Source organism: Punica granatum, chromosome 4 (assembly GCF_007655135.1).
Source record: "Punica granatum isolate Tunisia-2019 chromosome 4, ASM765513v2, whole genome shotgun sequence".
In the NCBI taxonomy this organism is placed as follows: domain Eukaryota; kingdom Viridiplantae; phylum Streptophyta; class Magnoliopsida; order Myrtales; family Lythraceae; genus Punica; species Punica granatum.
This window is the reverse complement of record NC_045130.1, coordinates 15,159,080-15,230,834: the sequence shown is the minus strand read 5'-3', so window position 1 is coordinate 15,230,834 and position 71,755 is coordinate 15,159,080. Positions and strand designations below refer to the sequence as shown.

General features: G+C 36.0%; 6 protein-coding genes across 11 annotated transcripts; 1 reads left to right on the top strand and 5 right to left on the bottom strand.

Annotated features, from left to right (window-relative positions):
* Window positions 1–408: 408 nt before the first annotated feature.
* On the bottom strand, window positions 409–9,741 carry LOC116205030 (serine/threonine-protein kinase STY46). 6 transcript variants are annotated; one of them, XR_004156441.1, is made up of 17 exons: window positions 9,328–9,740; window positions 8,785–8,899; window positions 7,692–7,792; window positions 7,405–7,524; window positions 6,259–6,313; window positions 5,410–5,520; window positions 5,131–5,181; window positions 4,396–4,568; window positions 4,209–4,316; window positions 3,554–3,627; window positions 3,259–3,434; window positions 2,871–2,966; window positions 1,917–1,997; window positions 1,772–1,825; window positions 1,211–1,248; window positions 954–1,088; window positions 409–808 (listed from the first exon to the last, which is right to left on the bottom strand). XR_004156441.1 is itself a non-coding variant. In XM_031537463.1 (16 exons), exons 1-16 carry the CDS (start codon window positions 9,561–9,563, stop codon window positions 734–736), a joined length of 1,761 nt encoding a protein of 586 aa, XP_031393323.1. In that variant the 5' UTR covers window positions 9,564–9,736; the 3' UTR covers window positions 409–733. The 6 variants fall into 6 exon arrangements, 1 of the variants encoding a protein (XP_031393323.1); XR_004156443.1 differs by lacking the exon at window positions 1,211–1,248 and having other exon boundaries at window positions 1,917–2,013; window positions 9,328–9,741; XM_031537463.1 differs by lacking the exon at window positions 1,211–1,248 and having other exon boundaries at window positions 9,328–9,736.
* Window positions 9,742–21,352: 11,611 nt separating this feature from the next.
* On the bottom strand, window positions 21,353–23,750 carry LOC116205235 (heterodimeric geranylgeranyl pyrophosphate synthase small subunit, chloroplastic). Its single transcript, XM_031537763.1, has 2 exons — window positions 23,201–23,750; window positions 21,353–22,311 (listed from the first exon to the last, which is right to left on the bottom strand). The coding sequence occupies exons 1-2, from the start codon at window positions 23,549–23,551 to the stop codon at window positions 21,631–21,633; spliced, it is 1,032 nt and encodes a 343-aa protein (XP_031393623.1). The 5' UTR covers window positions 23,552–23,750; the 3' UTR covers window positions 21,353–21,630.
* Window positions 23,751–33,952: 10,202 nt separating this feature from the next.
* On the bottom strand, window positions 33,953–35,699 carry LOC116203270 (acetylserotonin O-methyltransferase-like). The gene is made up of 3 exons (XM_031534943.1): window positions 35,280–35,699; window positions 34,785–35,189; window positions 33,953–34,576 (listed from the first exon to the last, which is right to left on the bottom strand). The coding sequence occupies exons 1-3, from the start codon at window positions 35,655–35,657 to the stop codon at window positions 34,196–34,198; spliced, it is 1,164 nt and encodes a 387-aa protein (XP_031390803.1). The 5' UTR covers window positions 35,658–35,699; the 3' UTR covers window positions 33,953–34,195.
* Window positions 35,700–43,831: 8,132 nt separating this feature from the next.
* Window positions 43,832–52,344, top strand: LOC116203147 (transcriptional elongation regulator MINIYO). The gene is made up of 11 exons (XM_031534812.1): window positions 43,832–44,155; window positions 44,636–45,611; window positions 45,740–45,867; window positions 46,444–46,634; window positions 46,928–47,033; window positions 47,125–47,382; window positions 47,512–47,700; window positions 47,783–50,068; window positions 50,556–50,765; window positions 50,898–51,434; window positions 51,740–52,344. Exons 1-10 carry the CDS (start codon window positions 43,922–43,924, stop codon window positions 51,084–51,086), a joined length of 4,767 nt encoding a protein of 1,588 aa, XP_031390672.1. The 5' UTR covers window positions 43,832–43,921; the 3' UTR covers window positions 51,087–51,434; window positions 51,740–52,344.
* On the bottom strand, window positions 51,478–55,599 carry LOC116203148 (lysine histidine transporter-like 8). Its single transcript, XM_031534813.1, has 5 exons — window positions 55,245–55,599; window positions 53,502–53,635; window positions 52,908–53,353; window positions 52,423–52,560; window positions 51,478–52,221 (listed from the first exon to the last, which is right to left on the bottom strand). The coding sequence occupies exons 1-5, from the start codon at window positions 55,559–55,561 to the stop codon at window positions 51,736–51,738; spliced, it is 1,521 nt and encodes a 506-aa protein (XP_031390673.1). The 5' UTR covers window positions 55,562–55,599; the 3' UTR covers window positions 51,478–51,735.
* Window positions 55,600–63,791: 8,192 nt separating this feature from the next.
* LOC116204167 lies at window positions 63,792–64,539 on the bottom strand. The gene is made up of 2 exons (XM_031536242.1): window positions 64,171–64,539; window positions 63,792–64,076 (listed from the first exon to the last, which is right to left on the bottom strand). Exons 1-2 carry the CDS (start codon window positions 64,537–64,539, stop codon window positions 63,792–63,794), a joined length of 654 nt encoding a protein of 217 aa, XP_031392102.1.
* Between the last annotated feature and the right edge of the window lie 7,216 nt (window positions 64,540–71,755).

Here is a 71,755-nt window from a genome sequence, read left to right as displayed (position 1 = left end):
AGATCTATAGAAAAATCAATTCTTTCTTATTACTAAGAGTCGATACATAACACTAGTCCACGTAAATATTCTGACTTGATTCTCATGATGAAGATTTTATCACATCCCTTTTTCTATTCTAAATCTAAACGTTTGATCAACTGATCTCTCGGCTGCTTGTATAAAACTTCAACATATACTGAACCCGGTCTTTACCAACTGGTATTTCATAGGCCTGCAAACGTTATGCTTAAGGCGTTATTGTAGAGAAATGAACTTAAGTCAACCTGTTGTTCATCTTCGATATGCTCGTGCAGATACAAGTTCAGGTGCTTGTTCCGAAGAACATCCAGCTGAAATGCAGCTCAACTGTCTCTTATCGAGTCCTCGAGTTCATCAGAGAGAGAAAAGGATTATATTAAGAGCATGTAAGTGAAACTGTTTTCTATAGTTATCAACAACGCCATGCCTTCTGTGTTCGTCAAAATAATTAAGATTGAAAGCTCCACAACTCTTCAAAGCCATCAGACACTCTCCGATTAGACCTTACAACAGCACAGATTGGAATATAGAGAATGGCTGTTTTACTTCTCCCCCTTTTTTAGGTGTATAATTTACATAGAGCAGCAGACATCACCTGTAATAGACTGTACACTGAAATGATGGATAAAATAAAATAGAGGGCAGACGACGAATGAGTATTGCTCGAAAGTAGTAGAATGGCTACTTTTCGCGTACATCCATTATCAGAATGTTAGAGCCCTCGTCTTAGGACGGATAGGAATCCGCCTGATTTGTCCTTCCGCCGATCCTCCCCTTCTTGCCCAAACTGTTTCACAGATTCTTGAATGAGATAACTGTATCTCTCCGAAAACTGGCATAGGGGAATTCCTAATGTAACAATGGTTTGCAGACACTGGGATGTTTTGTGTGTGCATATTGAATGAGCAGTGGTCACAATGAGGTCCGCTTACCTCCTTGGCAGTTTGTCGCAAGATTTCTATTATTTCGGAGAAGTCGGGTCTCAAGGTTGGATCTTGCTGCCAGCATCTCTCTAATAGCTCGACAAGCTTGGGATGGGTGTTTTTCGGGATAATAGGCCGTAAACCCTGAAATAAAATCAATCTGGCATTAATTATCCTTTCATTTCCAAAGAGTGAATCAGAGCACTTCAATATGGCATTTCTTATGCTTTAACTCAGTAGAACTCTCGATTGATAGAAGACTCAACTGTATTTTGATTGCTGTAAAGAATCTTTTCTCCGAGACCTATCATTTTCTTCAAGTTGATATCAGTAAAACATATTTCTTCACATCAAGAGAAAAAAGAGCGATCGATGTTCGGTAAAAAGATAATGAGAGGTCATTGGGTAGAACTTTCACGCTCTGTTTGGATTGAGGGGTTTGGAAGTTTTCTGGAGTTTTCGGAGGGGAAGGGATTTGGAGGTGTTGTAAACCCCACCAATAACCTTGTTTGGAAAAAAAATTATGAAGGTTTTGGAGGTTTTTGTGCATCTCTTTATTAAAAAAATAATAATTTCACACCTCAACCCCAAAACAAAACGAATCCAATCAAATCCCTCCAAACCCCTTAATGAGCTGGTTTCGGAACCCTTTGTAACCCCTCAAAACCTTCCCCTCCCTAACCTTCCATAACCCTCCAAACCCCTTAGTGAAGAATATCCAAACATAGTGTTAAAGACAAATTACCGCTGGCAACAAGGATTGGTTAATATAATTGTTAATGAGAATATATAATGAAGCAACAGCTGCGAGTAAAAGGGTCAAATACCTTCTGAACAACTCCAACGGCTGCTTGTAATGGCGTCAAGTATTCGTAAGGAAGCTGAGAAGTCAAATAGAAGACAGTTTGAACAAAGATAGAAACCAAAAAAGTTTTCTTTAAAGGTTGATAAATTTCTCTACTAAATCGTTACCTTTCCAGTTAGCAGCTCCCATAACACAATCCCGAAACTGAAAACATCAGCCTTGTGATCATAAGGCTTGTGCTCGATGACCTTCCATGCAAAATAACTATTCAGATAAGAAAATGTAAAATAGATCCAATCATTGAAAGAATAATCTGTGTCTTCTAGCACAGAAAAGGAACTGTACTTGGCACAATGCAAGCAAGCTAAGATAATATAATTGGCATCAATAATTTTTGCAAAAAGCAGCTCCCAACCAGCAGAAACTTAAGAGGTTCCGCCAATAAATTACTATGCATCTTTGGATCTTTTTTCAGAATGCCATTGAAACAGAAATGCTGACCTAAATACTAGCCTTTTGTCCCGTGCATAGCACGGGATTACATTCTTATGAAAATTATTCTTACTTTTGTAATTTACTTCCTATGAATAAACAAGAAATTCAATCCTTATTTCAAATTTCAAATAATAATATTTAAAAAATTTTAGAAGTTTTGAATGTTCAGAAAATATTTTGGAAATAATTTATTTTAATTAGCATTCATTGTTTATATATTTATTTAGTCTTCAATAATTTCAACAAATTATTTAACCGTAACCTAGTCCATAAATTTCTTACAGATACTTGACTTAGACTTTTTCTTTGACATGAATCTCATGTGGAATGAATCAATTTTTAAAAAAATCAAGCTGAAAATGAACATTTATTATTATTATTATTATTATTATTATTTCTTTTTACTTGTTGCTTAGATAAAATTTAATACTGAGTGTAGCCTATTTAATATGAACCTAATTAATGTAAGGCATAGTTAATTTTACTATAGGTATAGATGATAGATGAAGCCAAAAGAAGAACCAAAGAATCTTCTTATAGGATGATACAACAAATAAAATGTTCAGATATGACACAACAATCCATATAAAAAAGCTAAAGAAAGACAATTCTAGCAGATAAAGTACCTCAGGCGCCATCCATCTGTATGTCCCAGTTTCAGCAGTCATGACTCCAGTCTGAGCTTTCACTCTGGCAACCCCGAAATCGGCAACCTTAGCAACCTAAAATGGAGAGTACAGCAAATTGAAGAAGATTCTGAATATATTATCCAAACTCTTCCAGTATTTGCACACAGGAAGTTGTATGTAACTGGTTAAACTAACAATTAATGGGACATAATAGTAAGTTCACTAGCAACATAATAGAATAATTCCCTGTTACAATGTCTTTAAGGCCAATACTAACGGACTAGCTCATATTTTAAATAAGCTAACCAACCATATATCATGGTGCCAATGGGCAACTAAGATATTCTACATAGCATGACAGTTAACCAATAACTAGGACTCTTACTTCATGCTCGTCCATCAGTATATTGGCAGCCTTCAAATCCCTGTGGATGATATTGTTCTGGTGCAAATAGTTCATCCCCTTTGAGACATCGATAGCTACTTTGAGCAATGTAGGTAGCTTAAAAACACCTTTCTGTTTGTGTAGGTAGTCATAAATACTTCCCCCAGACATAAATTCTGAAAAGAAGGGACCAAATCACAAACAGATATTAAAGGAATCTTAAACCACAAAGAGTTCTGAGAAGAAGACTAAATCAAGTCTAGAACAATCAAAATATTCAACTCTCTGGAGGTACCTGTAACAATACATAAGCTTGGAGGCTTTGTACATGCACCAATGAATTGCACGACATTTCTGTGTCGAACTTTCCTGTATTCAACTGGAGGTTGTGAGAGGCAAGAAACCACACTGAGGGAAACAAGTGGAAAGAAGACGGAAAAGCAAACCATTTGTGGTCTACAACGCAGAGTGAAAAGATGGTATACCATGCTAGAAATCAATATCTCACATGACCTCCAACATTACATAACACGAGCATGGATGATGCACGTGCAGATTTCTACATGTCAATACTTAGGGAGATAGGCATGGTAGAAGTCAATGTTCCATAAGAAATTCATGCATTAGGTGATTCCAGAGCCAGGTGAGGCCAAAAGTACAAGAAAAATTCTACGATTTCCAACCTTGTACAGCAGAGCTGCCTATTTCAACTTGTGTAGATGTATAAAAATCACAGGACCAAAATGCAGTTCGACAAAGATATCTAAAAGGACACTTTTCCTCATAAAATGGCACCATTATCACCCCAATAGGAAATCATAACTTCTTCATATAGTTTCAGCCCGAATAATTACAGGAACCATAAACTTCGTAGCACCAGAGCTGCATCAGGTGCAAGTCCAATAGTAGAGTCAACTGTCAAAAGAATACTATAGAATGTAAATACAAACCTCATTATAAAAACTTCTTGTGCAAACTCTCTTTGCAGATCGGAATTTATACGCTCAGGCTTCAGTACCTTAATTGCCACATCCTGACTACAATATGTACCTTTGAACCTGAATAATCACAGTAAACAGATAAAAGACCTGTACAGAAACTGCATGGATATCACAGTTCAAAGAACATTACACTTACAGATCACCATAGGACCCAGATGCAATTTTGTCCCCAAACTTCAAGTGGTTGAGATCTATTTCCCAAACATCATTTCCATCATTGGGTATCGACAAGTGATCAACTTCACCATTCATCCCTGTTTGCTTATCACTGGCGTGAGATGATATTGGAGAATCCAGCCATGCTTGCTTCTGCCAAACAATAGGAATTAAGGAAAGCAACGAATAAATTAAAATTAGATTGACCTTAAAAAACTTATTCAAATTACATTACAAGCAGTCTATTCACTATATAGTCAAGTCTCCAGAAATGCGTTGCAATCACCAAACTAAACTCAACCAGATCTTCCCTCAGAAGAATTCATCCACTCTCCACTGACAAGCGTCAAGAATGCATTGACACACGAATGCAAACAAACAGAGCAATTACTCCACACAAATCTTTAAATTAATTTGACGAGAATACATTACACTAGAGAAGAATCATAAAAGAGAAAATTAATTAAACCAATAAATGAAATAGGTACAATAATCCAAAATAGATTCCCATTTCATTAGAAATTAAATAAAGTCATGAATGCTAGGTAATTCCATATATACTATATATGATTAACTATCCCCCTTAAACATCAGTACAAATGATGAGCCAAAGAAAGCCTATACTAATATACTCTCAAAAGGGAAAAAAATTTGCCATGCTTTATCTTTTGAACAACTTCATAAGCCTCAAAAGTATATCTGGTGCAGCACATACCTCGCTCTTGAAAATTTCCTTTTCCAAAGCTGTTGTAAGCTTCTCTGTTTCCTGCGGTCATTAATCAAGCCACTTAACATAATCTGCCTGTAAGTGCTTTATTTACGTCAATTATGCTCTAAGAATGACTAAAATGATGAGTATACAACATGAAATGACGGACTTGCAAATTGACTACTACAATAAAATTCAAATGGGAAATTAGATAAATTGCATAATTATAATCATAAAAGATTAACAAAAAGGTCAAAATTGTTCAACTTCAGTAACAATAGGTACCTCATATGGCCAGCCATCAACAACAAAGACATCCAAGGAATACCCATCCGTGGTAGAAAATGCATGTGCCTCTTGGATGTTTAGTCCAACCTCAGAGAGTAGGCATGTCAACTGCATTTGCATATAAAAGTAAGAAATCCGTAAGAAACATTTTCTTGAATAGGAAATATAAGTATTCATATATTATGAAAGTAAAAGAGGAAGCTTCTAGATCAAGTTTTTTAATTGAAACTCAGTTGTCGAATACCATCATGGAGAAAATTAGACAGTGATATTTTGGATTTGACCAACCATGCATGCTTTGTCTGTTAAACCATAGTCATAAGCAATTTGCAGTAATTCAAATACATTTCTAGCTAAATTCATATAAAATGTGTTATAAATGTATTCTTGTTAACAAATATTCATGCTCTATGGTTCAATTCATAAGGCCTGGAGAGCTAGCATGGGTTGCCGGTGACAACCTGAACCAAGTCTCTGTTCTACTTTATTTCCCAGCAAATTTATCATTTCTTAAATAGTATAGAATTTTTAAAAAGAAAAACGGTTTTCTAAAACCAAGTATAAAGAGTAAATTAGTAAAACCTGTCCCATTCCTGTTGAAATTACACCAACTTGTAATACAAGATCTTCAATAACTTAACATGCTAAAATAAAAAAAAAAAAAACATAAACTGCAAGATTCCCTGCTATTGGCTGTTGATTACAGTGATCCCATGTGCAATAAGTAAAAGCCGTCAAGAATAAGTTGCCAAACTCAACAAAACAAATCATATGGATCCTCCAGAGCATTTACAACTTCACAAACAATCCAATTACAATTTTCTTGCAATCTGAAAAATTGAGTACCTGGCTAAGAAGCTTCGGTTTGTCATCTGCTGAAAAGGTGATTTCATGCATTGGCCTACATCACCACAAGTATCAAATTCATGTAACTATCACAAGTAAATTCCACCCGATAATAATTATTCCATTAAGAAACCACCTTCTAGGCTGAGTTAAGTACTACAAATCAGATGCAACAAGAAAATCTAGATGCATTAGCTTGTATGTAGTCTAAAATTGAAAACACTAGGGCGGCGTTTGGTTTTGGAGTTAAAAGTAACTTTGATTTTGATTTTGATTGTGGAAAAAGACAAATGAGATGGTATTATAAATTTGACTTGGGAAATGTGTGTTTTTGTTGTTTAGTGGGTAGAGTTAAAATCAAAATCATGATTCTAAAATCATTTCATGAAACCAAACAAGCCCTAAGATTCACAAATAGAAAGACACCATAGGATTGTGAAAGCAATTAAAAGAATTACAGCAGAAGCTCTAGCAGCAGATCAAGTTTTCAGTATATCAACCAACCATTTGGAGAAACAATCACATTTGATGGAAGCCATGTCATATGGTCCGACAAGAAAAAGGAAGAAAAGTCGACATAAGCAAGTGCTTAATTAATAAGGAATACGAAAGTGGACGATGCCATTGTTACCAACAACCAGCTGCAGTTGCTGGATAAATAATGACTAGAACTACAACTCAGATCCTGTCATGAGTGGGAGGACATCTCAAGCACTAAGGCAGGGAAATCAATGGCCAAAATGCAAGTAAAACTCATGTCCACAGACAAAATTATCTCTGATGTCCTATCTGGACAAATTATTTTCATCTTCAAAAGTTCCTTGTTCTTGTACTTCCACAAGAACAAAAGTCATACTAAAGATCTTAAAAATACAGGGTACTCTTTTCAATTATACAAGAATTTCTTTTTATGATCACTTTTTCTATTGAATGAGATGCATATTATATTGAAAATCCTTCTGAAGAGACAAGGCAGATAAGGAGGATTGATCGATAACTGTTCATAATCATCATATTGAAATTCAAGAAACATGGTGATTATTTACGTCTAATCTGATTATATCTGGCATTTCAGAGCAAATGTACGTTCACATGTTTAGCAGTTGGCACTATGGCTCCAAGAAAATTACACAAAGATAATATTACCGAGAAAAATGCGTATTGGCATGAACAGAGTTATCCCCATCCATTGCTGGTGATTTACTTGCTTCTAGGGCAAGAGCTTCAAGATTAGGTGATGAACCAAAGGCAGGTGGTGGATGTATACTGAAAATTGAAGCAACAGTAAGATGTCATCGTTATGGAAGGAAAAAAATTCCTAGTAAAAACTGGAAAACAAGTTGAACAATATGCATCAGATAAATTTCATCAGCCTAGAGTGCATTTCTGCTCTTCTTTGACAGAGCTAACATAGACAGCAAAACACCTTGTACCTTTTCTTCTTCTGGTAATTTGCTGGACTCTGGGAACCATCTTCATTCAAAGAACCTGAATGGACAGAATCAATTGAATGTACCTCTGATGTTGGAGGAACCTGGATGAGAGAGTATATATATCGAATTTATTTATGCTAATACTCCAAAATATAATTATAAACTCGAAACAAAGGCCCATCCTATAATTAAAATATAGTATTGGAACCATCGCAGGTAATAAAACAATGAATTAAGTAGTCGAGAAAGAAAAGAAAGCCAATTGATCACATACGAGCAGACTATTTTGAAGACTGTCAATGAGAAAGGATATAGCAATGAATTGAAACACGTGAATAGATAGGACTTCTCAGTTCTCAAGCTATCTGCAAATAGTGGTAAGTGGAATGATATTTCAAATGGGATTTCCGGACAGAACAAGTCCAGATGTCACACGCTGTCATAGACTTGTCAATGTATTGACAACCACCATACAATGGTCATACCTATAGGAAAAGAACAATTTCATCCGGCGGTCAAATTTCCCGTCATTATCTCTCTCACTTCGCATCATTTCTGATTTTATAATCAGAAGGCAAAAGTACCAAGCAATTCTTAAAAAACCGTTACTTTAGGAAGTATTTATCGAGTTTGAATATATAAAGAAGTAAGGATATGATCAATGGATCTCGATGAAGCAAGAGAAGTTGCTTGTCTTCGTGATTGGATGGTAAACCAATTTTGCTAGCTGAACTTGCAAATTGTGATTTCTCTCTCTTTCAGTACCCACAAGGACCCGCCGTCAGAACATTCATTTTTGGGGGGAGGAAAGAAAGTCAAAACTGTCAAATTGGGATTAACTGCTCGAGAAAAATCAACACTAGCAGTTGAGTCAACAACATGTTGAGATTGTACGGGTTAAGAACTTTTCAACCCCACGAGAAGACCATATTCTTTAGCATACTACCGTGCATGACAAGGCAACCCAGAAACTTTCCAATGTAGAAGAGATATCAAGAGTCAATTATCAACGTGCATGCACATATTCAGAGAGGAGAAGGAAAGTTCGGTCCAACAGTAAACAAGGCGACCTGAACTGATTGAGCAGGCTGACCTGTACAAGGCGAACTTCGATTGCAGGCGGATTATCGGGATCATGAGCCAGATGCAGCAACCTTTTGTGCATAAGCACGTCCTCTGCCCTCTCGACATTTACATCCAACGCATACCTGCAACACACTCAGCACGATAAGATAATCGAACAGCCATCTTCGCATTTCGCATAAACGGAGCAAGCAGATATCCAAATCAGACGAAGTCACGGGGAGCTCTATCTCAAAGTAATGTCAACGCAACGCCATTTGAAATGCGAGAAATGTGGAGGGAGGAACTGCTCTAGCTTGCTTCACATAGGATCGTCGGTGCACATGATCCGAGGAGAAAAGAAAACGACAAAGAATTATCCGCAGATTCGAACGGCCGCAAAACAGAACCCGATCTCAAACAAAATTGAGCCGCATAAAACAATCTCATAATCCACCAACGAGAGCTCCAAACAACGACGCACATCCGCGGAAACCAGAGACATGCACGGCAGCGATATGGAAAAAGTTTTGCGAGCTCCGCACAGCTCTAGGTGGGTGAGAGAGAAGGGTACCGCGTGGGGAGGCGATTGAAGTGGTTCCAGAGTTCATCCTCGAACCCGGGGCGCATGGCCTCCTCGTTGCCGGAGTCACGGAGGCGGCGGAGGATCTCGCTGTAGACGTCGAGCTTCTTCCCCGGCAGCCGCCTGCTCTGCGCCCGGGGAGAACGGGAGGGAGACAGAGAGGCGGCGGAGGACGCGTCGTCGTGGGCTCTGCTGCCGCAGCTCCCTGTATCCTCCATCTCCATCATCCAGCTCCGGCGAAGAGAGAGAGAGAGCGGGGAAGGAAGAAATGAGGTGGCGAGGAGTGCTGATTTTCGGTTGGGTTGGGTCCCGGGCCACGTGAAGGATAGGGAAATGAAATTAGTGACCGAAGGAGACACAGAGAGCTAAAAACGACGAAAGAATAGAAGAGAACAGAGAAAGATAGGACTGTAAAATTCTCACTTGCCCCCCACGAATTCGAGCGTATTTGCTATAAGCTTAAGTTGACATGCGTCATATAAACTTATAACTTCTTTCTTAATATTTTTTCCGTGTGAGATAATATATATTAACATTCATCCTTACGTGACAATGTGTGGTCTAGCACGTGTCATGTGCCCTTAAACACTCTCCTCAGCATTTGACCAAGAACATCATCTTCCGTATTCGAGTGAAGGAGGACAAACACCAAACTGACCATGAGCTCGCCACACCCGGGCCACTCTCAAACTCCATATAAGCTTGTTGAGAATATTAACATCACATGGAAAAATGCAAGAATATCCATAAATTTTATATGAGACTTGAGTACCATTACTTATTAGTTTGAGTTTTTAAATGAAAATGGATCCAAGTCCGTATAAGCCCGTGAAAATTTAATATGATATTAGAGCTCATGTTACGCGTATGTGCACCAACACTACGCTAAGCCCATCATGTCCAAGAGCTCTCAAAAGAGCGCCTCGTATTAGTCCATCTCGTTCGAACACGAAAGATGAGCTTGGCTCGAGATCAATTGTTAAAAATTGGTGTTTAAGGGCACGTGACAACGTGTAGACAGAAATAGACTACACGTTGCACGTGAAGGTAACTGTTGAGAATAATAATCCCACATAGAAAAATGTATGAATATCCATAGGTTTATATAAGACTTGAGTATCACCATTTATTAGTTTGAGTTTTTAAGTGGAAATGAACTCAAGTCCGTATGAGTCCATTAGAAATTCAATCGCAAAAAAAGAAAAAAAGAAAAAAAGAAAGATAGTATGGTACAATGATGCTCTTATCAATCGATCAATAAAAAAGTTTCGAGTTTCGATTCTAATAAGCAGGATTACCACCATACTATTTCGATTTCTATTTACTTATACTACTACTTTTGTAAGCTAAAATAAAAGAACTTGCTTAATTGATGTATGTTCATTTGTTTTCTCACTGGGAGCGGTTGAATGACATATCGAGAATGTTTAGTCCATGGCTCAATTTCTTGACATATGAATTGATAATCGTAGATTCAAGATGAGTCAAATGATTTATGGGAAGAGAAATGGATAAGACTTTTTTTTTGGGAGAAATGGATAAGACTTCAATGATAAAACATGGATGGGCTGGCAAAATAACATAATTCATCATGTTTGGAGTGTAATTAACTAACTGAAGTTGGGTTACATTTTCTGCATTAATTTATTTCTGACAAACAGGTTGGCAAGCTTTTCCCTCTTTTTCGTTTTTTCTTTTTCCTTACTAAGACCAGTGTAACTTTGCCAAAATAAGCGATGCAAAAATTGTCAAAATTGGATAAGGAGAGAGAGCAAGAGGATCAACCGACAAAGTATTTGATAATCTAATTTCGCCACCTAATAGGAGAAAATACTAATAAAATTGCTGCAAAGGAATGATTGACTATCAATGACGCAACATGTCTGTAATAAATTTCAATGATCCTAAGTGTTTTTTTATTACTACATTGTAGCTGTAATTATTTAGGAATTTGTTGGCAAGGCCAAGGCGGAAGGCAATAATTTCGAAAAAAAAAAAGGAAGAAATTTAAAGAAATTATATCAAACAATAGGAGAGTAATTCTTACTGTGTGTTTAATTTTAGAGTTAAGTAGAGTTGAGTTTTGATTTTAATTGAGTTATAATGATTGTGTTGTTGAATTATGAGAGAAAGTATGAAAATGTAATGAATAATTAAGAGAAAATGATGATTGTGTAATAATGTTATTATTGAATCGTTGAAAAAGTAATGAGTAGTTGAGAGAATTTAGTATTAAAAATTAAATTTAGTATAATGAAGTTATATGTGGGTTTATATACGGGGCTCACCTTTTTGAATTAGAAGAGTTGATTTTTGTTGTGTAGTGAATAAAATTAAAATTAGAGTTAAATCTTAAAATCATACCCTAAAATCAAACGGGGTGTTTGTTGTCTTTGAATTCAATTTTACTGAAATACACAATCATAAATTGTATATATGTATTATCAAATTTGCCCATGATCAAATAATGTTGACACATATCTTTTTATATGTGGAATAGTGCTTCATTTGGTAATGGATTTTAACTCCATTACTACTATACTCCATTTCATTTTTTTTCTAACAATATAATCATTATTATTTTATTTTTTTTATTTTATTCAATAATAAATTCTCACACATATGTTTTCTAATAATTATCACAATTAATTTTTAATAATAAATTTCTCCACTATACTCCATTCTTTCATCAATTCAACAACATAATAATTACATTTTATCTTTTTCTCCTATTAAATAATAAATTTTTACACATAATTTTTTCTAACAATTATTATAAGGATATTTAATTATACATATTAATATTTGGAACGGAGTGAAATTTAACTCCGCTTGCCAATAAGATTTCCTAGATTTGTCCAATTCACATTTGATGATTTATCTAATCCGTATACACATGTTTTAATTAGAATTCAGACCCTATTTAGTTATTTCAAATCAAGCTTAATGTCATTGCATTACATCTCTTGGAAAATTGTCTCTGTTTTATTTATTTTATCCTTTATAAAAAAAAATCCTTTGGCAGGAAGGGCCCATAGATTCCTCTGGGGGCAGAATTATGCCACTTGGATTCAAATAATTCATGATTGAGCTTTTGGACCACTTGTCTTTTTTCAAGGGCAACCAAACCAATATATGGCTCACAGGTCACGAGCTAACAAATGATCAACGAATAGGATTTTCTTCAGCCAAAAAGAAGAAAATAATACTGCCGAAAAAAAAGAGAAATACAAAATATATAAATAAAAAAATCGTAGATTTTTAACTTGTTTTGGGAGGCAACAAATACTCCACAGATCTTAGAGGAGTCTATTTTGTAAAATATTTCAAACTAGAGGATTACGATTTGGGTAAAGCTAAATAGCATCATAATATCTATTAAAATAAAGTTGAAATTATGTTATCACCTATCTATAATGGATAAGGTACAATAATCACCATTATCATATGCATTAATTAATTTGAAATCAATAATGCATGCAATATTTTAATTGTTAGAACTTACAAATTAGCTATAAATGAATGTATGTTATATACTACATTTAAGGAAAATAGTGAAAGCTTACATTATCTTTTGCACAAAAGCAAAACCTTTTTATTTATTTATTAATGGTGATAAATAATCAGGAATAATAGTTTCGCCGAGAGAATAATTTGAATAAACAAATCGTGTACGAATAATCATTAATCTAATCAAAGTCTAATCAACACGTGCATTGATCGACTAAACTACATTTATATCTCATTTCCCGATTACTTAATGGTTCGTTGCATCGGCCTGTGGTTGCATAAAAAATATTAATAGACTAGATAATAATCACGATTGGGCAACATGAAGCTCAATTTGAGGTATATTCCAAGGTTTATTCCCCTTCCTCTCAATTATATCCTTATGTTAATCCGGGTTTACCTAAAAACAATGCAACGTCGTTGGTTCTCCTAAGAAAGCCGGGATTATCATAAGAATAAGATTCTTATTTTTCGACAAGAAGTTGCGCTTGTAAGGCACGGTTCATATGATATGATGTGGGAGTTATGTAAATCGATTACCTAGCATTTAGTAACGAGATTTAATTGATTTAGTTTTATTTGAGAATGTGAAGACAAAAGTAGTTAGAAAAATAGAAAAGATATAATATAGAATTTGAAGAAAAAAATAATAAAATAATAAAATAATGATTGTGTTATTGAATTGAATAACAAGTAAAGTTAAATAAAAATTGATTTCGTTATCAAGCATACCGATATATTTTATGTACAACTTGAAAGGCTTTTGAATATTTTATTTTCCCTACAATTAATAATTCATAATTCAATTTATGATTATTAAGGTCTATGAATCAAAAGTTAGGAAAGTAGTTCTACTTTTTTTTTCCTCCATTATAAAAAAGAAACATTTGGAAATGCAAATATACACAATGTGTTTGAACTCCCTCATCGCCTTTGGACTTAAAGTGAGATAATGTTTTACTGCGTCTTGTTCGGTGCAAGTTTTGCGGTATTTGATCGAACGAGAAAGCGACAACACTTTCTAGACGCAAGGATGTGCTTGAAACACTGTCGATGTTGTCGTTGTAAGGGAGAGAATAAGCTTATCCACGCCACATTAGTTTTAAGGTCGTTGACGTGCTCAATAAGCCAATCCAAATCCGAATATATAACGTTGATTTTGACCGTACGAGGAGCTGTGGTGTCGGGTGACGTGGCAGCGGCCTCTGTGTTACACGAAAGGCCACGGTTAACTGTTTCGATCCGCTACATCCCGTCTTACCGTGAGCTCTTCCAATCATTCAACAGGTATGATTATCTCATCTCACAGTGGTACCTCCGAGACCTTCGGAGCTGACAAGATATTATTAATCAGGACAGCAGAAGCACGTTTATATTTGGTGGTCGCTATGGAATATTCAAGAAATTTGCACAATTTACACGTGGACTAAAAAAAAATATATAGGACAGTGGTGCACGCTCTCGCATGGTGATCAAGATGTCTCATATTCGATATTCAGATGGGATTACATATTATTATCATATTTTCTTTTATTATTTATAATTATTATCGGAATGATATGTATCCATGTAAGATAAGAGTTATTGTGGTCAAACTCATATGCTTCACGTTGTCTCCACGGAAGGATAATGCAACCGGTCCCTTCGAGGACGTTCATTGCTGCCCCACATCGTTGGATTATTTTCATCTTGCATATCCGAGGACGAGGAGTTAATTAAGGAGATCATTTTAGGACCATAGAACCCCATTCATTAAATGGAAAGGTTTGTCATCGGCTAACCGATTTAATCGGTTGAGGTTAATATTTCAATTGCAGAGCATGTTGCTTGTGTATTGTCAGCTATATCATTCAGGATCTCAATGCAATTGTCCTAAACTCAACTTTATATGTACAATTATATGTGTATTTGTATCCGTCAACAAGGTAACTTTTTTTTTATCAGTTCACATGATAGTTCTCTCCAATTCAGTTTTTCTTTTCCTCTAATCTTTCACATGATATAAGTTTCATTTTCCCATATTTTACAATGCAGATATAGTCAAGGTCCCATGGAAAACACATTTATTTTCCTTATTCTCCAGCGCTGTCACAATCATCATCATTTTCAATATCTATTATTACTAGGAAAGAGCCTATGCGAAGCCGCGGGTCTCCAATTTCAGTCAACAATATTTTTCATTTGACTGAATGTGAGCAAGGATTTAGTAGTAATGAAAAATAAAACATTAACGAATTAATATAGTGTGGGTTATTTCAAAATAGATAAAACACTCTAATTTTGAAACTATCTTAATCCGGTGAACATATAGACACGTGGAGGAAAAAGAAATGAGAAACTTAATTAAACGATAGATTACTTATGTAATTATTTTGTCAAATTATGAGTGCGTTTGGATTTAGAGTTGAGTTGAGTTTTTATTTTAATTGGTTTATATGATTGTATTGTTGAATTATAAGAAAAAATGTGAAAAAATAATAAATAATTGAGAGAAAGTAATGATTGTGTCGTTGAATTGTGAAAAGATAATAAATAGTTGAGAGAATTTAATATTAAAAATTGAATTGAATGATTAAAAAATTAAAAAATTAAAAGAAGTAATGATTGTGTTGTTGAATTGAAGATAAGTTGAGTTGAGTTAAAAAAATTTTAAAAAACAAACACACCAAAATTTTTATATAACCCCCAATTACTCAACTCATCAAAACTCCGTAATTTGTACTTTCATGCTTTTATTTTAAGTTTGCATATAATATTATAAATTTTAATAATTCTTTACGTTACAAGGTTTAATTTTCTAATACGATTATTTTTAAGAACAATATGATTTTATTATGAGATTTTTACTGCCAACTAATAATATATATTTGCGTATACGTGCGTGTAAAAGACGGTAGAGATTCCTTAAATTTCAATCATACTATCTCATTAATATGGAGTTAATATTGGCTTACATCATTAATATTTAATTTGAGTATCTAAACCTTGCGCACTATTGCCAAGCTGCCCAAGCCTACTAGCGTATATATATATATCTATATATATATATATATATATTTCGTCCTTATATTTTGTTACCATATAGAAAAAAAATTATATTTTATATCTATACTACTACAAAAGTGAGAATAAAAATTTTAGTCTAATTTTCAATTTCATTAACTAGTTTTTTTTTATATATAGTTTTCCAATTTTCTTTTCTTTAATTTAAAGGTTTTTTTTATCAATTATTTTCAGGGAAGATGGCACATTCAAGCTAGGAGGGGCGATTTGCCCCCTTCCCCCCAAGTAGATATTTTCTCATTTTGATTTTGCCCCTTGATTTTCTTAAAGGAGCCTAGAATAAGTAAAAAAGATATTTAACTTATCTCCACGTAAGGAAGGAAAGATTTGTGTTTTAATTTTACACTTCAGAAATTTCAAACACTAATAACAGAGCGTTGAATTTCTAAATTTCATGCAACATTCAGTAAAAAATTCAATTATGACTAATAAAAAATTTGCATTTTTTTATCATGTATTCATACACCGTATAATTTCATATAAACCTTGGTATAATTTAAAACCTTGCCCCCCAAAGAAAGTTTCTGGCTCCGTCACTGATTATTGTTTTCCTTTTATTTATGTCAATTCTCGTCCCTTTAATTGAAAAGTCTCTAATAGTTGTTACATGTTAAATAGAAGTTCAAAAATTTAATCAATATATGTATATATAATATCAAAAGATTTGCCCATATCTCGCACAACCACTACACAACGGCCACGTCGTCGCCTTAACTATATAAATATTATATACAATGGAATATTTTTTTGTTACTCAATGGAATATACAATCTTACATTATAGGAATATGTAGATGCTTTTAATACAATGAAATATATAATATAATTTTATATATTGACAACAATATATATGGTCGGAAAATACATATATCCGTTTGCTCATATGTGGCAAGTATATAAAAAAATAGTGAAAGTGTTTTATATGTAATGGTCATATGTGGCAAGTAAACTTTCTCACATGAAATTGATGAAATAAAATTATATCATGCAATATATTATAATAGTCGCCTACTACTCATAATGGCCGATCTTTTGTCAATTTGATCCAATCTTACATCAGTTTGGTCGTTTCAAAGAGGTTTCGTCAGGTTTCGCTTGGTGAGTTCATTATTTTCTTTTGAACAATATATTTGCTTTATATTTCTATTTGATTTTTTCATGTATATGGATGACCGTTTATCTTTGTTCATATTCTTATTTTATCTAATATAACATATTTGAGATGGCATAATGGTTTATCACATGTTAATAGAATAGGGTCCGAAAAAAGATATGTGGGCAATTAGAGTAAGAATGACAAGATTGTGGAATGCTGCAAACACAAGAATCAACGAAGTCATCAATCTTGACATGATTTTTCTTGATGAAAAGGTATTATTTTGCACATTTTGAGTGAATATATATTTTTATTTTTGCAAAAAATTTAATTACTTATTAAATTATTATTTTTAATGAAATTAGGGTCTATTAATACATACAACTATACAAGCATAAGAAAGTCTCGTACCGTTACTCTGTGAATGCGAATTATACTCTATTGAGAGGTTTACAAAAGGCATGAGGGGAAAAGAAAATCATGGCCCCACAAGCATTTAGGCCCAAGAAATTCACGCAGGCCCAAAGGAAAAGAAAAGGGCACTAAAAGCCCAGTAAAAGGACAAATTTACAAGCTCAACCCCTTTGTTAATTAAACGTGGAGGGTGCTTACTACGTTGTTTAGTAGAATAAATCAAAATATGTTTGCTCATTTATATTATTGAAATAGAATAGATCTACATAGATAGTAAAACACGCTAATCATATCTATTTTAGTGAAAATAGTGGCAAAATTAAGTAATAGTTAATATTTTTCTTCAATCATTTTGTAAGATTAGATTGACATGGAATACCAAAAGAATGATTTATTCTATTTTTCCCTTCAAAATAGGCTGTAGAGAAAATATGTGTAGAGAAAGGCAATAGGCATCATATCTAGGTAGAAATCACATAAACTTAAATAAACGAATTTACTTATATTACCTATCTTATTTGAATTTTTATTCGTGATTTTTGTATTTTCCAAGAATTTAAAACTTTTTTATAATAAAATAGTTATCCTTAAGATAGATGTCGTTCTCATCAACTTCTCTTAACCAACATCTCCCTTTCTTATATTGTAACATGTACACTAAGCTGTACAAATAGAATTTTCACTTCGATTATGCGATGTCAAATATGTAGAATAATATGTTGTCCCATCATGGAAAAAGGAATAGAGAAAGATGAAAGATTAGGTACCTCGATGAGTTGATTTTTGTCATCTTTGTTATTCTTCAACACGTAAATAAAACTGAACTACAAAGAGAGAGAGAGAGAGAGAAAAAAAAAAGAAAAAGAAAAAGGGAAATCAATAATAGGGCATGTAAATAAAATTCACTACCTATAGTCCAAAAATAAAAAAGAGACAAAAAAAAAAAGAAGGTTAATTGTTAAGGGCAGAAAGATCATAATAAAATTATTACCCGTAACTCGTCATCATTCGACGAAGAAAGCGCAACTGTTTCTTCTAGTCTAAAAAAGCAATGGGTAATTTAAATGCTATTTACTAAACCATGAGAAGAATCTAGATAGTTTACGGTTAATAATGAAATGTTGACTAATTACATTTACCAATACCAACATTTCCAAGGATTTTGCTATAAACCAGAAAATCGAAGCAGAAAGTTCCATGGATAAGTGGACGGATGAGATGAAGAGTGTTGAATGAACTGGAGGTGCTTTTTTGCTTCAATCTTTAGTAAGATCTGATCAATGACGAGAGCCTCTCTCGCTCATACACAAACCCAGAAAATAGAAGTAGAAAATTCCATTGATAAGTGGACGAGAATAAGGGGATGGATAATGTGAAGACTGTGGAAGACATCAACTATATACTGTTAGTGATTTATGTGAATATCGGGAATCTTCGAATTTCTTAATACGACAAAGTTGTTCATTCTAATCGCGATTTTGCAAATGATTCCATCCCATTTCTTCTTTTTTTGATACGATATGATTAATGTCTGCATTGCCAGTTTCAAGAATCATTCAATCAAATGTGTTCTAAAGAAAATCTTTCCCGAAAATTTGGTTTGAGATCCAAAACGGTTGGACCAAATTCAGGTTTAGACACATTATATGTTGCTGGAAAACTTATTCATTGCAGGAAACCAAGATTTTGATATCGAACTTGTCGAAAATTAAGTCGAGAAGTCAGGAAACATTCAAGAACAGGGACCCATTGTCCAGATTTTCCGTACAAAGATACCTGAAATCTGCAAGAGGAGACTCGATTTTCTATCCATACAGCAGCGGTTGTAGAACTAACTGACGCCCGAGATTTCTTGTACCAAGACACCTTCTATACCAATGGGGTGGGGTGGACATAACCGATACCTAGCCCATCACTTGTGCTTTTTCATCAGGAATTCGACATATGCCTTTGCCACTCCTGGACATATGTCTTTGATCAAGTTGAGCAGAGCGTCCATCTCCCTCCCGACTTCTGCAGCCCGCTCGTGAATGACCCTCAACTCGGCCATAATCTCTTTTGCCCGCTCTTCGGTCATCTCCTCAGCCTTGACTTTCCATGACGATTCCATGGCCTCCTCCAACAACTTCTCAGCCTTCAGCAGCAGAGCAGTCAAATCTTCCTCTTCCGAATCAAGGGCAGGAGGGTCTTGCTCTGGACTCTCGCCTGCGTTCAAGATTCTCGACATCTCACTCCTCTTGTCCTTAAGAGTGTGGAGAGCTTCCCAACAACACAACCTCAGTAAGCTGAGCACTGGAGGGGGCGCAGTGCGGTCTCTTGAAGAAGAGCTTCCTGAAGCTGCTGCTGAAGACGAATTCTCCATGGTTTTACCGGACAACCTCACTGAGCCTAGCACTGGTGGGTCAGCTGCAGCGCAGTCTCTTGAATAAGAGCTTCCTGAATTTGCTGCTGAAGACGAATTCTCCATGGTTTTACTGCCGTCTCCCGGGTCTCGGGGTTTTTCTTTTACAAGCAAATGGAGTGGGAGAGGGAGATGAGGATAGAGAGGGAGAGGGAAGGCGGGAAATTTAAAGGGATGGTTTCTGAGTGGCAGTTGAAAGTAACTAACTTGATGATGATCTTGTTAAGTCGGTTAGATACTGTGCATCTGTCTTGAAATATTATCGTACGTATGATTTTCATCCGTGCCTCTTGACAAAAAGATGTCGTATGTGTATTAGATCTTCTATTGGCTATAAATGAAGTTAAATTTACAAATTTAGGATGGCGATATCGACTAACTTGTGCTGTGCATGAAAGCACCCAACCTCCCTGAAGATCAAAATTACAATCAAGAAGAAAGGCGCCGAATTTTGTCCGAGTTCATGATGATCTAAACGCATATAATCATTATACAGCTGGAAAAAGAAAGAAAGAAAGAAGTAACGAATTTGATGAAGCGAGAGAAAGAAGACCATAGGCTGATTATGTTTTCGATATGGTTACCTGTGGAGTTGATGTTGCGTTGTCAACTATCAATCGAATCAATAACATGTACTGAAGATGCAAAGAAATTTTTGGTGCCTAAGCTACTGACTTCTCGGCATCCTTTATTTGAAGGAAATGTGGAGGTTTAGTTAAATTGCTTCAATCTTTAGTAAAAGATCTGATCACTAACGAGAGCTGTAGTTGTTTCGAAATTTTGCCAAATGTGTCGGGAGTGTCGAGTTTGCGAATACTCGCCGGCATCCCCAGAAAGTTCTTAGTTCTGACATCTCCTTTCCATTTTATATATACTTGTGATTTGGGTAAAAAACATACCTGTAAAACCTTTACTTGGAAAAATCCATAGTTGATCCCAATTGATCCTGATTCACCAAGCTGATCACCAGCTGTCCTCGATCAGACATTAAATCAAGTTGCTTCCTTTGGTTCTTTTTTGTTATTTTCACCCTTTATTTTTCTCATCAAATTAACTCTTCCCCTTCCCCAAATTACATGTCGAGGCAATTCACGTGATTGTATCCGAATATTTAACTGGGATCTTCAACGAAAAGAAGCACCTGTTCTTAAATCAAAAACTTATTTTGGACCCAAGCAACTCAAATGGGAAGACCAGAATTCGGTAATAGAGTCGATATTACTCGTTGTGTAAACCTTATTTCACAATCCCAAATCCCTAATACCCAATAAACCTTCAGCTCTAGGCAGGCATGGACTGGTTGTGTTATCAAATAGCATAGACGATTCAGTTTGTCGTGCCATGAGACCTGCATTTTGCTTGGGCCTTTCGAGTTGATCCAGGCTGTCGAAATACATTATATAATGCAGAACTATGCCATGAGATTTTGTTTCTCTAACCTGTGGGCACTCATGAAGATGTCAGTTCCGAGTGCAGAAATCGGCGTAACAGAAATCACTAGCAGTTGTTTTGCAAGCCACAAAACACAGCAACTGACGAACCATAGCAAGTGAAATTTTTACTTGAACTCTATATCACATCAAATTCGTTCTCTGACTTCACCTCGAGCAAAGTCTTCATGCAACATCGAATCTTTCCTCGGAATTTATAATCAACATTCAACACCGAGACTTTCTCAAGTTGCCTGGCTAGTCATGCCCCGCAGACAAAATTTTGATTCAACTAGACTCTATGTAATAAAATACGAGTTGTCACATACAAATGGTCGAAAGCTTAAGGCTAATGATCGATTATGATACCGTTAGATTGTATTATGAGCTGGCTTCCCCGCCGACGCTGAACCCCCTATCGGCTGCATAGTCGACGAAGCTATAGAGAGGGATCACACTGTCTCCGTATTTCTCGAACCCGTCCAGTTCCCCCTTGGCCTTTGCCCGGAGCTCCTCCGCTACCTCGCGAGCCTTCTCAACACCGTAGACCTGAACATAGCTCTTCCCTCTCTTCTCCTCGTCTTTCTCGTCTTCGCTCGACCCACTCTCCTTGGTCGTCTCCTCTAATATGTCATCAACCACCTGATACAAGACTCCCACAGCTCTCCCATACCTCCTCAGCCTCTGTATCTCCTCGTCCTCAGCTCCAGCGATTAAGCCCCCGCAAACAGCGGAGCACTCGGCCATCTCGCCAAACTTCTTCTCCTGGGCAAACTCAAAGGCGTCAGGCCCACCCTCGAGGTCAAGGAACTGACCTGCAGCCATGCCGGTGGATCCCACCGCACGGGCAATCTCGGCGATCACGCGGAGGATGCGGGGCCCAGGGACTAGATCAGAGGGTGTATGAGAAACGATGTGGCGGAAGCCTAGTGGAAAGAGCGCGTCACCCGCAAGGATTGCCATGTCAACACCGTAAACCGTGTGGTTAGAGGGCTGGCCTCGCCGCGAAGGATCATCGTCCATGCAGGGGAGATCGTCGTGGATGAGGGACGCTGCATGAACCTGACCAAAAGCCCACCTAGTAAATCATTTTTCCAAAATCATATAAATGGTCCTTCATATATTAAAATTAGATAACATTAATACATATTCACAAACCGAACAAAGATCTGAGAATTCGAAACGGTGAAACCAATACTCCACGCATGTGAGGTGTCTTGTTTCGAACTAGAGTAAGCTTGCTATCAGTATATTCAAAACTGTACTATTGTCGGGTGATTAGTCAGCGATGCCTGGACACTCCTCATTTGGAAAAAAAATAAAAAATGGTACCGTTGTCTATTCTGCAGTTATCAGTTGCTAATAATCACAAAGACATCAAATGTGTGACTTCGATACTAAGAAACATGTCTGCTTATCAAAATAGATACTAAGAAACTTGTCCATCGAATTGTTTGGTCATTCTCATAAGACAGAATTCAGCTGATAACAATCTTCTGGCCTCTCATTGAAGACCCTCCCCCGCAGTTTAATTCTTCCAAGAAGCAACCCTGCAGCTGTTTTCCATCAGAATGAATGGGCAGGGACTAAGCAACGGAATGCCCTCTTCTATCAACACCAGTTAGTGAAACAATCACAAGGAACAATTCGCCAAGTAGAACCAGTAGCACATCCCAGTCCATTATTTCGAAGTACAGAAAATCTACCACCACCTGAGTTTCGCCTCTTCTTTCGAAAATTAATAGTGGCTGGATGAACGCATTAACTTAACCTGAGCATGACATATATCATGATTATACCGCTTTCTACTGTTAAACCACTTGTATCTATCTAGCTCATGACAAGAAGAAACTTCAGCTGCGAATTATCATAATCACTTAATAATGATAAATGAGCTTGTGTGCTAATTGCCAACTGATAATCTAAATCAAGAATGTGAGAATCATTATACCATTTCGAGGGCGCACGCCGTGGGGAAGGCGGCGATGCGGGAGCCACCGAGGAGCTCGCAGGAGGCGACGCACATGACGGGCGGGGCCCGCTTGGCCCCTTTGGCGAGGACGGAGTACTTCATGGCCTCGTAGATCTGCTCCGGGTACTGAACCGCAATCGCGTCCTCCAGTTTGTGATTGATCTCCCCGATCAGCGTCGTCCAGTAAGTCTTCAGGTCGAAGAGTGCCGACTTCGTCTGGGTCATTGAAACCGAGGCGGAGCATCGGGCTGCGAATCTAGCGCCGGGGCGGCTCCTCGGGAGGCAGTGGAAGCTCGGCGGTGGGGATAAGCCGAGAGTTGAAAAGACCATGTTTTTGTTGGTGCTGAATCGATTACAGATTGTGGGGTGTCTTGTTTGATGGAGAATCAGAGAATTTGTTGGAAATGGGAAGTGAAGACCGAAGCTTTTCGTGAAGTGGAGAGTGGGAGGAGGAGGAGATGATGAGGATGTTGGTGGGAGGCGTGAGCCACGAGGAGAGTCCTGAAGTCAACCAATTAAAAAGTAGGAAAACTATACTTCTGCCCACTTAAAATTTGGTTATATATATATATATATATATATTATTTTCATCATTTTTTTAAAATTTTTTTAATCTTTTAATTCCTATACATTTTAGTACTTTCGATCTTTTTTTTTCTTGATTCATTTTTATTCAATACTTTGATTATTTTCTAATTTCATTCTTTTGTCATATTTTTTATTAGAGGAGAATTTTAATTTTGGTCATCAACCTTTTAAAGTTTTTTTTAATCCTAATTCTTTTATTTTGTTTAATTTTTTAATATTAAATACCTCACTTATTCTGTGCGGGGGATGAAAGACAATGAAAGGGATGGGGGGCTTTATGATCGGAGAAAGGGAAGGGGCGTGATTGGTGTGTTGGATCGGTGGGGGAACTCGTAAGAAGGGGGGACGACCCGCCGAATTCACATCAAAATTCGCTAACATGAACACAAACGAAATCTTGAATTGCGTATAGAAGAAAACGAACCACTTCTATTTTCGGAGCTGTTTTGTTTCTTATACTTCTACCCCCGGAATTCTCATAAAATACTCACACGGTATTTTTAAATGATTAATATTTTAATTTCAAAAATAAAATAACATATATCAAAACAATAAAAGAAAAATTGTGAACCTACTCAAGATAATGAGCAGGGGCTAGAATTTGGTTGCAGACAATCTCGGTAGGGGCAATGGTGGTTTGCATTAGGAGAATTGGTACTTAAATTTGCGAGTAAAGAAATGAAAAAATACGGGAAAAATAAAGGCGAGAGTGGTTCTATAGCCATGAATCACACCTATAAGGTTGGTAGTGACACACTAAGTAAGGACATGGTAAACCTTGATGCATGGAATGATGTTGCAAAGTGTAATCATGGACAGAGGTATAGGCCTACGGTGACTCATCTAGGGTGGTGGTATCCAACTTTGTCTCCTACTGGCTATCGTTGCCTGTCTCCCTCTCAATTTACTAGTCTCCCTCGCAAAATATATTTCGATAGATTTTGTTTAATTTTTGAAATTTAAAAAATAAATTTTTATAAATTTTAAAAATATCATGTGGGCATTTTTAGGGAAATTTGACGGTTAGAAATGTAAGAAACAAAATGTTTAATATTAAAAGAATTGAACCAGGATAAAAGATCAACTTTAAAAGGTTGAGAAACCAAGATTAAAATCTTCTCTAATAAAAGTAAGAAAATAGAAAAGTAATCAAATGTATTGGATGAAAACGAACAAAGAAAAGCGAACATGACTGAAACAGAAAGGTATTCAAAAGTATAAGATTTAAACGATAAAAAATTAGAAAAAATGACTAAAACGGAAAAAATCCAAACCTAGAGAATCAAATGTATAATTTTCCCTTAAAAACAAATAAACCGTTTGATTCATACCAATAAAGATAGAAAAAAAAAGAAGTTTGATTCATCTTTGTCTATCTTTCTCTTCTCTACTATTATAAAACTAGATACTACATTCGCACGTTGTGCGAAATTGTTATTTATCAAGAAAAAAGTGTATTTTATTATTTAACTTGATCATCAAAAAGTATATATTCAATCTAATATGGATTGTCTATTTTTATAAATTTTAAAATTTCAAAAACACCTTCGAAAAATCACAATCTAGTCCTATTGTTATATAAAATGTGATTAATCTCTATTATATCAACTGATCCTTGGGCCCTCATTGGAGATACATATAGGTTAATCTATTCTCCACAAGAAGAGGCGATTTGTGAAGTACAACCGCTTTAAGCAATTTGCTTTGAGGGTGAGAAAAATACTTCCTTGTTTTCAGAAACCGAAGTTTAAGAGCATACCATTTTGGCATCTAATAATGTTACTCCTTTCAGGCATTTGTGAGCACTCTAGACGAAGATGAACTATGAATGATCAGTTTGATGCTATTGATGTGGACAAAAATTGTTACATCAGTCTTGAGGAAATGAAACACGTGAATTTTTACTCTAAACTTGTAAAGTTGATTCTTTCTCATTGAAGCTTCTTGGTGGCTTACTTTGATAGTGTTCATGCATGCTTGCTAAGGATCTTCTTGGAAGTTGAAAGAATCCCGTGTCTTAGAAATTCTCCAAGCGGTAAGCTTCCTCGTCTCTTTTTATTCTAAATCATTCTTGATATGATGGAGGAAAACCTTTCGAGTGACATTATGATTTATACCTTTTGAAATGAAATGACACCGTTTGATGTTTTGATATAGACTGATACGAATAGATACATGTTGGTGGATTTCGATAACATTTTTGAAAGTTTGTGGGAGGAAAATAGAAAATGAAATAATGAAAATACTTTAAAAAATTATGTATAATGAACTGTTCATATTAAAAGTAGGGGATATAGGGGCTCATATTAATTTGTATGGTATGAAAAATTTAAAAATTCTCACCGAGGGAGCAGCCAAATAAATTTGTAACATCAATGTTGATTGCTTCCTTTACTAATTTCAGAAAAAAAAAGAAAGTCCTCTGGAAACAAAATTTGGATTCCGAGTCCTTATTGAACGAAACAAAAATTCAAAATGGAAGTCGATATCAAAAAATGGTGTAATGCGGTGGTGTAAGTTTTCATATGGTAACTTTCAGATTCGATACTTGGTAAGACCACTCGTGTCCCTTTATTAATTATTGAAGTTTTTACTTCATTATACTAAGGCCCATTGACATTCATTGTAATTGAAAAAAAAATCAAATGGATATGGAGGATTGGCTTTCCCATGAACCAGAATCGGAGCGGATAGTTAAGAGAACCGCAAAAAAAGATTTTGATTGCTTCATTCCTTCTATTCGTTGTATGGTCGGACCTGCTAGAGCTTGAGCACTTCAAAACGGTTCAACACGATTGTCGATTGGATTGGGCGAGCTGGTCCGATGAGGTCGCTTTGCTTGACAATGACAAGCGCTTGTCTCGATGGAGGCGATAGGTGCTAGTGATAAACGTGACACGGTGCTTAACCAACGTAGAGAACTGGGCTCTGTGACAAGCCCTAAGGATGGACCTTGCAAATGCAAGCCATAATGACCCGACCCGACCCTACCTAGATGTGGTGAACGGCCCATTGGGCCTGTAAACAAAGTCATTGCACTATAGCAGGTTTCCTTATATTTACGCACACTATATATATTTGAGTTAATTTCCCAAAAAAAAAAGACTTTACTCTTTTTTTTTCCAAATATAGTAAAAAATGAACGGTGTTTAAAATTTAAGCATTACTCTCAGATTTTTGTTGTTGTTTATAATCAGTTGTATGTTTTCCGTGAAATTTTCTATTTATTTTCCCTTGATGTTTTGGTAATCTATTCTTTTTTTCTTAGTTTCTCATTAATTTAATGAAAATTCTATGGAAAATAATAACATTAAAAAATAATGTAAAGAAAAACATAAAAAAATAATGGAGAGCGAGGAAGAGAGGGCCGACAAGGACACAATGCAGAGAGTCACAATATTATTTTGAAAAAAAAAGAATTAGAGATATGCGCCAGCCTGCCATTTCTATGGATCAAGTTTAGCTTATTTTATGCTGATTTTATGATATGATATGATGAAGATGATGATGATGATATGATAATCTGAAGACGTCCATGATAGAAAGGGGAAGTAAAACAAATGATTTGCTAAAATAATAATAAGGACGAAGTATATTGTCGTTTGAGGTTGCTCATGCATGCTCTCAAAAAGTCTCAACTCATTCTTGCGAGCTCAAAAAAGGAATGATGAATTTATTGTTACTCTTGAAGTTGCTCTAAATATCTATATTTACGCATAGCATAAAATTCTCTTGCATTATACTTCATGACATTTCAATACTCTTGCATCATGTAATGTAATAAATAAATAAATATATATATATATATATATAGGCTTGTCTTACAATGTATTTGAGTATGAAAAGAATTATGTAATAAATTTAATGGAAAGAAGAAAAAAAAAGGTATGATGAGGGCATATTAATAACTCGAATTACTAATATAAGTTATTGATAATGTCGAAAATACATATATGACTACATTAAACTAAAATTGTGGTAATTTCATGAAATGAGGAATGGAATTGCAAATTGTAAAATTCTGGATTTATAAGTTATTGGGCTTATCTCTAAGAGTAAAATGCAATTCGCCCCCCAAGCTTTGAGCCTAGAGACAAAATGCCTCCCGACCTTTAAATTTTTACACCATACCCCCTGACTTACTTAAAAGGGAGCAAAGTGCACCCCGTCTACTTTTCCAGTCACTTTTCCGGCCAAAATTTAATTTACTATTAATTTATTAATTTCATAATTCATAAAATAATTTTATTGCGCGACCACCGCCCATTTTCTCCCCAAATCTCTCTGTGTGTCTCGTGAGTCGTCTCCCAAGCTGAGGCCCAACATGCTACTGCTCCCCAAGTCTCTCCCTATATCGTCCACGGGTGGTTTTGGTAAGGATGAAGCCAAAAATTGTCACCTTATATATGCTACTGCTCCCCTCTATTTGTGATCTGCATGCTCATCACTTTAGATCCTCATTTCGGGAGATTATCCTAATCAAAACAAGGGCAGTATGGGTGTTCATCTTTTGGTCGCTTGCTCGAACATCATATGATGAATGTGCATAAAACTCTGATTTTCACATGTAGTTGTTAACATTAGCACAACAAATACTCATCCTGACTATGAAGCAGTATTGAAACTGCAAAATGCATAATTTCCACATCCTTGAGAGTGACCTTGGACAAGAGAAAATTGGGGAGCAATAGCATGTTTGGACTCCGCTTGGGAGAGGATCATGGAACATAGATACAGAGAGATGACCGCGCCCCCTTTGCATCTTCTCCCTTCTCTCTCTATGTTCTTTTTTTTTTTTTTAAGCTTTGGCCAGAAAAGTGACCGGAAAAGTAGACGGGTTGCACTTTACTTCCTTTTAAGTAGGTTGGGGGTTATGGTACAAAAATTTAAAGGTCGGGAGGCACTTTGCCTCTGGACTCAAAGTTTAAGGGGCAAACTGCATTTTACTCTATCTTTAACCAAAAAACTCGAGCTGATATGTTATAGTATCAAATCTCTTACAAATCCAATGATTTCTTTCTATATTTTTTATGTGGGGTTAACAACTTTCAATACACGTCCTCACATGGCAACGTGCAGTCAATCATGTGTCACATGCCCTTAAACACCCGCCCTTAGACCACGAGCTGGGCATCCTCTTTCTTGCTTGGGTTGGGAAACTAACTAAACTAATCGCGAGTTCCACACTTGAGTTTGACTAAACATGAGGCGCACTTTTTTGCTACCTCAATAACGGACCATCCCACATCAGGCCTGGTTAAGATGAGGTGCTGATACTATGTAAAATTTTATATAATATATAATGAGAGAATGATACTTGATAGCTTGAAAGTCTAATTCACGGGAGTAAAAGATAATAACTATATAGAAGGACTCAATGATTTACATAATGAATCCGCCTATATATAAGTTCGATGACATAACTAAATAGGAAACAGATTATCTCGAAATATAAGCATAATATCCAAAATAGATCTCCCAAAATTTTTAAGATATCAACTACCTAATTGATCAACACGATATTATTTAGAGTATTATAATTTCTAATTTGCCAAGATTTTATCTCCAACACTCCCTTCAAGATGAGCATGTAGCACTGTGAAATGCGCATCTTGGACATTTCAATCTTCATCAGTGGATCTCATAATTGATTTTCCGTTGTATATCGTTGTCGGGTCAAGGAACCAAAGACAAATCCATTTTATTTTATCATTCGTAGACCTAATCAGTGTGACACAAGGAGAAGTCGGGATCAAGAGGTCTTTGGTTCGATTCTCATCAGTGTAACTTATATACGTCTCTATTTCGATTCGTCTCCATCTTTACACTAGACTCGTGAATCTCACATATTTTTCAATTTTCGTCATTACTCAAAAATCAGTACAAGAGAAAATAGCTAAGAGAAAAGATTACAAGAATAAGATATCAGAGAGATCTTCTAGACTAATTATAAAGGGAAATACATGTGAAAATAAATCACATAAAATAAAATAAAAAAATTAATTGCTATTGACCAGTCAAAACTCCGAAGTTCTGATCACGACCCCTTATCTATTTGCATGAAATTTTCAGTCATATAGTGCAGACATTTCAATCAAATTTCTGCACGAGAGCAAAACGAAAGGAGTTCGGACCACACTTGAGCACAGAGAGCTCAGTAGGATCCACCAGTCATCTCATCCTAGACCCGTGGGCCTCATTTATATGTTAAAAGAATGGAGATATTTTTATTGGGGGGGCAAGCAAATAAAGGGGATATAGGAAAGTCCATGAATAATAAGCGGACACAAAACCTACTTTCTCTCACCGATAATTTGTGCACTTTATTGTGACCAGATTTTGAATGGGGTCGGCCGCATCAGACTCCACTTACTAATAACAGTACTCTTAACTATTCTAGACAACTCAGTAAAGATCATATAGCCAACCTTGACTAATGCAATCAGCTGCAATGTTTTAATTGACAAAGCCAACGGCCCCAACAAGTCGAGTTGGAACGTCAATGTGGCACCACATAAAAAAGAAAAGTTATGCGCTACACTATTACAGAACACAATGATAACTTGACTAAAACTGTAAAACCCCACAAACAAGTAGCTAGCTACCTTCGGATTTAGTTGTCCTCAGCGTTATATGTTTACCTAACAAACAATAATAAAAACTATGCAGGTGCAAAACATCGTTATCGGCCTTTTATATTTATATATTACGATTTTTTTGGCCATATTTATATATTCTAATTGATGATTAGACAGAAATATTGAACTAATGGCGTGACTTAAAACAAAATCCAGAGTATCTCCGGATCAATCTGAGATCCATCTTTTGAAATCTTCAACCAATAGTCTTCATGATTCACAGATTCTGAATCGATTGATATATTATTATAAACAACTAATATTTAAGCACGAATCTCATTTTAAATGAATTACCTTCCAAGAAAAAAAAATTCTCATTTCAAAATTCAAATGGAAAAATTCATGTCCACGTGTTTTGTAGTTTCGTGACATATATTAGTCTTTTCTTTTTATCCTTGAACGTGACATATTTGTGGTCAAAATAAAAGAAAAATGTGACACACACATATATATAGCCTACTTCTTGATTAAAAAGGAGATTAATAGGCCTAATACAATAAAATATAAATCATAATATCTAATAAAAAACAAGAGAAAACGTTATTACTTGTTATTTTATAATCAAAGCGAGTGCAGCGTAATAGTATATAATTTTGTCTAGGAATCAGAATGTTTTAAATTCGACATACTTGTGCTCTTTATTATTTAGTAAGATTTATATTTTATTATATTACTACTAGTCTCTTTGGCCTTTTCTGTAAAAATAAAAAAAATCTTTCTATTTTACGGCCTTTCATTTAAAAGATACAATGGTAAATTATGAACCGTTAAATAAATAAATATTTTTTATTCAGAAAAAATATATAATTTTGGGTGAATAAATTAATAATTTTTTTAACCAATCTTATACATCATTTTTCCTATTATGTCTCTCTCACTATTCTCTATGTTTCCGTTCCCTCTTCCGCCTCAGGACACAGAACCATCACTTATTTTCTTTTATCCTTTTAATTATTACTATTACTATTCATTAATTCTAAATTAAAAGAGATATTTTCAAAAAAATTTCAAAAAAAATCTTAGGAGAATTAGCATCACCATTATATAATAAATAAATATTATTTCCAATCGTACTTACAAATTAAATTTTTAAGTTTAATTAAAAGAGGATGTAACACAATAACAAACTTCATTGTCTGGTAACCAAGAAGTTTACTCAAATAACTACTCATACCGTTCTATTAGCTATTATAATTTTTATTTTGTTGCTTTAGGCTTACTTATATCCTTTATAATAAAAAAATTATGTTTATTTCCTTATATTGCGTGGGTCGCAGTCTAGTATATATGTATGTATTGATCAATGAATTTGTTTCTGGCTAAAATGGCCAGGGTTTTATTAGACTAAACCCAAACGTAATCGCTTCTCTTGAACTCGTTGTGGTTGGCCATTATGAAAGAGAAAAATTTGCTAAAAAAAGCATGAACTTTGCACGTTTTCCCAAATATAGTGTAAACTATTTATTTTCTCACAAAAATGCATCAACTTTGGTTTCGTCCCATATCTATTACCCGTCCATGATTCCATCCATTTCAATAATGTGGCAGTTAACGGAGTCCTATGTGGTAGACGGAATCCAATGTGGAAGTTAATGGAGTTGAAACTCTAATAAAACAATGGCACGTGGACTTGTGGTCTTACTCTATTTTTTAAAAGGACCATAATATTGCTCATATTTGAAATTTGGCCCCAATATTCTTGTCTCTTTTCTCCCTTAGCAATTTCTCTCTCATATTCTCGGCTCCCATGGCCGAGCCTCTGACATTCATTCGACATTGGTCTAACGACCTCAGGTTCCTCCAACGACACAACCGCCTCCATCTACTCCACTCATCTTCTCGATTTATAATAAAATTACGTAAATCCCCTCGACAGCGTCTCTCTCGGTTTGGGGGTGGTAGGGCTTACCTACTGGTCACCACACCCACCGATGGAGGTGTGGCCCAAAGGGAAAGAGGGAGGAGAACGAACAAACATGTTGTGGCATGGGAGAGGAGCTGGTCAGAGGGTACGAAAGAGGAGAAGGTGGAGGAACTGTTAGTGGCAGGATTGTGTGAAGGGGGAGGGGAGGAATGGGATGGAAGCAACAAGCATAATGAGGAGTGTGAGTGGTCATGGAGAGGGACGAAGGGTGAAGTTAGAGCAGCAGTGTCTAGAAGGAGCTAGAAGGAACAACAACAACCGGAGGAAGGAGCAACAACCGGAGGAAGCAGCAAGATAGAGAGAGGAAGTAATGAAGCAGTGACGATAATGATGAGAGAAAGGTAGGGAGTGTTGTAACTGAGCTCGGCTAGTTGAAGGAGGAAGTGATGGAGAGGGCCAGCAGCGACAAATTTTATATGGTGGCTATACAAAATTCCCTCTCTTTTCAGGCAAATTATTTCTTGACAATAGTGGATGACTGACTATAGTAGGGGTGTGTGGTTATACCTACTTTGTGATAATTTCTTGGGATTGAAGTTACTAAAACTTCTACAGGTCCATTTTTGAGTCAATGCAAGTATGTTCTCAAAATCCTTCATGAGTGCTTAATGTTAGGCTGTAAGCCTGCTTTATTTCCCATGGAGTAGTAACACAAGCTATCCGAGGACTGGGGTAGTTTCTTTTTTGATCCAGGCTATTATCGCAAACTCATGGGATGTCTCATTTACTTGACTATCACTCAACTTGACCTTTGTTATTCAATGCACATTCTTTCTCAGTACATGCAGAATCCGCGACAATCTCATTGGGACACAGCTCTTCGAGTTTTACGTTATCTTAAACATGCAACAGGCCAAGCAATTCTTCTACAGCCTTCTTCCTTAAGTTTGACGGCATATTGTGATTCATACTAGGCCACTTGTCCCATGACCTGGCATTCCATCACAGGTTACTTCGTATTATTAAGAGGGAGTTCCATCTCTTGGAAGACGAAGAAAGAAATCATTGTTTCTCGCAATGGCTGCCACCGCTAGCGAGCTATTATGGTTATGGTTACGCGGTTTATTGGCTGATTCGAGTATTCAACTCCAATAACCTATGCATCTGTATTGCGACAATCATGCAACACTACACATTGTAGCCAACCCGATTTTTCATTAGTGGATGAAACATATCGAGATAAACTGTCACTTTCTCTCCCAACACGTTCAGTCTCACGTCATCTCTATTGCCCATGTCTCCACACGTCTCCAATTAGCCGACAAATTCCCAAAGGCTCTTGGCAGGGACCGGTTCTCGCTTCTATTGTGCAAGTTGGGCATCCGTAACCTACATGCTCCAACTTCAGGGGGCGTATTATGAGTCGTAGTATATCTATGATATAGTTGTATGATATCCTTACTTTAGTTGGTTAGAGATATTTCTTATTTTAGGGGATTTAGTCCGTATGTCTCAATACTTTTTGTTTCATGTAATCCACTACATATGTAACCAACCTTCTGCATGAATGGGAGTTAAGCTTTTAGCTCCAGCGTTTATTGGCACATAGAATTACAAGGAACCATTTCTTAAAAGGGAGAATTATTTAACTTTTCACATAAATAGATAAATCTCACCATAGTAGAAGGAAACGTGATATTGCAACATATGCTAAACGTATATAAATGATATCCTCACACACATGCGAAGTAAAGGTATATCATCGATATCTCGATGATGCACAACTGACTTTTTTTTTTTGATAGTACGTACAATGACTAGATGGTATATTATTAAGTTCCAACCAAGGGAATAGCATGAGCAGACATTCCCTAGCAAGCAAGCTCATGGAAAGGCTTCAATGACCGATGGGATAACGGAGGTGGGCTTGAAGGAGAAACTAGAGAACCCTGCCTCAGCGAGGAGGTGGGCCCATTCTGAGCGGGTCCGCTCTTTCCCTCCGTTGGTGTGGGCCATCATCACCATGTCCAAGCTCAGCCTTATACCACTCCAGCTCTGCAACTCACTGTCTTCTTCTTCTTCAAACTGCCTCTCACCATTGTAATCATCATCAAGCACAGCTTCCAGAATTACCACCTTCTTACTCTTCTTCAGCTTCACATCTGAGCCATGGTCGTTGCCGCCATTGCCGTCTTCGGCAATGGCTTCTCTGCATTTCTTCAGTATGTGGATGCACTCGCTGTCCGACCAATCATGGAGCACTTGCTGTGAGACGTGCACATAGCATCATCATGATTATTATTATTTTTTTTTACCAAAAACATTATTTAAATTAATAACATTAATTGTCATCTATATAGTACGCGAATGTTACATATATATGTACCTATTAGCTTAACAGTACCAATTTATCATGATGATGACAGAATTATAGTCGCTTTATGTTGGAGATGATGAGTTAGTTTAGACCGACCATTAGGAAAGTAGCATCGGCCTTCGGAATGCTCTCAAACATGTTTCCTCCGACATGCTCCACCCCATCCCAATGCGGGGCGCTAGAGAGGACATGAGGCAGGTCGAAGTTGATCCCTTGAATCTGTGGTAAGGCCTTCACCACCATCCCCAAGAAGGTTCCGTTGCCTCCCCCAACGTCCACCACCGCTCGAACACCTTCAAACACATCCTGGCAGCCGCCAATGATTGCTGCTGCCGTTAGTCTGGCAGTGCAAGCCATGGCCTCGTCCAGGAGCCTACTGTGCTCTGGATTCTGGGCCGTATAGGCCCACAAATCCTGCCCATGAGCTGCCTCGAAGGGTTGCGGAGCTGTGCCTTTTGATAAGACCTGCGCGCTCAGTCCATGCCAAGGAGCCAGCATCGTCTGTTACAGAACCATGTAACATCACATATATATATATGTATTGTAATGGCGTGACTTGGACCAGAGAAATATATGTAAGTTCTTATATACCGGGGTGGCCTCGAACAATATCAAGGCAGCCATGCTCTTTTCCCCTCCCCTCAGGAGGCGGCGGGAGAGAGCCGTCTGCAAGTAAGTTGTGGCCTCTTGGGTGGCTGCTCGCCTTGCCTTGAACACCCTGTGGTGAACAAGAAACCTCATGATGCGGTGAAGCGAAGGCAGGGAGCAGCTGAGGGCAGTGGAGAGATGGGAGAGTGTGGCTGCGCCGCCTTGGCTTTCAATCTCATCGGCCACACCGAGCTCGATCACGCACTTCAATGCGGCCATCTCCGTGAACCTTAATGCATACTTCCACGCTTGCACTGCGGCGGTTGCTTCTTCTAATTGATCTATATCATCAGCTTTCAATGATCCCTCTCCTCTCCCCATATCTCGCTCTATTTTCTCGACAGTCGAGACCAAATGTGTAAACTGGAGTTGTAAGGTTACTACACATACATATATATACAATAAACACACGTGAAAATCAAGTTTTGGATTAATATAATTACAACATCCGTCCCTAATTTTTTTCCGGGATTACAGATACATCCCCTAGTTTGATAAGCTTATCTTCTCTGTTCTAATACTGTGGTCTGAAATTCGGACGTCACAACCAAGGTGAGTTTGTTCTATTGATTCGGCGTTTGTATCCCTTAAACAAGGTCTCGGATTCAAGTCTTATGAATGGAGAAATTTTATGTTGAGAGAGTTTTACCCCTTAATGGATCGACCCAGCTTGAACTGAATTAGTCAAGGTTTTGAGCTTTCGGATATTAGGGTGCACAAAAAAAATATATCGGACGTCAGAATATTATAAGAACACGAGGACAACAAACTCACCTTCTGGATCAAGCTCTTGCTTTATTACTTCGGCATGTTTTACTACTCACGTGGATAGGTATTTTTCTATATTCTTATATAATAACATCTACAATTTCATAGTCATATATAATCTGATTTGCAAATTAGTGAACCGAGAAATTACTTAGTGACGTTATGTCAACCATTATTACTGAAGTGAAACTGTCTCTGTAGTCGTCCTGGAGATCTACACCGACGAAAAACAAATGTAGATCCATCCATACTTATATATATATAGAGAGAGAGAGAAAGCAAACATGGTGGACCCACTCTGATAGCCTCAGAGAACGTCCGGATTACTAAATGAAATTTTCACGAATTTTTTAGTTTTTAATTTTTTAAATATATGACAAATTGTGAGATTGGTCATTTATTTTCAATTAATATGATATAATTGCTTTTCAAAAAATAAATTAATAATTTATTTTTTAATAGATAGTAAATTAAGTAACATACTAAGCTTTTCCAAAAGCATATTAAACATATATTTTATAGGTATGAATAATATTTGTTTTTCAAAAACCAAATTGGATCATTTTTTTAATAGATTTTTTATATATTACTTTATTAATAGGAAGTACCACACGTAAATTCTGACATATTTGACTCTAAAAAAATAATGCTATTACTAGATAGGAGCTCTAAAAAAAAGCAAGTCTATCGAGATGCTCAATTTTTTTTATCAACTTTTGATTATGGATTTCAAATATATAAAATAGAGACCTATCCATCTCAGTTTTTTCATTCATAGTTCTTTATGGAAATCTTTATCATCTCTCGTGTTTCACTTGCGATTGAGTGTCAATTATTGATCACTAATGGTTCTTGAAGGTGAGTTGTCTAAGTTTTTTTTTTTAACTGTTGATTAGTAGTTCTACAATCTCATATTGCTTTTCCAAATAGTTTCACGTTCTATATCGAGCAACGACATGCTCCGTGACTATTATTAATAAAGCAAAGACATAGTGCATCCGGCCATATGGTCTTAGACGTTCGGATCACTGAACGAGAATTTCTTTATTTTTTCAGTTTTTTATTTTTATAATAATTCTAAATAAAAATATTTTTTTAAAAATTAAAATATATTTTATGAGAAAATCTGAAAAAGCATAATGTATTTATAATAAGATAGTAGTTGATAATATTTAATAAATCACTAATTTTTAAAATTTTAAAATGGAATAAATATTATTTTTGATAAGATACTGATATAAAAATATTTTTGAAAATTTTAAAAAGATTTTATTACCTATATAATATTTAATAATCTTGAATTTTTTATTTAAGATAAAAAATTTATATCTAATCACATAATATCAATACTATGATAGATATATGTTAATATGTATTTATATATAGACATGTTAAATATATATATTTCTGATAATGCATTTTTACAAGGTGTATCCTTAATATTAAGATAAAATTACTATCTAACCGTATCAATATTCACATTAAAATATAAATATATATAAATATATATTTATACATATGATATACATTTATTAAAATAAGTAATTGTTTATTATTTTGCAATATATGGTTGCATTGTGATCTTTAATGTAGCTTTCTTTCCTTATTTTATTAGTGAAATCAATCAAAATCAGTTATATATATATATATATATATATATATTAAATGTTATATAATTTTACTGATTACGAATTTCTAATCATAAAAGTTCAAAACTCGCATGTGATGTATAATAAAATTAATAAAAAAAAGAATTACCCTCTATCTCGTACAATATATAACTACCAAGCATTGGTCGATCAACGATAAAATGAAGAAGAGTTCTTCAAATAATATATCTTTTTCCAAATTGGACTCCGATTAATCTAATTGAGTCGGGTCGAATAAAGCTCTTCTAATGTGAATTTTCTTCATACATAATGACTCGAACTCGAAATCTTACTTCCGTGAAATAAGTGTCGAGCTGTTTCAATCAATAAATAATATATCTTCATTAAAAGGATGACAAGTAATGTGGTCCCACGATATTATGACTCTCTCTCCGTGGATCCAACAAATTCCACAAGGAAGCTCAGAGATTGGATGATTAATAAATCCAATTGCAGATCCGCGTGCTTCACGTGGGAATTCTGTCGGACAATTGATATTGAGGAATTCTAAAATGGTTCTACATCGCCACGTGACATGAGTAAAATCGTACGAAATAAGAGAATTGGTACTAATCACTCGATTATTTGTTATAAAAGTTATGAATGATAGAAATTTTATTGGTTCTTTCTTATCGTGAGATATGATTATTTAAAATTTTTTTCATAAATATACTCATCTTAGTCCAATGATTAATTAATTAAATAAGTTGAGCGACCTTTTATACAATGAGTTGTGGTGCATGCAGGACGCTTTTGAACTTTTATATATTACTAATCAATATCCGCACGTTATGCAGTAATTTCTTTTTAATGATTAAAAATAAGAAATCAACAACTATAACATATGAATAAATCTAGAAACTCTATATTCCACCAATTATATAAATATAAACATTTGGAGATTTTACCATGATTGGTAGGTAAAAACAACCACCACAATATTTTTTCTAACAGTTAGATCCCTTATGTAAGATCTTGGCCGTACATGTTTTAAAATTCACCTCTCATAGTTTGACTATCGATATTTTCGACCACGCATCTTTTCGTCAACACTTGGTCTCGCTCTTGAATGAGCCAAATCTGCGTCGATATTAAATTGAATTGAGACATACCGATTCAATAAAATATAAAATAATTTAATTACTTAAAGAATAATTAAAACAAATGTATACAAACACTAAACAAACTCTATTTGGTGCAAGGACAAGAACCAAGCCCCTGGTCGAATCCCTAAATTTGAACAAAAATTCAATCTCGACGACGTTGAACACCGCCCGTCCCCACTCTGCCGCCAGCCTGCTCCGGCATGGACTTCTCCAAGCAAGCGATCAGAAGGGATGCACAAAATCTCTCAAAGAATAAGATTAAAAAGCTCCCTGCAAGCAAGCGATCAGAGAGGATGCACAAAATTCTCGATCGCTTTCCTTGATTGGCCAAGCGAGTGAGGAGCTTCAATAAGATGCTGAGAATCCGAAACATTTTTTAAGACTTACTCAAAGTCACAGTGACCTGCAAGAGAATCGCTATTCATAAAGGAGCAAGAATAATCAGTTCATATCATAGCAGGAGAAAAGAACATTGGCGGTCGGAGGCAGACAATTACACTAAAATTCTTTAGCAAATCAATCAAATTCTTCCATCCAGGCAAAATTAAAGAAAGATAAAGACAAATCATGAGCAGTTGTGAGCACAAACAAAATAGCAGGAAAAAATTGCCACTTCTACTCCAATGAGCCAACAGAGATTGGAGGCGAGAGACTGATTAACAACGAAGCCGAATTGAATTTTACTTTCAATCTGGGGATTTCGTTCTTGTTCTTCCGCCGAATAGATGGTTAAAGTAATTAAATTGTTTTCTATTTGATTGAACCGGTACATTGTGGCTCAGTTTTGATATCGAAGTGGATTCGATTCGTTCATGGGCAAAATCAAGCATTGACGAAAAGATCTCCAGTAAAAAATATCGATAGTCACACTATGAGAGATGAATCTCAAAGTAAAAAATGTTTAAGACAAGTGTGCGACCTAAATCTTACATAAAAGGATTTAACGGCTGAAAATAAAAATAATAATGGTGAATGTTTTTGCCGAGGTAACATCACCCTATAAACATTACTTTCTTTTTGCTGAAATATATTTATAAACATTACAAATCGTGACTGGGAGCTAGGAATGAAAAATTATAGCGACAAAAGATAGTTATGTTAAGGCGGTGGATAAGTCGACGAGGATGACCGAGCAAAAGCAAGTTTGGAACATGGGAAAGGAACTTGAAACTTATCTACATATAAGATTACAATTAATATTAATTAATTATCAGTTAATAAAATGCAATAAAATTGTGAAAAATGTGAATATATAATAAGCACGTGAAAATTTTGTTATTCACCAAGTAGGAGTATATCATATTGTTAAAACTTGGGAGATGACCCGTGCTACGCACAGACGCACAGTCACCAATTCTCGCTAATTATAGATTGTAAAATATAAATATGAATGATATTTTTTAGTTATTATTAAGTAATGGTAAGTTATCAAAGTTCATATAGAAATTCATATAATTGATATATATTCATTGAAATAGTGATTACATCTTATATTTAAAAAAGGAAGAAATATTTACTTTACTCATTTAATGTTAACATAACGTAATAGTTCTTTGAATTGTATGACTTTCTTTCTATATACAATCATAGTTTGTTCCAAACTCGTAGAGATTTTTTTTTCCTTAAAGAAGGAACACTATTGTTTATGACTTGTGAGAGAAAATTGTGTTGTCAAGAAAAAATAGTTGAGAATCGATAAAGAAAAGATTTTCTCAACAACAAAACATGAAAGAATGAAAAATATGTGGTTGTGAGACCTGTATATAGAGGTATAAAATAATAAAGATGATATATGTTAAAAAAATATTGGGCTGCCCACATATCAATATAAAATTGGTTGCATGATAGTAACTTCATGCATATTGACATCTATATTTTGTTAAGAAAAAATACATATCCAATTCGGATATAATTTAAAGTTCCAATTCATAGAAGACGGTCCATTTTGTAGATAAATTTTTTTAAAATATTATATATTCTATTCCACTTTGTAATTTAAAATCTATACATTACTTAATTATAAACTAACTAAATGCAACGAAATTAATTCAATTTTATTATTTTATTCGCAACATATTGAGAAAAAAAGGAACTTATGTATTAATATTGTTTACTTCACAATTAAATAAACACATATATTATTATATAATATTTTACATTTTATTATTTACTTTCTTGTTAAGTAATATATTTTTTGATAAAAATTTAGGGGAAATTATTAATTATATATTTTAAAATAAAAAAATATTTGCGTAATAAAAAGAAATATCAATGTGAATGCATTTATTTATTCCTTTCTTTATTCATCGAAAGCAGAATATAATATATTATTTAATACGGTAAGATTTTGAGAAATATGAACGTATATATTAATATTATTTACTTCACAATTAAGTAAACACATATATTGTTATATTATTTTATATTTTATTATTTACTTCCTCGTTAAATAATGTATATATTTTTATATAAAAATTTAGACGAAAATTATTAAAATATATTTTTAAATTAAAAATTATAATTTTCATAATAAAACGAAATAGCAATGCGACGCATTTATTTCTTCCTTTATTCATCGAAAGACGAATGTAATATATTATAAGTAAGATAAATTTATTAAAATATACTAACAGATAAAAGAAAATGTAATTGTAGTCTAATGTGAACACATTTATTTATTTCATTTGTTCATTTATCGAAAGTCGAATATAATATATATTATACTTAAAATATATTAATAAATAAACGAAAACGAATCACAGTCTCGCGAATACAAAATTCAAATCGTACTCTCCCCGGTATAGCCTGAAATAGCTCAATTAATGAAGTTGATAATCATTCTCTTTGAATAATGTCAGATTTAATATGTGTTTGGTAAGTAAAAAAACAAAACACATTTGTGTAAAATAATTTAAAATTTATATATTACTTAACTTTCAACTAAGTAAATGTAACAAAATCAATTAAAGTTTACTATTTTATCCAGTGAAATAAAAAAAAATGAAAGTATGGGTAGTATAGAATCTGTAGCACCCATACTACCTAAAACCCTAAAGCCCTAAAAATACTATGTTATAATATATCCGAACACTTGTCATGGAGGGATAGAATGAGATCCATAGTGTGTGAGAAAATCACTCGCTTGATTGATTATGCTATTAATTAATTTTATGACAAAATTCATAAAGAATAATTTGTTCCAAAACTTATAGAAAAATAAATATGCATATTAATATATTATTTACTTCATCGTTAAGTAGACATATATATAATATATTAGTTCATAATATTATTATTTACTTCCTCGTTAAGCAACGTATTTATTATTGTATTATTTTATAATATTATTATTTACTTTATCGTTAAGAAATTTATTTACCTAATAAAACGAAACAGTAATGTAAATGTACTTACTATTTTCGTTTATTTATTTATTGAAAGTTGAATAGAATATATTATAAGTAAAATTAATTTATTAAAAATATAATAAAAAATAAACGAAAACGAATAACAGGAAAGAAAAAAATTTAAAAAGAAAGAATTTGTAATTAAGAGAAAACATAAAAAATTTGAATTTTTTTTAGAAATTATAAAAAAAATTCAAAAAAGTGGAGGGTGCAAGTGAATAAAGCATCTCCACTCGCCTCATTGTTCTCGGAAGGAACCTGTTTTAATTCCCCACTTGTCTCATGTTTTCTGAAAAGGACCTGTTTTATGACTTGTTTAGTTTATAAATGTGATTTTAAAATCACTACTTTAACATAATTCTACCCACAACAAAACAAAATAACTCATACAAAGTCAAAGAGTGGGCCCCATTTATACCACTTTTTTTACAACAAAAAAAAACTCATACAAAGTCAAATGATGGATCTCATTTATATCACTATTTTTCAAAATCAAAATCTGATTTTAAAATCCTACTTTGAAACCAAACGCAACATAATTTCTTTAGAATTCTTTAAATCTTCACAGCTTGTTTGGTTTCAAAGTGTAATTTTAAAATCACATTTTAACTTAATTCTACCTACAACAAAACAAAATAACTCATACAAAATCAAAGGGTGAGCCCCATTTATACCACTCTTTTTTCCACAACAAAACAAAATAACTCATACAAAGTTAAAGGGTGAGCCCCATACATAACCATTTATACCACTCTTTTTTAAAATCAAAATCTGATTTTAAAATCATACTTTGAAACCAAACGCAATATTAGTGTGTTTGGTTTTTGAGTTGAGATTTTAACTCAATTCAATTTTGAGGAATAAAAAAAGAAAAAATAATTATTACAAATGTTGAAAAATATATGGATGCGTGATAATATATATATATATGTATATATATATATGTAAAGTATATATGTGATTTATTATTAAAATTGATTAGAAAAAATATGAGTGATATATTATTATTAAAAGAAAGAAAAAGACAAAACAATAATGATTGTAATGTTGAATTTGTTGAAGAATAGAGTTGAGTTAGGTAGAGTAAAATTTTAATCTTAAAACCAAACCAGCCTTCTTTAAATTAGATTAGATTAGAAGATGGATAGATTAGATGATGATGATGAATAATAATAATAATAATAAAAAAAAAAAATTTGGGTTATGACGGTAAATATTCTATAATATCATTGTTTTCTCAAATTTATCACATGATTTAAAAATTATCCAGAAAGATTCATGGTTTATATTTGGTTCAAAATCTATCATGACGTTAATTTTTCCTTTAACATTTAACGGTGTTGTTGACGTGAAATATAAATAAAAAAATTAAAACTATAAGATATATTTGAGAAAAAATTAAAACTACAAGATAAATTTAGAGTCCACTTATGTTTTTTTGAAGGATAAATTGACTGCACAATAGATTTGAAATAAGATATAAATTATAGATGTTTTTGAATAATTTTTAAAGCAGGACATATATTTAAGAAAACTGTAAAACCATGAATATAAGTCCTGAAAACCTATTTTTGCCTGCGTTCTTTTCGTTTTTCCACAGTTCACCTCCGCCCCTCTTCGCTCGACGGAGACCGAAGTAGACCAGAGAGCCGGCCATGGAGAGGAATCCCAAGAGAAACGGAACCAAAACTCCTAAACCACAAACCCTGCACAAGATAATCGCCAACAGTAAGCTCCAAATCAACGAAGACGATGCCTCAAGGTTAATCGGGAGCATAATCGAGAAGGGCGTCTCTGATGACCCTAAGAGCAAGCCATTTGCCCCAATTTCGGCGCCGAAGCCCAGCGTCCTTCCCTTCCCGGTCGCCCGTCACCGGTCTCACGGTCCTGTGAGCTCCTCTGCTTTATTCTGCCTCAAAGATGTAGCCCGGAGCTGCTAAGCTTCAATTTCCTCTCCGGCAGCTGGCAGTTTTTTTTCCCTTTCTCCCTAGCTGGGTTCGTGTGTGCTGAGTATTTGCATAGCAATTTTCAGTGCATTAGTATATGAACTCACATGAGTATGCGGTTTTATCCTCTGTTCGTTATATGGATGAGCTTTGGAATTAAGAGTGTCAGCATTTGGTGATGATGGTCGATTGGTTGTGGCCCTCATCGGTTTTTCAGCTTTTCATGATAGAACAGAGGGAACTTGGTCTAAGCTAGATGTAAGACTCTGGAAGCATGTTGAATTTGCAGTAGATTCAATTTGTCAAAGACAAAGACTATGGCTTTGTGCTTAGAATCACTCTCGCTTGCTGTTTATTTTGTTGTTCTGTGGTTCTTTAGCTATGTGATTTCTGGGAACTGATGTTTGAATTGTAATGTGGCAGCACTGGGGTCCGACTGTGGCTCGAAGGATTGATGATGATGGTGATGATAGCGATGAGGATGAAGAAGATAAAAAGATGCTTGCGGCTGCTGATAGAATGGCAGCTTTTGCTGGTCCAGTGCAGAGAAAGGAGAGGAAGGGCATGGCTTTAACCAACTGGAGAGAACTTGTTTCATTTAATGATTCCTCGGACGCTAAGAGAATCAAAGAGTCTTCTCATGCTGAAGCCAGAGTGAGAACAAATAATAGAGAAGATATTAATGCTGCAGATAAGAGAAATGCCCGACAAGATTCAACGTCTCTTGAGCCTCTGAGTGGTACTAGCAAGACAAGTAATAATGATTTGGGTTCTGAAGTTGGAACATCGGTCGTCAATATGAAATTAGATAATGCGGATCAGGGAACTAATCTGAAGACTGACAAATGCTTTAGAAGAGATTCAGAGCCTGTGATAGTTGATGACAAACAGATTGATGCCGATGGAATGGCGGTTGATGATGCCAGAAATGGCCAGAGCAATATGTCCCTTGAGAGCCAGATTGATGCGGAGAATGTGGCTCGATTGCATGGTATGTCATCTGATGAAATTGCTGAAGCTCAGGCTGAGATCATAGATAAATTGGATCCAGCATTATTGGAGGCATTAAAGAGGCGGGGCCTTGAGAAATTGAAGAAGAAGAACAATCTAAATAGTGCAGGTTTGGCTTCAAGCAGTAAGCTGGGAAGTCCACCAGTTGATACTGAGTCTAACATTGAAGTTTCTTCCCATTTGGAGAGTGCTGACTCTCATTTTCTGACATCTACTAGCACAAAGCCTAATCACAGTTCCCAGGGCATTACTGCTGCTGAGAACAAGGGACCCATTGGAAGCAATTTGTGGAATGCTTGGAGTAAGAAAGTTGAGGGTGTAAGGAACTTGAGATTTTCGTTGGATGGGAATGTTGTCAACATTGATACTAGTCCAGTACCTGAAACAAGTAAGCTACATTTTTTTTTTCCAAAATAGTTCGCACATTTCTATCGATTACGTAAAGAGCTGGTTGAAATGAATTTTTTCTTTGATAGCCTGCATGCTGCTGATGGATCCTCTTGTTTCTTTTTACAGACTCTACTTCTGCTCAGAATAGGCAGAGTGCAGACAATGTTGCTGGACGGGACTTCTTACGAACTGAAGGAGACCCTGGGGCAGCAGGTTATACAATCAAAGAAGCAGTGGCGCTCTCAAGAAGTGTGGTCAGTTTTCATTTAATGCATAATTTATCCATTTGTATTAATTGCATGCTGAGGTCTTTTCCTGTTCTCTTCATTGGGTTCAATGTGGTGCTGTAGGCTCATAAGAAATTTCATTCTCAATACTGCTAAAGGAAGGTGTTTAATTTCATAATAATCATTCTTTAATTTGTAATACTTTCTGGTGAAATTTATTATCAGTGAAATGTAATTTTTTGGCTGGAACTTATTACACTATATAATATGTATGTGTGTGTGTATATATATATATATATAGAGAGAGAGAGAGAGAGAGAGAGAGAGAGAAGGGTTCGACCGTTTTGGAGATATATGTCTAATGCTTGTTGATCACATGTTTGTCTTCTGTTGGCTGTGTTTAAGTCACTATATGAAACACTAGAAATTGACCATATGTTCCTCATTACTAATTTTCTTATCAAACAAACAAACTATATTTGTGGTCAATCTGCCTGACAGATAAGAAGAAAGAGGTTAAATTTTAATTTTATTGTTGTTTGCATATTGCACGACTTTTTGCTTCATTTTTGTAAAGGGTTATGTCTGTCTCTGTTGCTTCAGGTTCCGGGACAACGGTCCTTGGCGCTTCACCTTCTTGCGTCAGTTCTTGATAAAGCAATAAACAATGTTGCCCAGGATCAACCAGGTCTTAATCTAGCAAAAGTTACCCAAAGCAATGACCATTCCGTTGATTGGAAAGCTGTTTGGGCATTTGCACTTGGGCCAGAACCTGAGCTTGTTTTATCATTGAGGTGACTTGCATTCCATATCTTTTTCCACTCATATGCCTGCCAGTACTTTTTAGCAGCAGACTCATTTAGACATATGCATGACAGCAACTGGCAATTTTTCTCCCTTGACTTGCACGTCTTTGATCAATTGGTCGGTATCCTTCTGTTGAAAAAACAGTCATCTTGGAAAGAAAACTCGAATAGTGTCATATTACAGCTATTTACATTTTTATTTTCACCTTCTTGTCTCAGTAAGTATTGCTTTTGCTAAAATATGAGAGAGCTAATAATAATTGTTTGTCTGTACTTTGCAGGATGGCGTTGGATGATAATCACAACTCTGTAGTTTTAGCATGTGCCAAAGTCATCCAGTGCATCCTCAGCTTTGATTTAAATGAGCATTTCTTTGACAACTTGGAGGTAAACTTTCAATCTGTAGAGTTCTTTTTTTCTTAAGCCTCTTTAGTCTGGTCATCAATCTTATTTTGAGTTCAACATCTTTTGCCTACAGAATATAGATGTGCATGGGATGGATGTATATACTGCTCCTGTATTTCGGAGTAAACCAGAGATTGATGTTGGCTTCCTCCATGCTGGGTTCTGGAAATACAGCGCTAAATCTTCTAATCTTCTTCCATTTGGAGAAACCTCTGATGAGGACACTGAAGGAAAACATACGATTCAAGATGATGTGGTTGTTGCTGGACAAGATTTCACAGCAGGTCTCATTAGGATGGGCATACTACCGAGAATTCGCTATCTTTTGGAGGTAAGCTTGAGTAGCTATGTTTTCCGGGAATGCCTTAAACCATTCCCAAACTTGTTTAAGAGTGTTACATAATCCTTCCACTTCATTGAGAAAAGGAAAAGAATTTTCATGTTTGTACGATTGTTTCAGATGGACCCCACATCACTTTTGGAAGAACGCCTGATATCTATACTCGTTGCGATAGCAAGGCACTCTCCAATAGGTGCAAATGCTATCATAGAGTGCCCAAGGCTTGTTCCAACTGTCGTCAATAGATTCAATGCAACGAGCAACATGGAAATAAATCAATCTAAAATTAGATCTGTAACTCTTCTGAAGGTAAATAAATGGGTCTTATCTCAAAACTCTCTTTCAGATCTACCTAATCTTCTTATAAGATAATGACATCTTGCTATTACAGGTGTTGGCGAAATCTGACAGGAGAGCTTGCATAGAGTTCATCAATAATGGAACCTTCATAATGATGACTAAGCATCTTTATCAATCTGCTCGGTCCCTAGACCAATGGATAAAGTCCGGAAAAGAGAGCTGCAGACTTTCCGCAGCCCTGATGGTTGAGCAGTTACGTCTGTGGAAGGTCTGCATAAGATATGGCTTTTGTTTGTCTAATTTCACAGATATATTCCCTTCCATTTGCTTGTGGCTGTATCCTCCTTCAATAGATAAACTTTTGGAAGTGCAAACTTTGCAAGAATTTGCTTCGGTCTCTAAGGAGGCTTACCTTGTTCTCGGGGCTTTAGCAAGCAGACTTCCAGAGTTTCGTTTGCAAATGCATGAAAAAGATCCAACGTTGCAAGGTAATGGTGGTGACAGTAACTCTGAAACGTGGTCGTGGAGTTATGTGGGTCCCATGGTAGACCTGGGGCTGAAGTGGTTAACATTGAAGAGTGATGTACAATTGTCTGAACTCTTTGAGCTTGGAGACGGAAGCAAGAAAGACTTGACTTTACAAGATAAATCCATGTCTGCTTCTTTGTTGTGGGTTTATTCTGCTGTCATGCAAATGCTCTCTGCTATTCTCGAGAAATTGGGTCCCAAAAACACATCCAATGGTGGGGCCCGACTTGCATGGCTGCCTGATTTTGTTCCCAGAATTGGTCTAGAGCTTTTAAAGAATGGCTTTTTGGGCTCTTTATCTTCTGATGATTCTGTTAATAATGAAGCGGATCAAACTCAAGGTGGGTCATTCATTGAGGGACTATGCTATTTGAGGCTAAGCAATTCGGTGACCTCCTTAGCTTCTGTTTGTTGTCTTAATGGGTTAATTAGGGTGGCAGAGATCCTCGACCGATTGATCTGTCTAGCCAAGGCTGGGGTGCCTACTTCTCTAACTGAGGGCCTGGATCCTTCGAGAGAAGGGCAAATTCTTGAGAAGGGAATCCTCAAGGGGTGTATACGTGAAATAAGAAGCTCACTAGATATATTTCTGAACTTGGTCACTTCAGAGTGGCAATATCTCCAGTCAATTGAGACGATTGGGAGAGGGGGTCCTGCTCCAGGAGTTGGAGTGGGTTGGGGTGCTTCTGGTGGAGGATTTTGGTCAATTAATGTTCTATTGGCACAAAAGGATGCAGCTTTTCTCATTTACTTGCTCAAAATTACTGATGTAGCCTTGGATGAAGACCAAGCTCTTGTTTCTCAAAGAATAAATGCTGCCTTGGGATCGTGTTTGGTCTTTGGTCCAACAGACAAGGCTATTGTGGAGAAGGCATTGGATTTTCTGCTTCAAGTACCTGTACTTGGGTACCTGTCTATCTGTATCCAGCAGTTTGCTGGCCTTAACAGATCAAATAAGCTCGTGCTGGGGGAATACAGAGAAGAGGACTTACTGCAGGCCAGTAATCTATTATCTTCCCACTTTAGAAACCGATGGTTGCGGGCAAAGAAGAAGGGCAGAGGTGCAGGTGGAAGTAAAGCCTCTGTTGTTAAAGCTCATGAAATCAATACTTCTCTCGAAACCATACATGAGGACTTGGAATTAAATGAGAATGCCGATAATTGTGACTATGATTCTTTGATGATGGAGTGGGCCTATCAGAGACTGCCTCTTCCAGTCCACTGGTTTCTCAGTCCAATCTCAACGATAGATTTTGCTAAACTCGGTGGCGAACGGAAGAGTTCGAGTGTAGTGGATCTTGTCCAGGAACCTGCTGATTTATGCGAAGTTGCTAAAGCAGGACTGCTCTTTATTCTTGGCATTGAAGCAATGTCACACACACAATTAATAAATATCTCCTCAGTTGTGACAAATGTGCCACTAGTGTGGAAATTCCATTCCTTGTCCATGATCTTACTGACTGGGATGGACGTGCTTGAAGACGAGAAGAGTCGGGTCCTTTATGAAGCTCTACAGGATCTGTTTGGGCAACTTCTTGACCAAGCAAGGTGCAGTGGAAGTGGTGTTGAGATGGAAAAGAAAAATGATCGGGGGTTCTCTTTGAGGTTCCAGTTAGAAATACATGATAGTTATCCAACATTTATTGAGACTATTGTGGAGCAGTTTGGTGCGGTATCATATGGTGATTTACTCTATGGCCGTCAAGTCGCACTTTATCTCCATTGTCATGTTGAAGCTTCTGTACGACTGGCTGCATGGAATGCTCTATCTACTGCTCGGGTTTTCGAACTTCTGCCTCCTCTGGAGAAAAGTTTAGCTGCGCCTGAAGGCTATCTTGAACCTGCTGAGGTATGTCAAACACTGGCTTGACTTGTTTGAACTAGCTAGTTGAATTAATGGAGCTATTCCTATATCAGAGCAATAAGAGTAAGAATGGGAAAAAGAAGAAACCTATTTTACTATTCATTCCTAGAACTGCCTCTGCAAATATATTCCTAAATATTGTGAAAGCAGAGCAACCATTTTGTAATTTGTGATATGTGAATGTATCAAAACAGAATTAGTATCTGTTTCTGCATGTTTAATTGGTCTATTACAATTTTGCTCATGGAAGCCAATCGAAACCATAGTTATTACAACCACAACGGACTTCAAACCATTCAGGCATCGGTCATTGAAAAACAATAGTTATATCTGGTTAAATCTGTCTCATGGAGTTGAGAGGTTCAAAATTCTTAGTTCAAGTTGGAAAAATATTTGCCTCTGCAATCACTATGAACTGTTCCTCATAATGTCAGAAGTTTTCATTCTTCCTTACTTTTTCATCATTGTTCAGGACAATGAAGAAATTCTGGAGGCATACGTGAAGTCATGGACATCTGGTGCACTTGATAGGGCCGCTACAAGAAGATCATTAGCATTCACACTGTTCTTGCACCACACGTCATCCTTCCTTTTCCTCAATTACTCGACAGACAAAGTTTTGCTGCGAAACAAATTAGTGAAGTCCCTTCTTCGAGATTACTCCAGGAAGCATCAACATGAGGTATGCAATTTTTTCTGAGGAGCCAGTTGAACAAGTCGGATCTCTTGATCGCTTTCAGCGTTTCTCCTGTCTTGTAACGAAACCTATGGTAAGGACTCATCCGAGTGATATTGGTTTTACTTTTTACTGTAGGGTTTCATGTTGGATCTTATACAATACAACAGACCCCCTCCAAACTCAATGGTGGAGCAAGAGGATGTTGCATTGCCTGTTAGTGATGCTGCCACCGAGCAGAGATTCCGCGTAGTCGCAGACGCCTGTGAAGGAAATGCTTCCCTGCTTGCAGAAGTCGAAAAGCTGAGATCTGCTCTTCTGAGATAATCTGTTCTGTCTTGAGCTATAGGTTTGACATGTATATACACATGTGAAAACAGTGATCTTTCATCTCGTCTCTTCTTTTTATTTGATTCCCTTTTTTTCTTCTCTGAGAAGTGGGTGTAAGTTCTCTAATCCCCGCAAATTTTGTCAGAACGAACTCGCAATAGAAACTCTCCTGATGAAGTAAAGTGAATATGGCTTGCTATTTGGATCTCTTTGTTCTCATGTTATCATTGTTCTTAACACTACAATCAGGATTTGAATAGAATCAGGTGATCAGCTCGGATTTGCTTGGAGTTACTGCACGAGATAGGCTAGACCCAAAAAGTCATTGCTGTTGGTGTTCATTAGGTAAGTTAACTACTGCTGAAACTCGACATAGTCAATAAATATATTTATCTTCTGGGCAACTCCTTTTAAGATGTGCAATTGATTGGATTACACTCGATATGTTACCGTATTACCATAGAGATCTTTTATCGAGAGTGTTTTTTTGGATCAAGTCGCTGTATCTTCCAGATATCAGCCTCTTCAATTCTTCACCTGCTTGTATCGACAAAACTCTTGTTTTTGATTAGTTATTTCTTCTTGATGTACATTGTAATCACTTTAAAGCTATGCTATCTTACTTCTCTGAATTTGGTTCTTCTTGTTAGGGCTTGAAGAAGTTAGCATCAAGGCCTTTATCGATCAGATTCCATAGCGCTGCGGCCACCAAAAATGCCGAGAGGATCAACCCGAGGCAACCAATGACGGAGTTGAACCACCACGTAGCGCTTGCCCTCTGGGGCTTCCTGATCCTCACCCACATGAGGCATGGGTATGCAAAAGTCAACGGTGAGGTCAGGCCCCCGATCAGGGGTGCAAGGCTCCCGAGAAATGGGAAGGCAACGGAGATGAGGTATGCGAGCAGGCCAAACAAAAGGCGGAGGCATGTGCGCGCTGAGAGGTTGCACCAGCGTTTGCCCGTGATGCTGGTGTAGCGAATCTCAAAGTTGTCGAACACAGGCATTGCGTAGATCTGGAACACACACAGGCTGTTAAGTATTACCAGGACGAGGATAAGGCCCAAGAGGAACTTGGACACGTGCTGCCTATCCGAGTTTGATATTGCTCTCAACATTCCTCCACTCGGTATCTGAAATCCGGAAAGGAATGAAATTGATATTAGGTAGCTGTTCGTATCCCGTTATTGTCATCTAAGAAATGAACTTTTAAACCTGAGATTAGATTGTGTCACTGAAATTCCGACGTGAGAAAAGTTGGTCCGCTAATTGGGTAAGTTTTGGATGTTTATATTTTATCTTAGAAATTGAGATCGGAATTGACGAGTACTCACGATTACGTTGTTGCCAGAAGCCCAAAAGCCGGCAATTGCAAGAGGATAAAAACAGAGGGAGATTAGTGAATAAGATATCATCACTGCCTTCCACATCGGCCCTTTGGATGGCTCTTTTGGGCTCGAAGGTAGTGTCCCCTGCCACATGAAAAACCAACATCAGAAGTCCGAAAACAGTTGGATGACATCAATCTTCATTCTCGTGATATCTTACTCATGTCACACGGTTCACATAAAAAGAAATTTGATCAAATATTGCCAGCTATATTGGCGTCTGCTTTATATGTGGCAATATCTGACACGATGCGATAATATGACTTGTATGTTTATAATATTTGTGAGTTAGCTTTGTTTCGAGAATGTTTGGACTGGATTAAACCTAGCATCAGCCTTGAATCTTGCTGGTGAATGAGTTGCCTAGGCCAGACTGTCAATCGTAATGGACTTATGAGACCATTTAGCTACGTGATGACGAGAAGTCTCACCTGTATCTCGAGAATGAGATTATGGCCTCGGAATGCTAGAGCAATGATCCCAACAGCATTCAGAGCATCGCCGGCTCTTGCCCAACCGGACTTCCCCGCGGCCAGCACCAGCGGCTCGTGGGACAAGCTGCCTGCGTGGCCCTCTTGCACGGCTAAAACCCAGATGATGGTGCAGTACGCCACACCGGTGATGGCCCCTATAAGTGAGACTCCGGCTATGGAATTCAGGTTGGGGAGCTGAGCTACGGCGATGGCTATGCAGGTGAAGACCAGGAACCACTCGGCTCCGGTGAGTGACACGGCATGACACGTGGCAGCATCTCCGCAGGCGATGATCCTAAACAACGTCCGCATGGCCCCACCTCCCGTGATGATCAGCATCACGCACGTGCCCCCCGATAGGTACATCACAGGGAAGATCCCTAGCAATTTCCCCAGCTTTGGTCCTGCAATCAAATCATTTCATTCATTTAACTCAAAGTTGAATTCACGCATAATAATCAAGAGGGTGCTCATGATTCCAAATGGTTCGGTGAAATATCATAGACTGGGAGTGTAGGATTACTCGACTATCGACGAGTATGGAGAACGAACCAAAGGCATGAATAGTGAGCTGGAGGTATCTGCTGTAGCGGATCCCGGAGGGCGATTCATGGAGATGAACGAGGATCCATATGGTGTAGAGCTGCCAAGCAAATGCTGCGGTCAAAATCAAGATTCCCCATGTCCTGCAGCAAATTTGATTAACCAATATATTAATACTAATTAATGAATCTTAAGCTTGAAAAATATAATCAAATAGTTACAAAATGATAATGCTTATCATCAATAAACAACAATGCCCGACTAATAATAAATTTAATATATCATCACGCATATTTTGCGTAGAATTATTAATTCGCCAGTACTCAAATCACGTTCCCTCATTATGTGATCTTTCTGTAGTGGCATGACTGCGATGATGACGACACCAACCGCTATCATGGTGATGACAAGGGCACCAAAAGGAAATATATAATTTTAGGTGGGAAGAGCCGGGGTACACTGTCTTCTTTAGGTGCGAATATTACAAATAAAAGTGGGGACCAACGTTGATATCCTTTTCGATCAACAGCATGAGATTTTATTAATTATTTCGCCTGGAATATTAAATATGCAACTTTTTTTTCGGTGATCAAATTAAACATGTATTTATTTATTACTTCTTTTGCCCATTCCAAGCGTTCCATTAATTTTTTTTTCCCTTTTATAATCATACACAGTAAACATTTCATGCTGGGACGAACCAACCTTAAAATGTGAATGGTTGATTTTTAAGTTTTTTTTTTTAGTCAACACAGAGAGATAGGTTTTGATGTTTTCAGACACAATCGATTATCATAATGTGTTGCAAAGATTTTATGGATTAATTAACCACAACATGTATTTAATTAACAACTTCAAATCACGTTTTAGAAAATAACAGAAGACAATCATATAATGTTTTAGTATGTGAATATTGACCTGACTATTGATTAGTCGTAGCTGATCTGACTGAAAATACTCTGAAAATAACTTGCATCGACATGTTCCCAACCTGAGGAAAAAAGAAAAAAGCTACAATTCTTTTCATTCTTATCATTTCGACCGAGTTATTTCGACTTATGGTAAGAGAAGTCTGTAAACGATCACTAATCTTCGTGGACAATGACATTGAACGTCATCTCCGTAGACAAAGAGGACATTACATACCTACCCGATATTTTCTTGTGTATTTTGGCTTTGAGAGATCCCTAAAAAAGGTACGGCTCAAAGCATTCAAACGAGAAGAAAAATAAAAGAACATTTCCATTCTTGCACTCTTGGTCGAAATTTACAGAATTTTTCGTGTTCTTTTCTGAAAAGTTTGAGTTCGATTATGATAAATAGGATTTGCTGTATATTCTTTTATTTCTCCTACCCCTATCTTTTTACTAAGACTCACATGAGACTTGAGTCTCTTTATACTATAGCTGATGAGGGAAAGGAGAGGCTTCATAATCGTCCCAAAGAAATGCAAATCCATACTTCTCGTGATTTCTTTTTGCAAAAATACGATTATTGGATATCCATATTTGGATTAGATAATGGAGTGCTGTGTTTCTTTATTATTTACAACAACATTTTTATATTAAAAGGAAAAAAAAAGAGAAACAGGGAAAATTAACGCGGTGAGAGTTTATTTTTCAGTATACTGATTCGGTTGACCTAAATTAATCGATTCCATTGAATTTCCAATTACCATGATGCATATCCAGAATAAAAAAAAAAGGGGCAGAAAGATGATACTTTAGAATATGATGATGATCAGGAAAATACCATCCGAGAGTCGCTAAGGCAACGGGGAGCAATAGAGTCTGAACCCCGATCCCTGAGCATACCACATGAAAAACGGCCTTCATCGCGTTTCCCTTCCTCGACTCCGTCAATGGAAGCCGCGCATCCCATGGTTCAGCCTGGGCCTTGTTACCTGCTGAAACGTCATGTGAGACCGGGTCCTCCTCCCCCTTCAGTTCTGCCCCGTAATCGTCCATGGCCATGACGATGTGTAGGGGAGCCTCCGCAATATTGTCCGCAGAACCGGCCTCATCCTTGTAGTATACATCAAGATCCAGATCGATCGCAGCCTCTCCCATTATCGGGCTCCCAATGACTTTTGTAGTGTCAAGGTCAAGCGTGAGCCCAAGAGTTTGGTGATTGAAGTGACATATGTGTGTGTATATATATATACATTTAATTCCAAGAGATTTGGTCTAGTGATTAAAGTGTGCCTAAACTTGCACCCGATCCCGGGTTCGAATCCCCATGGGACCACTGGAAAGCCTTTGGTGTAATTACCCGTTCTATGCGTCGCTGAAAGTTCACAGAGCTCCGGGGAATTAGTTGGGCGAATCCTGGACATACCAAGTTAGCAAAATATTCCGAAAACCCAATTAGGTTTCGACTAATTCAGTCAAGTCGGGTTGACCCGCTCAAGAGTAAAATTTCCGAGCATGAATTTTTCGCATTCACAAGAACTCAAATCCGAGACCTTGCTTAAACGAAACAAGCGCTTAACAGCTTGAACCGATCCACATTGGTATATACACATATATTTTTATACTGGTTGTGCTTTAAAGGCGAAGAGACTGTTTCGGAAGAATTTGAAAATACTGACTATTTATAATACGTATTTTATCAACATGAAAATTTTATCATACTCGATGGATATGGTACCTTAAGGCTCTCCACTGCAACTAACGTGGGTTGGTTTAGGTAATTCGATTATTAAATAAGATCTTAAATTTGAATTTTACAAATAAAAAAATCCACGATAATGTTTCACACAAAATAAATAAATAAATAAATAAAGATTATGAGAGTTTTACTTTTTAGTTCACCGACTTAATTTTTATTTAAATTAGTCGGAACTCATTGAATTTTCAGATATCAAATAATCGAGGCAAGCGTTTGTCTTACGGTAAAAGCATCTCAGATACGGTAAAAGACTCAATATGAATGTTTTCTTAATTTGTTTTCCTACTTCGTGGTTTGTATTTTATATTCTATAATTTTTTTTTGGGCCTACATTTTTTATTTTATAATTTATATTTTCTCTTTTGGTCATACCAGGCTTACCAGCCGTAGCTTGAGTGACGTCACCCCCGAGACGTAAGATGCTGACACAATTCAACCCGTGAACATAATGATAATATATATTCAATAATATTAATTTCCAAAAAAGAAAAAGATCATACCCTACACGGCTTTTGCTTTTCTTCCCGTTCTTCGAAAGGTACCCATGAGGAAGAAATTCCCCCCGTTTTTTTTCCCTACTTATTTTAATCCAACTAATTCCAGCTTGTCTTTACTCGGCTATATATATTTTTTCTTGTGGGGATTGAAATACCATTCAATTTGGGTATTGTGAGAAACATGTTGGAGCAGTGCGTAGATGGGACCCTAAATGATATCCATGTATTTAATTACAAGAGTTCTCATGAGGTCGATTCAATTTAGCTGAGTAATTTTCAACTAATTATGGGGTTAGTTTAATGATAAAAAACAGTTCCGATTTCTTGATTTATGCATGGATCGAATACGTTCATTTCCTTCACTTATATATATATATATATATTTTAAGAAGTATACATCAGCTCCCATATATTGATCGAAGAGTGTGATTATTAGATATATCTCGTGAAAGATAGTGAGAGAAAGCATCTTTTATATTTTCAATATTGACAAAACTTACAAGAAAAGTTGAATAAGAAGATTAAGCAAAATGAATTCGGCTTTGTAATACTTCTGATTTTCTTGAGTATTACTTTTGTTAGTGATACATGCGTTTCACGTTATATTTAGGTTGATTTCCTGTATATTTTAGATAGAATTTTGATTGAGTCAATTGATATACTTTCTATTTTATCTTCGAGCTCCATCCTATAAATTGGAGCCTCTCATTATATTCTAGCTATGACGTCGAATACATAATTCTCTCTCAATTATTCTTCAAATTGTCAATTATATTATTGATTCGAGTTGCTTCGCAATAATGACTATAGTAAAATAGGAAGATGTTTTGATATGATTATTCTTATTCCCACAAAATTCAGATACTTAATTAATCAATAATTAATTTCCAGCATACGAGGGAGGGAGGGATAAAATAAATAGGATCTTATGTTTTCACTTTGTAAAATTATATTCTTTTAATTTCTTTTGGGTGAAATAGATTCATATTTATAGTCCGGAAAAAAAGACAACTATGGTGGAATTACGTACATTAATCTTTATGTCAAAGCAAATATCTTTACGCTTTTAAGTATTTGTCTTCAGCATGAGAGCACATGCATGATGCAACAAAGAGAATCCCATTTTTGCGGTGCAAACGAAAAGGAAGGCCACCCTCATCAATTATACGTCAAGTGGAAATTACTATTTTCGGTCACCCAGTTTGCGGTGCGCATATTCAATAAATCCGAGGTTTGATTGATTCTTATCGGGACTGACTTAATAGGTACTCCGGCTAGTAGTTTTTAGGCAACATAGTCGATGAATCAATGGCTGCTGACAAAGCTACCTAAAAATTGACAATGGCGTGGTATAAATTTGTGGTCTTAGTTTGGGATTCATTATGGGACCAGTTGACGAATGACGAGGGTTTCAAATCCAACATCATATACTTATATACATACATATATACATAATTATATTCGAGCACGTTAAGCATCATTTCCACAAAACTATATATGCTTATATGAAAGTTTATTATTTTCTGCGACTATGCGAGCCTCAAAGGTCAGACGCAAATTAAAAATGGACCAGATCAATATAATCTATCGACAACATGCAAACTCAATTTTTTTTCGGAAAAAATGATATAATGCAGTGATACACGCTCTTACTTAAAAATTAAAAGATTTCAAATTCGATTATCATCCGTGAAACTAATATTTCCTTCTATTAAGCTTTCTAATGAATTATGCTCATGGGTCTACCTTATTAAAAAAATACAATTTTTTTTGGGATTACACTACCTTATGGTCTCTATATTGTAGACTGAAAATACTTTGTTATAACCAACAAGAATTGATTCAAACGGTTTGGCGCTTATTTCTTTTTAAGTAAGGTCTTAAGTTCAAGTATTGTGAATAGAAAAAATTCATATTGGGTACCTACAAAAGTGTTGGTTGAGTAGTAAGCAACTCACCTCTGTAAGGAGGAGAATACATGTTCGAACCCCGGGAAGCGCACTTGTTGGGAGGGAGAATAACCTTTAATGCTCGATCTCCCGACTGGATTAGTCAGAACCCATTGGGCTTTTGGATACCAAGGTACACACCGAAAAAAAAAATCATATTGGGTGAATTTTACCTCATAATGGACCGACGTGACTCAAATGAGATTAATCGTGACTTTTTGAACTTCTGATTACTAGAGTACACATCGAAAAATACTTCATTATATACAATAATAATATTCTAAAGTACCTCAACGGGAAATGTGATGCATGTTTACTCTGGTAAATAAATAACTCAAATAATAATGAAATCATTTTTTTCGGAGTATATTCTGGTGTTCAGAAGACTAACGAGTTTCGATTGATCTAGTTTGAGTCCGCTCAAGTCAAAGAATAAAATTCTCCGGATAAAAGAGAATAATGAAACTAATTAATTACAGAACCGGCTGTTTCGGGATTCTCCTCGTAAAACGGGTTGCCATTCAATGTTTATATTTTGTTGTTAATTTCTATATAGATTTTGTTTTTTTTTTTTGCCGGGGTAATTTCTATATAAATGTTGAAGGAAGAAGTTTCATAGTTGGTTCGGGGACGTCAATAATTATTGTGCGAGATTATGAACAAATCAATACCTTAGGACTTTCTCCATCAAAAAGGGGAAAAAAGAAATTTGGACTTTCGGAGGAGTGGAATTAAATTAATAATACCAGAGACCCGTCCAAGAAATGAACTCTTTACCGAAGAAGAAGACCGAAGTTGATATCCCTTCCCTACGCGTAAAATTGGAGAAGCGCGGATATGGATCTTCTTCTTCTTCTTCTCCAGAAGCGTGGATGTATGTCTCAATCTTCCAGATGTATGTCTCAATCTTCCATACTTCACTTGGAAAATATATCTATTTTCCATATTACGTCATTAAGTAGGAATGTACCAGGGAAAAAAAAGGAAAAAAAAAAAGAAGAAAAGAAAAGAGGAAGCTTCATAGTTCATACTCTACTTTCTGTCCAATTTACCCCCTCAAATAATATAAGGCATGACAAGTAATTTTATTTATTTATTTATTTATTACAAGGGAGGTATATAGGTTTAGTGTAATCAAATAAAATTCAAATAGTTAATAATGGGGTACGAGTAGTCGTACTCGATATCGAATTTGGAACCTTTCGATTACCAGATGAGGGTTTACGTTACTACGCTATACATTCTTTTGATAATACATGATAAGTAATTTATATCTAGTGGGTGCACGTGTTTTTTTTTTCTATTTATTTTATTGTTTTCTTCTTATTACAAGGAAGGCCATAGTTCTAGCACTACATAAATAGGGGAAGTGAGGAAATAAAAAGAGAACTGCAATTTCTCCCCTTAAATAAGGCATGGCAATTGATGAATTATGCCATTAGTGTGCGTCCGTGTTTTTCATTTTCTTTCTATTTTTTGTATTGTTTTCTTCCTATTACCAGGAAGGCCATAGGGAAAGCGGGAAAATAAAAAAAAGTACGAGAAATTTCGCCGGTAATTGAACTCAAAATCTCGTAATATCAAGTCAAGAGCATTGAATTTGCACCGAAACTTTTTTTTTAAAATTTTTTTTTTCCAATGGTGTATAATTTCATACATAAATTCATATTATAACCCGGTAAACCGTGAGCTAAGTTAATAGTGAAAAGAATGGCAATGTTATGTATTTCTCTCTATAATCCTAGTGAGGGATCTGAGCAAGAATACCATGACGACACGGGCCCAAGCTCTTACACCTGGATCACTTCGAGTTGGGTCGAAATGGGACACGAGGGAGGAAGAAAACAAAATAAGTTTCCTTGAAACCTAAATGGCCACGTGATCCTAATTAGACATTGTACTTGGTTACGTATTGTACCTTAAAATGCGCGCATGATCTGCTACTCATCTTTAAAGTTCACCATGTCGGAGTAGTCTTCCCGGGTGCTCTAAGATCATTGCATTGGTGTTTAATATTCGATCAACAACGCCATTATATTTATACTAGCTATTACACCCACACATAGCGCGGAACTGTTATTTACCAAGAAAAAAGCATTTTTTATTACTTAACTTGATCATCAAAAAATATTAATTAGTTTATGAGTATAGAATTTACTCTTTTATCTCATGTAGCTTGTGATATATTATTATTATCCCATCATCAATTATTCCATTTGGTGAAAATTGTGAAAACATTTTATATATATAACGATTATGATTATTATTTTTCTTCTTAACAATTACCCATTTTGTAAAAATTCTGAAATTTTTTGTATATAATAATAATAATAATAATAATAATAATAATCATCATCATCATCTTCGTCGTCTTTCTCCCTAGCAATTATCCAATTTAGTGAAAGATGTAACCAACATGAGTTGATTCAAGTAGTTTGGCACATGTTTTCCGTAAGTGATATTTCGAATTTGAGTTTTGTAAATAGAAAAAATTCATAATTTGGTTAATAATTAATTTTGTCATTATTGTTCTTGTCCATGCCATTTAGTTTATTATAACATTTTTTCCTAGCAATTATCCCATTTGGTGAATTGGTAAAATTAGTGAAAGTTATTATTATTATTTCTTGTCCCTATTATTTTATCCTATTAATATTATTACTATTTTTATCCCAAACAATAACAACTACAACAACAAAATTAATGATGATGATGATGATATTAATTTAAAAGAAACAACATTTTTTTGTGGGAGTAATAATAAAGATGATGATGATAATAATAATTTTAAAAGAAATAATATTGTTTATGGTGAAAGTTGTGAAAGCTTTTGAGCATACCAATAGTTGATGAATGAGAAGATTGCAGGAGTCTTTGGGCAAATGACATGCAATCACTCTCTCCCCAACAATTATATATAGATCCGAATGAAAGCAATGGGGCAAGAGAACGAGTAGTATTTGTTCAACCGCGCCATGTCGTGTCTAGCTATATATATGTGTGTATGTGTGTGTAATACTAATGTTGGATATGTTTCGCCCCTGTCGTGATGGGTAGTAATGTTATAACAACTGATTAAAATTAATCAGCAGGATCTAAGACACTATCTGATCGACCAAATCTTGTAATATTGCTAATGCCGGATCTATATATTCATACACTCACTACATGTGATAGAGACCCTCCTATACGTGTCTCTGTCGAAATATTGTGTTAATGGCAGTCAGTGTTGTGTTTCATTCACCTAATGAAATGTGAGAAAGGAGGAGTAGGTAGGTTTGAGGCCAGAGCGAGGCCGCAGCCCCTGTGATTTTATAAAGGGAAAATATATATTTTGTCCTATAAATTTAATATTTAGTCAATTTTAATTTTATAAGTTTTAAAAGTACCGAATCAGGTCTATATCTTTATACTGTATGTGCGCACCCAAATTTCATCTCGTCGGGACACGCGTGCGCGTGCCTATGCAACGCAGTTTGGGAGTGTCCACCTTCCCGGGAAAGCGCGACGGACGCACGTGAGAACGAGTCGTCACTTGCCATTTTACGACCCGAAAGTCGAGGGCCGGCAAGTTACCCGGGTCTAGGGGTACGGGGTACACCTAATTGCTAAGGCATATGGTCTGCGAAACCCGAGGTTTCGAATTCGGGGGTTCTGTTACATGCGAGCCTATATCTCGCACGCCCTATCGGTACTCTAACTTGTCTAGACTTGCCATTTTAATTTAATTACTGCTTAATTAAGTTCCGCTCATCTTACGCGTTCCATAATCGGCCGTAACAGAACTGTTGATGTGTACTTGACCTTATCAATTTTGATCACGTGGCAATTTCTTATTGGTTGAAATTTAAAATTTAAAAGAAAAATAAAATAAAATAACAAAAACAAAAACAAATAAAAATAAAATAAGTTATTAAAGAAAATAGAATGAGGGAGAGGAAGGCGGCTCCGATTGGGGGAGGGGTGCTCCCCCCTTCCGCCACCCCTCCCTCCCTCCCGAGGTCGCCGGGAGGGAGGGGTGGTCGGAATCTAGTCCCCTTCCCTTTTTATTTTTATAAATATTTTATTTTATTTTTATTTGTTTATTTTTTTTTAAATTTCAACGGATAAGAAATTGTTACATGATCAAAATTGACGGCAATCAAGTCCAAGTCACAGCTTCGTTACGGCCGATTATGGAACGAATCGAAAGTATTTTATGGAATAAACATATAAGAATGATTCAGCACTTTCAAAAATTATAATATAAAAACTGACTGAATGTTAAACTTGTACGATCAAAAATGTCTTTTTTTTCATTTTGAAAATCATATATCATCTTTATAAATCACCTCTTAATTATCAGGACTTCTAACCTACACTATGCGTGGATATTATAAAATAATGATTAATCATGGGATTTTTTTTTCTTTTTTGAAAATTTGGAGCAATTTTGGATTTCGGGTAAGAGTTGTTATTATGCTTGATGTTTAGAGTTATCGATCTTTGTGAGAAAGTGGTTGGAGATTTTTCAATTTTTTAATGATCGGATTTATAGAGATAAGAAACATGTAATTTGTTTATAATATCCTAATATGGAAATTATCTGACAGTTATAAAAATAAAACTCTCCCTTAATAAGAGTATATTAGAGCATGACTCATGCTAAGCGCGGAATAAAAATAATTCTATATTGAAAATTGTAGATACCTAAGTGAGATGTTACGTAAATTATTTTTCGTTATCCGTGCTCACACAAATTTTTAGGTATCAATTTCATTGCAAATAATACTAAAAATTACAAAAAAAAATAAATAAAAGGGATTTTGCATGGTGTTTAAGTTATTAGAAAGGAGAGAGAAAAAAATTTAATGTAAGATAGAGACGTGACATGTGAAAGAGACGTGAACTGAGAGAACTGTTGGCAGTCGGAGAAAATTATGGAAAGAATGAGAGAGAGTATTTTATAGAGTTAGATATGGTTTTGGTCCTTGAAAGATACTAGAATCAAGGGTTTGATCCCGAAAAAATTTTTGCCATGGTTTTCACCCTTCAATCACCATTCCGTTAGATATTTTAGTCTCGCTGTCTACTTGCGCGTGCCAACCGTGACGAAAATCTCACGTGGCGAATGAGTTGGATTTAACTCCGTTAACCACCGCCAAATTGCCAAAAACGACACCGTTTGTCTTTTTCGAACAGCTTCAGAACACTTCTTCGTGCTCGTGGCTTCCGAAAGATGAAGAGGACAACGACAAGCGGGAGTAGATCATGACGAAATCAAAATCCAAGTCCCTGAGGAGGGGCATGTTGAGGGAGGAATCCGAGGAGCTCGAGGCGTTGGAGCCTCTGTTGAGGAAATTCTTGAAGGATTTCGGGTTCGAAGATGAAGACGACGTCGAGTTCCTACAAGACGCAGTGGACTCGGCGGGGGCCTTGGCATTTGCTTCTGAGACTGCTTCTTTAGGCCTAGGAGCTCCCTCAACCGGCTGGAACACCTCGGAGCTTTGGGAGAGGAGAGTAGAGATCCATGGCGAACATATCGATACTTTTGTGCCTCTTCGCCAGATCCGGTGAGCTGACCTTCATCGAGGTCACGACCCTAATAGAGGGCTTTAGCAGTGACACCTGGAGCGGCACGAATTTCCCGTTGGAGAAGAGCTCGTCAGCGGGCAGCATTGCCACCGGATCTTCAAGGCAGAACTCGAAGTCCCCGCCGGACGGCTCTGGATCCGGATCCGGAGGCTGGTGAGAGGTGAGGCTGGTGTCCCTCGACTGCTGCTGAGGAGGAGACGGGGGTTGCCTCTGGAATGTGGTGGTAAAGGACATGGAGTAGTCGTCGTTAGGGGTGAAAGAGAGGCGGGTTTGGCTGAGCCAGCCGTAAGTGGGGTAAGACGGGGCGGGGAAGTTATCCGGCGACATGCCGATGTTGTTGACGCAGGCGGAGGCCATTGCCGGAGATCATGCAGGGGAGGGGTGGGGGAGGACCAAATGATTGTTGCGGTAAAAGTTCTGAACATGTCGAAGAGGGGAGCAATCGAGAGCTTCTTGGCTGAGTGTGAGGCCCTGAGAAACATCCGACACCGCTATTTCGTCAAAGTACTCACAGCCTGTTTAGGGATCGATGGCAGAGGCAATGATTTCAAGGCCCTCGTTTACGAGTTCATGGTAAGTTAGCCCTTGCCCTGAATCAGAGAGAGAGAGAGAGAGAGAGAGAGAGAGAGAGAGGGAGAGAGAGAGAGAGAGAGAGAGAGAGAGAGAGTTTTCAAGGAAGACAAACGGCGTCGTTTTTGGCAATTTAGGAGTGGTTAACGGAGTTAAATCCAACTCATCTGCCACGTGAGATTTCCGTCACGGTTGGCACGCGCAATAAGACGGTAGGACTAAAACATCTAACGGAATGGTGATTGAGGGACGAAAATCATGGCAAAAATTTTTGAGGGACCAAACCCAAGGTAACGGTATCTTTCAAGAACCAAAATCATACCTGATTCTATTTTATATAATGATCAATTTTTTTAACTGAGTGATTTCTTTTTAAATTGGTGATTGAGTAATTTTATCATATTTATTGTTTGTATTTTAATGAGTGGAGGTTACAAAACACGAATCTCCCTTAAATAGATAGTATAGATTATATTAGATAATTTCAAGATAATTCATTATTTGATACATTTTCGGTTAATGAAAGCAAATGAGCCTAAGTCTTAATGATGAAAATCTACCCTAGTAAAATACCTACTAATTTACGTCGAGCTCGTTCTTTTCTAATATGTTTCTGTTTGTCCACAAGTTGAAATTATTAGGGTCCCCGTACCGCGGTAGCACTACTAAAGATTAATGGGAACGATGTATTTGGTCCATAAATTATATTTCTGGGTAGTCAAATGCTTGATGGGTTCATTTTCTTTCTATCTTCCCTTCAGTGCCCTTTACAATCAGCTGGCGCATATAATTGGGCTACAATTGATAGGGCTAAATTACGACATCCTACAACAACAACAACCAAGCTCCTCTTTTTCTCCCCGGCCCCTCTCTCGTCCCGTCGTTAATCATGCCCATCTGAATCGAACAAGAATATGTCTATGTTCGCGATTTTTTTTTCCTTGTATAATACGGGACCGGCCGAGTATGTTCTGATTTAGTTTGACATTATGGTTTAGTACCTTTTTCAGATAAATCTTCCTTAATGCCGACTCTCGCAGCTGTGTCCTGCATCTTATAGCTAGCATCAAACCCCTTCTGATAATCACTTATTTCAATTCTTCACTATAAGCAAAAGGTCGGATATTATTTCATGTCAAGTTGACATCGACACATGTTAGATAGGATGTGAAACAGACAATAACTAACCCGCAATGACACCCTTCTACTATATCATGCATGCTAATGAGACATTATTACATGCTAACACATTCACCGGTCAGTTTAACCTTAATTTTAAGTGAAATAGTTAAAGGTTTTTTCGTTATGATCTCTCGTATATTCATTCAGCTTAGTTCCACACAAGTTGTAAAAGCTTCTACTGACCGACTAAATTAGTTTCTGCCTAGAGACATGATCTCAACATGTTTGGCCTAGTGGAACGTAACAGCCCAATGGCCATTATGGCCACCAACTTCGACATATTTCAAACTTCACCACTTATATCTCTGCATACAACCCCATACGCATTTGTCATTAAAGAACAGACGGCACGGCTTTAGGGCCCAAAGAGATGTGACAGAGGTTCCATATTTGTTGTAATATTCAAAATATCAAAAGAGAATTAGAAAGAGGTGGACAAATTATATATCATATATGTGTATCCATCTTTACACGACATGAAATATCCACTTTTCTTTTTTCCCCTCTGAATGACTTGAAACCTCAACCAGATGTATTCGAAGTTAATTCCATATATGCGATGCATATCTTCATTATGACTCCGTTTGAACTTGGTTCGGGACATGTGAATCGAATGATCAGGCGGTGGTGCTTCACACATATATACAGGGGCGAGGCTAAGATTTCCATTCAGGGGGGCAAACTCATACTTTTGGGGTAAAATTTAAAAAATTTAAATTTCAGGGGGACAAAATACTAATTTTATATAAAAAAAAACTCATAATTTTGGGATAAAATTGAAAAAAATCAAAGTTCAGGGGCAATTGCCCCCCTGCCATAACATTGGCTCCGCGCCTGCATATATATATATATATATACCCTGGCATTTGGAATTCATGAATCAAGATCTCATAAAGCAGTGGATTGTCCGGAGTATTCCTTTGTGTCATCATTAAATGCAAAGGAAATCAAGTTGTAATAAGGCTTTCACGATCTATGGCGGGGCAATAAGTATCAATTCCCACCAACACATATATATAAATATTAATGGACCGCACGCCCATGTCAAGCTGGATGACATCTATAGAAGGATGTCACTTGGTGATGACACACATGAAATACTCACATTTCCTTTAGGGGCCGTTTGGTTCGCCGATTGTTAAATTACAAGGAATGTGAAAATTACAAAGAAAATTTAATTATGGAATCATTTTAGGTGAGTTAAAAGTCGAAAGTAAGATTGTTTCGTAAATATATTAGATTACATGGAATGTGGACGATAATATAATATATGATTTATTTTTATAGAGATAAAATGTGGGATTCACAGTCATAATCCGAGATTACCAAGTGTTTCAACCGTAAGGACTTTCCCAACTACACCTGTAAAATCCTAACCCGGAAAAATGATTTCCTAACCACATTCATTAAGACTTTACATCCAAACGATGTAAAATAGGTCATAATCTTCGAATTTTTTTGGAAATATCCGAAGAATACTTCGATCCAAATAGTGCCTTAGAGGCCGTTTGGTTCGCCGATTATTAAATTACGGGGAATGTGAAGATTACAAAGAAAATTTAACTGTGAAATCATTTTATGTAAGTTAAAAGTCGAAAAGTAATATGATTGTATTTAGTAAATATAATGGACTGTACACTCATGTCAAACTGGATGATATGCATAGAATGGTGCTGCTTGGTGACGACACACATGAAATACACACATTTCCGGAGCCGTTTGGTTCGCCGATCGTTAAATTACAGGGAATGTAAAGATTACGATGAAAATTTAACTATGGAATCATTTTAAGTGAGTTAAAAGTCAAAAACTAAGATTGTTTGGTAAATATATTGTAATACATGGAAATGTGGGTGATAATATAATGTATGATTTATTTTTATAGAGATAAAATGTGGGACTCAATGGTCATAATCCCGAAAATACCAAGTATTTCGATCGTAAATTTTTTTTCCAATTACACCCGTAAAATCCTAACCCGGAAAAATGATTTCCTAACCACACTCGTTAAGACTTTACATCCAAAAGACATAAAATAGGTCATAGTCTTCGGATTTTCCCGGAAATATCCGAAGAATACATCGATCGAAATAGGGCTTTAGGGGCCGTTTCGTTCGCCGATTGTTAAATTATGGGGAATGTAAAAATTACAAGGAAAATTTAACTATGTAATTATGTTACGTGAGTCAAAAGTCGAAAAGTAAGATGGTTGTATTTAGTAAATATATTGAATTATATTGAATGTAGATGATGGTATCATATATAATTTATTTTTATAAAGATAAAATGTGGGATCCATGGCAGTAATTCGAGAATACCAAGTTTTGGGACCATAAAAACATTCCCAACTACACCTGTAAAATCCTAACCCGGGAAAATGATTTTCTAACCACACCGGTAAAGACTCTACATCCAAATAATGTAAAATAGGTCGTAATCTTCGAATTTTCATGAGAAAATCCGAAGCATACATCGATCCAAACAAGGAGTTATTGGAAATGAGGTCTAATGCTTCCATACTAAAACCCTAATTCCTAATAAACAATTTTTCTCGACGCTTCTCATCGCGATGCATCAATACAAGCGTAACGGAAAAACGCTTCTGCCAATGCAAACTAGCTATGTGTGTGTGAAAAAATTCGGTCCATGCCTATGTATGATATTGAACAAATACCCCGTTCAATTACAGGGCATTTTCCGACACGCACAATTGTCTTCAACGATGTACATAAGTAAATCGACGCTGGGTACATATCTATATATATGCTGATATACAAGTGTCAGGGATTAAAAGAACTTTTTCCCGACACAATTTTTTGGATAGGAGCCTAAACCATGAAGGAAGAGGAGTAATCCTTAAGTAACTTTTTTGGATGATTCATCTAGATGTCACCTTTGTCTATAATTTTCATATTGCGAGAAAGAAAGATATATATATATATATATATTATGTATATTCTAGTATCCGAAAATTTAGAAGATCCTGATTAATCTAATTCGAGCAGGTTCAGATTAAAGGATGAATCTCTCACATTAATCAAGTACTTTCTTTATTCACAAAATTTGAAATTAAAACCTTATTTGGGAATATATACCTAACCCTTTGAACCTCTTGCAATTTATTTTTTCTTTCATAATACTTTCCTCTTTTCCAAGAGATAAGATCTGAATAAATCTCGTAGCTTATAAAGAGAGCCTTCGAGTGGAAAATCTATGACTGAATTGTGAAAATTGATACCATTAAAGGCAGACAAATAATAAATAATTGAACTAAAAGTTGCTTTCTCATTGCGCAATTGATATATTTTCTTTTTCTACACTCGGCCCATTAGAAATCTACAAAGTTATACAAAGAAAAGGTCATTTGTTGCATATAAGGTCGTGGAGATTCTTGGAGAGGGGCCGAAGTTTTTCAATAGTTACATAAATTATTATTGTTAATATCGGGAATTAAGTTTGTTAAGGCACGATGGGAAGTATACATGATTGTTATTATTGTTATAGTTTGATGGATGGGACCAAGCTTGATAGCCTTGTTTATAATTCTCAACTTACCCTCCATTTGGATTGAGGGGAGGGGGGAAAGGAAATGGAGAAGCCGGAAAGTTGTATGAGAATTTTTAGGTTGCGTTTGGTTTCATAATAGAATTTTAAAATCAGATTTTGATTTTGATTTTGAGTGGAATAAATGGGACTCACCCTTTGACTTTGTATGAGTTATGTTGTTTTGTTGTGGAAAAAAGTGATATAAATGGGGCCCACTCTTTCACTTTGTATGAGTTATTTTGTTTTGTAATGGGTAGAGTTAAGTTAGAATTGTAATTTTAAAATTGCATCCACAATCCAGAAAAATCCTATATAACTGTTCCTCTCTTTCCCTTGCTTTCCCTTCTGGCAAAATGTAATGTTTTGTTATAAAAGTTTGATAATTGTATCATTAACCGTTATACTTAATTAATTGTTAAATCTTCCTAGTCCAAGTACGTAATTTTTTTGAGTATCGTCTTTTCATTGAAACAACCTCAAAGGTGAGACCACGAGTCTTACTGCTTGTGCATATGGCCAATTGATTGGATTAGAAAGAAGCTGAGAGTGAATTATGCTTGATTACAAGATCAAATTTAACTTTACATTTTCATTAATTTAATAACACAATTATTACTTTTTTTTTATTTTTTTCTTCAAATTCATCCCATGCTTTTTCTTATCTATTGTTGTAATTAATTTTTTAATATTAAATTCCTTTAAACTATTTAATATTTTTTTCCTTAATTTAACAACCCAGTCATTATTTTTTTATATTTTTCTTCTTTAAATTTTCTCACATACTTTTGTCAATTACTTTTGTTTTCAATTTCTCAAATCAAACTAAATCAAATTTAATTCCGTTACCAAACGCAATATTAGTAATTTCATCCCTTGCCTTTAACTGCCAAATTAACTGCTCCTACAATTCTCTCTTTTTTTCCTCCACTCTCTCTTCCGTCTTCCTTTCTCATTTCCCACATTAGTTCATTAACTTTTTTAGGCTAAAATTTCTTTGTTAATATCATTGCATCATTTTTTAATTAAAAATTTACATTGCCTTTGATTATGGAGTTGAACCCAACTCCACTCCATTCGCTTATTTTTAATTTTCTTCTAAAAGAACTCTTAACTTTATTTTCTTTGAAAAACTACTTCAACCCCCCTCTCTCCTCCATGGCACTTTCCTGCATGGCCGATTCCTCTCCGCCTCTTGCCCACCCTTTATAATTTTTTATAAAAAAAATTTATGGGCAAAGATGCTGTGGTTCGAAGCACAAGGGTTTCGATTGAAGCCCGTTATTGTCATTCGAGGAGGGCTTAGAATGAAGCCCCTGTGCTACGAATCGAAGCAACAAGGCTCCAATCACAACCTTTTCTTCTAAAACGACCCCAACTTTTTTTTTTTTTTGAAAAATTGCCCCAATACCTCTCTCTCTCTCTCTGCCCCAACTTTATTGTGCTTCCAATACCTACAAATACGTATTTATCAGATAAGATAAATTCAAGTTGGAACTTGTCTATGCTCGCTCAGCTGCAAACTTCACATATCTTTCGATCTCTTTTAGTCGAAATTGAAGCATAGATATCTCTAATGGTGAGGAAATTGCATGTGCGGGTGAGACCGATCGAAGGAGAGGGAGAGAACGAAGTTAAAATTATAAGGGAGAGACATACACATTTGACAGATCATACAAACCGCTTGTCGACTCATACAATATTTTTATCAAGTATATTACCAATTATTAGCTGAACAGGGGAAAAGTTTCCCTTTTTTTTCGGTGTAAGGGAAAAAAAAATAGGAACTGATGAAAATTACACGTCAATGAAGAGAAATATAGCATAAAGTCAAAAATCTATAATATCCAATGCAATCATATATTAGTACAAGCAACAGAACGTGCAACAGTTCTGTGATAAACACCTTATGATATATAATTAATAGTGTGATTTTTTTTTTGCCAAGTTATCCTAGCGATGGACTATCGCCCTGGCTTTCGGCTTCTGCTCTCTTCAATGATTCGATCTCTGCGGTGGGGAGGAGAAGCAGAGGGAGGAGAGCAAAGCAGCGTTGCAGAAGAGAGAGAGCAGAGGAGACGCGGGAGAGAGAGAGAGAGAGAGGGGGGTGGGGCACATCCTAAAAAATATTCAAAATTTTGGGGTCAACTTAATATTTCATAAAATTTAGAAACGGGATGAGTGGGATGGAGTTGGGTACCTAGGGAATAAATGAGCCGAGCCGAGCCCAAATATACTAGGCTCGAGCTCGGCTTATTTATTATTTCACGAGCTTTGG

Coding starts and splice junctions, on each gene's coding strand:
- LOC116204167 (XM_031536242.1), bottom strand. CDS start 64,539: ATGGCCTCCGCCTGCGTCAACAACATCGGCATGTCGCCGGATAACTTC. Junction 64,077..64,170: donor GGGTCGTGACCTCGATGAAG/GTCAGCTCACCG, acceptor GAGGTGTTCCAG/CCGGTTGAGGGAGCTCCTAG.
- LOC116203270 (XM_031534943.1), bottom strand. CDS start 35,657: ATGGGGAGAGGAGAGGGATCATTGAAAGCTGATGATATAGATCAATTA. Junction 35,190..35,279: donor TATTGTTCGAGGCCACCCCG/GTATATAAGAAC, acceptor GTTCTGTAACAG/ACGATGCTGGCTCCTTGGCA. Junction 34,577..34,784: donor CCGATGCTACTTTCCTAATG/GTCGGTCTAAAC, acceptor CACGTCTCACAG/CAAGTGCTCCATGATTGGTC.
- LOC116203148 (XM_031534813.1), bottom strand. CDS start 55,561: ATGGGAGAGGCTGCGATCGATCTGGATCTTGATGTATACTACAAGGAT. Junction 53,354..53,501: donor GCTCACTATTCATGCCTTTG/GTTCGTTCTCCA, acceptor ATTTGATTGCAG/GACCAAAGCTGGGGAAATTG. Junction 52,561..52,907: donor ATCTCATTCTCGAGATACAG/GTGAGACTTCTC, acceptor TTCATGTGGCAG/GGGACACTACCTTCGAGCCC.
- LOC116205235 (XM_031537763.1), bottom strand. CDS start 23,551: ATGGTCTTTTCAACTCTCGGCTTATCCCCACCGCCGAGCTTCCACTGC. Junction 22,312..23,200: donor CGGCGTGCGCCCTCGAAATG/GTATAATGATTC, acceptor GCTTTTGGTCAG/GTTCATGCAGCGTCCCTCAT.
- LOC116205030 (XM_031537463.1), bottom strand. CDS start 9,563: ATGATGGAGATGGAGGATACAGGGAGCTGCGGCAGCAGAGCCCACGAC. Junction 5,521..6,258: donor AACCGAAGCTTCTTAGCCAG/GTACTCAATTTT, acceptor ATGCAAATGCAG/TTGACATGCCTACTCTCTGA. Junction 3,628..4,208: donor CAAGAAGTTTTTATAATGAG/GTTTGTATTTAC, acceptor AGTTGAATACAG/GAAAGTTCGACACAGAAATG.
- LOC116203147 (XM_031534812.1), top strand. CDS start 43,922: ATGGAGAGGAATCCCAAGAGAAACGGAACCAAAACTCCTAAACCACAA. Junction 47,034..47,124: donor ATTTCTTTGACAACTTGGAG/GTAAACTTTCAA, acceptor TTTTGCCTACAG/AATATAGATGTGCATGGGAT. Junction 47,701..47,782: donor GATCTGTAACTCTTCTGAAG/GTAAATAAATGG, acceptor TTGCTATTACAG/GTGTTGGCGAAATCTGACAG.